Genomic DNA, 60,323 nt, shown 5'->3' on the forward strand with positions numbered 1-60,323 from the left:
TTCTATAATTTTGTCTAATTATAGAAAATTAACCTAAAGGGTGTTGTGGGTCCCCAGATGAAATAGCTGTTTGTTCAACCTGGGGAAAGGCCAGGCCAGAGAAGTCTCCAAAGGAGGGAGTGTTGGGATATCACAGGTGCAACTTGCATACGGCACAGGGGTGCAGACTGGAAGACAGTGGCTGGGAGGGAACTAGAAATGGGCAAAGCCCAAGTCAGAAAGACACTCTCCTGCCCCAGGGCTGAGGGACTCCATCCTGCAGCAATGGGAAGCTCCTGAAGGGCTCCATCAAGGTCAGGGCTGGGCAGATGGAAGCTCCCCAGGCTGCAAAGCAGGGAGGTGTCTTCCCTTCAAGTGTCTGAGTCTCGGAGAGGTGATATTGAGTATAGGGCAGCACATATGTGATACTGCAAAGGACCAAGGAAATAATCCACACAGAAAAGCTGTCCTTAGCCATGAGGCCAAATTCAAGTCTTTGCTAACCACCAGGCTGCCCGGCCTCATCCCACCTGCAGCTCAGCTGCTTTGTCCAGGATGTAAATTGGTCACCCACTATACTGCAATCAGGTGACACCGTTAAGGTTCTTCTAGGGAAAAACTTCCCTCGGTAACATTTCAAGTTTATTATGGTCAGTTCAAAATGAATGGTAATCACAACATCACAGGGTACCCTATACATATGCACAATTATCATGTGTCCATTAAAAATGAAAACGAGGGTTGGGGCTGTGGCTCAGTGTAGAGCACTTGCCTAGTGTGTGTGAGGGGCTGGGTTCCATCCTTAGCACCACATAAAAATAAATCAATATAGTAAAGGTATTGTGTTCATCTACAACTAAAAACAAATAAGAAAAAAAATGAACGGCAGACAGACTCAGGCAGTTCTCCTAGGAGTCTGTTGAAGAGGAAGCACGCCCCACCCCCCACTGCCGTCTCCTGTGTCACATTGGGTTCTGGGATTCCCTGTTCTGAATCATGGATGTGTGCAGGTGACAGTGTGACTCTCAGGCATTCCTCCAAAACTACCAGGAGCTCTGGGAGATAGGGCCAGGACACAAAGAAGAGGCAAGGCCAAAAGTCCCCTTCCCAGCAGCCACTCTAGCAGAGGGGGCCACAGTCTGAAGATGCTAGGAGGGGGGGTGGCGGGGACACTAGGTCCCAGCGGGTGCCTGAGTGAGACCTTTCGGCTGGATGGAAATTAGGAAAGGACAAGTGATTTGTCCCAGGACACAAACAAGTATGTGGCAGAGAGGAGATTTGAACTTAGGTATCCTGGCTCCAAACCCTGAGCTCCTGAGCCAGCCCTGAGAGCATACCTCTGTGCTTTCTGAATTTATCTCTCTGCTGGCCAATGCCTCACGAGGGTGGACACCATCTGTGTACCAGGCCAGCCTCTTCCCTTCCTGAATGTGACCCTATTCCATTTATGCTCTCAAATGAACCGTGGAGATGACTCTCTCACACCCACCCACACATAAGCTCTCTATGGATGTTTTCTGCACTGTTTTGTTTATTTATACACCATCTCCTTCCAAAAGAATCAAAGCCGCTTAAAAACACATGCACGGTACCATGTTTTCTCTAACCAGTGAGTAAATCTGGTCAAAGAAAATATACACATATCTCGATTAAAAAAAAAAAATCAGGAGTGAATCAGGACAAAGGAAACACACCCACTACAACTTTTTGAAAAATATAAGTGAGTGAATTGGGACAAAGGAAAAATAAGGATAGGAAATAAAAGAAAAAGCCCTAGATGACCCTGAAAGGCACAAGTCCCACACTTGCCAAAGGGTGGCCCCACAAATCCAACTTTAAGTAGCAGGGATTGCAGAAGGAGGTCCTTTGTTTTAAGAGTCACCATATTTGAGGAGTATTTTAAACAAAAAAGCAAACTGTTTTTCAGAAGAAATGAAACTATTTTTGTTAGTGAGCCTGGAAAGCAAGTTCTCCCACAGACTGAATAAATATCAATTCCTTTCCCTCTGGCCCTGTTTGAAATCCCAAATTCCTCTTCCACTTTCGAGCTGGGTGTCTAGCTCTCTTGCCTCAGCAGGGCACATGCACAATGACTGAACATCCTTTTCTTCTTATTATTAAAGTAGAATCCACATACATTTAAATGTACATAGGGTGTTATTCAAAGAATTTGCACAAACAAAACACTCCTGTGTACCCGGCACCCAGATCAAAAAAACAGCATCCCAGGGCGTCTGAAGCCCCCACTCTGCCACTCCATCACCCCCAGTGTAAACACTGCCCAGACTCCCAACATCATGCTTTGAGACTTGATATAAATGGAAGTAAACGGTGTCTGGCTACTGTCACTCCACCCTGTTTGTGAGTGGCCCGTGTCGTTGCCTGTAGCTGTAATAGGTTTGTTCTCATTGTATTGAGTATCCCATCATCCAACTCGTCCACACTTACTCTGCTGCAGTTGGGCAGGTCCATCCATTCTTGGATGGGAAAATAAATAGTATCATAGATTGCACATGGTATTTTTATCTGAGTTAACTCTGAAAAAAAAATTTGTTTAAGTGCTTGAGTTCAGGAGATGCCAGTATTATTTCCTAAACTTTTAAATTAGACTCAAATGTAGCCTCTGGCAGCTGACAGTATTTTGAACACTGGAATCTATTTTTGTGACTAAAGAGCTCTCAGCCGTGTGGCGAGAAGAGCAAAAAAACAAATAGAAAAGCCATAAGAAAAAAAAATGTTTCTCTTTGCTCCTTCACAAGTAGACATTCAACATTTGTAGGCAATGTTCATTGAGACTTTACTAGGTGTCAAGAACTGTTGTTCTAAACCCTGGTGTGTGGTATTTCACTCCTCCCTCACAGCGATCCTGGGGGACACTTTGATTTTTATTACTCTCATTTTCCAACAGTTGTCTATGCCCAGTTCCTCATCAGGTTTCACTCTGAAAATGTTCTGTACTCTCTGCCTCCCCTATTCCAGAAAGGCATTTAGTTATACTTGACCCATCCCACTCATTTCCCTCCCTCTCTCCTGAGGTCCCAAAGCCCTCAGATCTCCAACAAAGGACCAATCTGTGATGGAAGATAGGCCCAAGATGAAATTTCAAGCTTACTACTGTCAAGGGATAAACTTTTTACAGGATACAATCATGAATGTCATACAATACATTCATGTCCAGGATTTGATTTAACTTACTAATGAGGGAACCAGTAAGATGTACACAATTCAAAGAGGACTCCGAAGAGCATGCACACGTGGACAATGGAAGCCCCACCTCTCCCCACAAGCTATCTATTGGCATATACCTGAAAAACTGCATTTGCATTTCAATGGACTATTTTGATAGTGTTATGACCAGTTTTCTAGAATGTACAGAATCATAACATAACTCAGAGATCATGACTGGCACAAACCCCCACAGGGGGAAAAAAAAAAAAAAACGATACCTAATATGCAGTTAAAAGGACACCTGGTAATCTCTTTGGCCTATTTTTAAAAGAATCCTAATCTTATACCTGGCACTACTTAGCCACTACATCTCTAGAGAGTCGCTTAAATCCTGAGGGATTTCTCATCATCTGTAACAGGGAAGCGAAAGCACAAATCCCTCCAAGCTCTCAGCCGACAGGAGGGCTTTAGGACTACGCATCTTTCTCTGTCCCAAGTATTTCCTCATTCTGCTTCAGCTCGTGTACTTTAGCTTGTGCCTGTTCCCCATCCTCGCCACCTCCCTCCAAGCAAGGTCTCTTCCACTTAGCACCACCAGGACATGCTCCAGGGCACCTTTGGTAAAAATCAGGTGGAAAGAGGAAAAATCGTCACAAAGCTGGTGGGGCAGACTTTCCTGCCTTCCTGTTCCCCACCCCCAAGGTCAAGGCAACCCAGAAGACCAGGTCTTTGGTAATGTAAATCAAGACTAGGAAGACAGTCACCATCCTCCTGTAAAAGGGACACACCTGCAAGGGGGATACATCTTCCCAAAAGGCCTTATGGATTCTTTAGACAGATATACCACCCAGAGGCCAGGCCACCCTGAAGTCCTTCCTCCTTCCCCTCACCCACCCTTACTGTGGAACAATCCCTAGCTCCAACGAAAATATTGTTAAGTCGGCCATCACTGGGACAAGGGGCAAGGCAGTCAAAGATGTCTGAAGGGAGGAAGGATGGTGGGAGATAAGCTGGACAGGCCCAGGAGGCTCAACAACTCTATCCCATGGATTCTGTTTGGGATGAATGACATCATGGACCCCTCATTTATTTACCAACAGAAAAGACATTCTTGGGGATTCCCTGTGAGTAACTGGAATAATACAAAGCACACTCTAGGCTGAGTCCCCACAGCCTAGCACTTGGGGCCTCTCAGGGCATCTCAAAGTCCCGATTTGTCACTCATCTTAGTTTATTTTAAGCTACCATAAGAGAATGCAACAGATTTAGTGATTTATAATAAACAGAAAACGTATGTGGCTTATAGTTTTGGAGGCTGGGAAACCAAGATCAAGGGCAGTGCCTGGCGAGGGCCTTCCTGTTATATCATAACATGGTAGAAGAAGACACCCATGGGTGACAGAGTGAAATACTGAACTCATCCTTTTACAAGGAACCCACTCTGGCAACAAGCACTCCCTTGATAATGGCACTGATGGATCTCTGAGGCAGAGCCCTTATGGGCTACTCAACTCTTAAAGGTCTTACCTTTCAACATGTTTACAGTTGGAATTAAGTTTCCAACACATGAACTTTGGGGTACATATTCAAACCACAGCACTGCCATATGATTTCCTAAAGGGTCCCCTCTCTAGCCTCCCTAATTGACCCTTGAAAAGAAGATACTGGAAATCACTGAGCTTGTCTGGTACCCAGAGGATGCCCTTCCTTCAAATGGAAACCCATACAGAAGAACATCTCAATAATATATAAACATTGACATAAAGGATAATCAGGGACATGCAGAAACTTACCCATGAGGATGTCCACTGCAATGTGTCTAGAAGCATGGAAAACAGAAACAAAATAGATGCCCAGCAATAGGGGATTAGTTAAATAAAACATAGTAGAACCATCTGGTACAGTGCTAGATAGCCTCAAAATGTAATGTAAGGTAAGAGAGGGAATGTCATAGTTAGCAAGACCGCTCCATTTAAGGATACTTATAGAGTTGGAAAGAAAGGAAGAAAGGAAGGGGCTCAATGATAGCTGGATTCTATTTTCTTCTTTCTCCTTTGGAGTTTTCCAAGTGGCCTATACAATATATATTTGTGATGGATGGATAGTAGATAAAAGAAAGAAAAAGATTAATCTAGGTAGGTAGGCAGGCAAACAACCATAATCCAACTTCCAAGGCTAGACCCAGGGAAAACAGTTCTAGGTCTGAGGAACAGGCTGGCCCTGGCAGATCAGTGATACTAAAGCGCCCAGTGGAGGAGAATGAACTTTTTAGGGCTGATGTCTTCCCTAAGGACTCACTCTAAGTGAACCACTCCATACCACCTCCACTACAAACACACACACACACACACAAAGGAATAATTAGAGTACCCATCCTGTGAGGATTAGTCTCTGCTCAAGGAGATCAAGGTCACCTTTGCAAATCGAGCAGAGACTTGGCCTAGGAGACTTATAGCCTCTAACCCTACCTCTGTGGCCTTGGCCTGTGCTCTTTTTTCTCTGATTTTCTTATTTGTAAATATACAAAATAAATGCATAGGTTGGACAAAAAGCCTCTCCAGGCCCCCTTTATGGGGACTCTGAGAGAAGCTTCCCTCCATTCTGGCCCCATCCCCTACACCTGGAGATGCCCCCCATGGCAGCCCCAGATGAGCTGGGATGCTCCAGACTGGGTCCTGGGAGGGGTGAGGGAAGCAGTGCTAGAGGCAGGGGCCAGAATGAAGAGCTTGCCAAAGGAGGCCCAGAGGGTCCTCACCACTGAGGCCCCAGACCACCCCGTTGCTCCTGCCTCCCCTGGGAAGCCCAAGCCGGGATGCCTGGCAGAGCTGGGGCAGAATGAGGTTTGTTTCTTCTGGAAGCCTGCTCTGCCCCCACCCTCCCTGCAGAGCCTGTGCATGGCTCACTTCCTTCCACAGCATCCCCAGGGCTCCTCTGCCTCCCCAGGGTTTAGCATCGACAGGCTCAGCTCTTTGGCCTGTTTTATTTTTGAGAAACACTTCCCAGCAGTGGCAGACCTCTGGGTTGTGAAACAAACCTGGCTTCCAATCCCTGGGCCTCTTTAAACTCCAGTTCCTTTATCAATAAAATGCGGGGTTAGGACAGGGCTGGCAACAATGTATCTCATCAATTCATTCATCAAATTTAGGAGGGCACCCTGTGTTCAGACCCCTGCAGCTCCACCCAGATGCTGCCCTTACGAGGCTCCCAGGCAAGTTGAGATTTAAAAGGATTCCATAAGTAACTATGAAGCACCCCAACATAGCAAGGATGCAATAAATGGGGTTAATGAAGAAAAGGAGTCCTGGGGGATGGGCTGGGATTTGTCCAAGGCTCCAAAGTAGGGCACCGGCAGAACAGTTGCTGGAGGCTCGGGGGACAGGCTTGCATCTGCCAGGGCTGACCTTCCAGGGCAGAGGGCATAGAGTGGGTGGGCTGCGCAGGAAATAGGCCAGCCCATCACTCAGAGTGGAGGCCTCGGCCTGGCCTAGGTGACGCCCTGACATCCCAGAACTCCCCTGCAGGCATCTGGGAACAGGATTCCTTCCTAGGGCCCCTCCCAATGGACAGGCCATGCTGTGTCCCTCCTGCCCCCTCACCCCTCCATTCTGCCCTTTGCTCTTGGCCTGTGACAGGGTTTCCCTGCCCAAGAGCCCAGCCTGTGCCTGGCTACGTTCTTCACTGGGGTATGGTTGGTCCACACTTTCCTGCACGTGTCTGTATATCTGTCCTCTGTCCCCGTCTCTAGGTCTGTTCTTCCCTTCTCACGTCTGGCTGGCGCGCCGGCCTCCCTGCATCTCCAGGCCTCCCAGGCGCCCTGCCCCGCCTGCCGCTGTGTGGGTGTCGGGCTGGCTGTGCGCAGAGGGGCGCGGCTCGGCCCTCCCCCCTCCCCCGCGTCCCCCATCTCAGGAATGACCCGGGCCGCGGCGCAGCGGTGCTGAGGCCCGCGAGCCGCGCCACCGCCGAGGGGGACTCGAGCGGGTGACGGTGGCGTGGGCGGCGGCGCGGGGACGACGGGCGGCCGGGCGGGGCTGCGGCAGGGCAGGGCCGGGACCGGGTCCTAGGCGGCCGCCGCCGCCTCCTGGGCCGGGATCGCGGGCGGCGGGTCAGCTCTGCTCGGCCCGACCCCGCGTCGCCTGGCCCGCCCCGCCCCTGCGCACCGAGCAGGCCGAGGAGGAGCGGCGCGCCCCCCGCGACGCCGGAGCCGGAGCCGGAGCCCGAGAGCGGCGGCATCCGAGTGGGAGCCGGAGCGGGAGCCGGAGCCAGAGCGGGAACCCGAGCTGGAGCCGAAGCTGGAGCCAGCACTGCGGCGCACCGAGCGCAGCGCGGCAGCCAAGCCGAGTAAGGGGCGTGGGGCCGGGGGCGGCGCTGGGGGGCGGGGAGGGGTCCCGGCCCGCTTCCCCCGCGCTCCGCCGCGGCACCGGCGAACGCACACACCCGGGGGCGCACCGCGCGGAGCCTCTGCTCGCCAGGCGGATGGATGCGCGGTCCGGAGCGGAACCGCAGCGCGCTCGGAACGGAGCGGGATCCCGGGACTTCTGCGGACCCCCGCCCCGGCTCCCGCGCCCTCAGACAGGCCGACCCGAGACTGGCGCGGAGGCTGCCCCGAGCACGCCCTCGGGCGGCGGGGAAGGCGAGGTCTCCCTACCTGACCGAAACCCGGGACCATCATCCACCCGGGGGAGATAGTGTGGGGGGACCTAAGGCGGTCGGTCTCCCCGACCCCAAGTCCTAGGTTTGGGGGATCCATGAGCAACCCACCTAAGAAGGAAAACTAGGGCACACTCTTGGCGGGAGTAGGAAAGGAAGTAGGGTTTTGTGGAGTTTGAGCTTGAACCTTTCTCCCACTCCCTTGAGCCGGGAAGTTTGACCCTCCGACGGGCGAGTCACCCGGGCCATGCCCCTGCTTCGGTGCCAGCTGCTCTGGCCTATCTCAGCACCCATGGTGGGAGAGGGAGCTTCCTCGGCCGCACCTTCTCCCCTTTTAGGACAGACTTTACTGTGCGCCGCAAGAGGGACAGATTCTGAGACCCAGGAGGCAGATCCGCTGGCCGCGTGGTGCTGAGCGGCACAGCCACCTCTCCTGTCGCCTTCCAAAACCTTGTAGTGCCCACCCCACCCCCGGCTGAGTCGCGCGGCCTTCTTTCTCTTCTTGGGGCTCTGTGGTCTGGTGGCTGGCTGCGCAGTGAGGACCCAGGCTGCCCCCCCCCCGGTCTTCTAAGATGCCAACGTAGGTGGCCAGGTCCAGAATGGGAAGAGGAGGTCCCAAGTGACAGGTGCGAGAAGCAATGGCTCCAAGGGCTTGGCCTGAATAGCAGAGTCTGGGTCTTGATCCATGTAGTCCCAGGGCACCTGCCAAGAGAATACCCCTCTGGACTCTCTCCTCAAACATCCCAGCTGGAACCAGTGAATTCACCACCCTGTGCCTCAATTTCTCCTCTGAAAAGTAGGCAGGATTCTATTATGAGCGAGGTATTTAAAGGCTTTGGAACCAGAGGGAGGTCTAGGTGACTTATTAGCTGTATGACCTTAAGCAAGACACTTAATCTCTTTGAGCCTCAGTTTCCCCTCCTGAAATTGAGGGACAGTGAATTGGGAGGATTAAATAAGATAATTCCCAGGGGTGCATGCCACACAGCTAATACCCAATTGCATTTGGCTACAGGTGTCATTTTATGAGATGACCAGCACCAGTAGATGCTGAGACAAAGTAAATATCCCTGAAATGATGAGCACTTTAACCCCCACCTCTGCGATTTTGAATCCCCTAAGGTCTGTTAGCATGTTATTGCAAAGCAAGACTTTCTCCTTAGACTCACACTTTCTCAGGCACTCCCTTAGGGCTCTCTGCCCAGACCAGCTCTCCCCTTCCTGCCTACCATCCCCCTCCAGGTTGGAAAAGGCTCACCTGACCATTAGAGGTACTTTTCCCTCTTTGTCTTAGGCTGATGTCTGCTGTTCCAGGCAGAGGGGCCCCACATATTGCTCATATTCTGTATAAGGGAATTTACACACCTCCCTCCACTCCAGAATTAGGGGCACAGGGGAGATTGCTTTCCCTGGATAGCGGTCTGGCTGTCAGATGGCTTTTGGATTTGCCATTGATGATGATTCAGACAGGCAGCAGGAAGTAACAGGGAGAGCCACCCAGGTAGGGAGACCCACCCAGGAGGGCTAAGGGGTGCCGGCCTGTACTCTTTTTGACTCTGATGTCTTCCTCCAGTTGGCTAGGTCCTGAGGCTCCCAGAAATGATGAGGAAAGAAATGGACCCAGGGACTGAAGGAGAGGTTAAGATTCAAAGTAGGATGGTCCCCAGGAAGGGATCTGCCCCAGTCTTGCAACTGGTACCTCTGACCCAAAGTAGAGTAGACAGATGTCCGGGGCTTAAGGAAGATTCTAGGGTCCTTGGGGTGACATGGATGGTGTAGGTTATCAGGAGCATTGATGTAAAGAAAGTAGAAGTCCAGTGTGTGGACACTCATATTGGTCCCTGGCCACCTATGGCCTGGCTGCCCAGAACAGGGGTGGAGAGTGATTTCAGATTAGGAAACATGCTCACTTGCTGCCAGGAAGGGACCTGGTGAGACCCACAGAATGGCTGCCTTCTCAGCACTCCTTCTGCACAGACTCCCCTCTCCTGTTCTTCCTCTGTGGCCCACCCCCTTCCCCATTAGGGTGTCACATCTCTGCATCATCCATAATCCTCACTCCCCATCTTCCCAAAGGAGTTAATTAGAAGCTAATTAGGTTTGTGTCTCCTGGTTCACACCATATTTGGAACACAGCTGATAGGGAACATGATAAGGGCTAGGGTGTGATCGTCTGTCTGGAATAGTCAGCAGGACACCCTTAGAGGACTGTTACCTGAAGCTCTTGCCGTGGAAGTACCCAGAGCACAGAGTGAGGGGCGGACGGACAGCAAAAAATCCGCTCAGCCTCCTAAAGGAGAAATTGAGGCCAGGAGGGCTTCAGGAGCCCCTCGGCCAGTGATCACAAGGCAGAGTTGTGGCCCAGAGCCCAGCTATTTGGAGCTGGACTTTCCGGGTTTACAGCTTGTGATTCTGGATGGTGACTTAACTTTTCAGAGCCTCAGTGCCATCTTGAAACGGAGACTAAGTCTTACACAGTCTCCCAGGATAACTGTGAGGACTGAAGAAATAATGCATTGGAAGCTTGTCAAAATGTCCAGTGGCCCTCTGCCAGTGGCCCTGCCCTGTCTCCACTGCGAACACGCATCGGGCACACACTGTTTCCTAAACATAAACATTTACTCATTGAATTCTGACAACAGTTCTTTGATGCGGTGGGGGTAGGGAAGGGAGTCCACAGGAATCCCGGGGTCCTCTAGCTGTCCCCATTCTGTCAGAGAGAACCCTGAGGTTGGAAAGGTTAAGGGCCATCTAGCTCTAGCTAAATGCAGAATACTCACACTTCACTGTGACTCATCATAATTTTATACGAGTTCTTAAAATTGAAAATTAACACGTAACTTCGAGGACATGTAATTAGTTACTGAGATGATGCCTCAGTGGAGATCGTCAGCAGTTTTATGTCTGGGAACTGAAGAAGAATATATTCCTTGTCCACGGGGCTATAGAATTTTTAGAGACATCATTATTTTTTTATTCAAACAATAATCAAATTGATTTGATCAAATTAAAGAACAATCTCCATTCATTCTACCCCTTCTCTGCATAGCCCTCAACATCCCTAATATGTATAAATCTATTCACATATTTGTTGTCTTGTTTTGCTAATATCACATGAGCAGGGACCTATGATCATCTTGTTCACTATGATGTCCCCAGAACCTAGAATGAATGATAGTTAGCATTTGGTGTGCTTTGCAAATTATAAAGTGTCTTATAAACACAAAGTCTGTTATTGTTATTATTTTTGCCAAGCATATAGATCTATTGGAAACAAAACATTACAGTTTATGGAAGAAACCATTCTCTCAAATCTTTGGCAAATATGACTTGTTCAAGGACTGGGGGTAGCTTAAGTTTAAAAATGATGCAGACTATTTTTTCTAATATTTTAACAAAACTGCTTATCATTAAATTTAAAGTCAAGTTCACTTTAAAAATCTCTTTAGTAACACATGATATGTTCCAAGGCATTTAAATTTTTCAGTGAGTTAACTAACACTGACTTAATCACTTCATTACCTTTTACTTGGTTAGCACAAAAGATTTTATCCCAAATCTTCATTTTAATGATCTTTTAGACTATAAAAGTAATATGTGTTCACTATAGAAAACTGGGAATATTATAAAAATATAAAGAACATAAAAATCCTCCTTAATCTCACCACCACACAGAGAGCACAGTAACTGTGAATAGTATATTCTATTTCCTTTCTAATCTTTTGCAATGTATGAATATATTCTCTAGGGATTTTTCTTTCACAAAGTAAGGATCATGCTGTGTGCACAGTTCTATAATCTGTTTTTTAAGTATCCTGGGCTTTTTTTTTTTTCCTTTTAGAATTATTTTGAAAGTCTTTATGTTATTAAAAATCTTGAAAAACATGATTTCATGGCTATATAATAGTCCGTTATAAATGGGTGCCATCATTTGCTCAGTCTGCCATCTCTTATTGGTGGGCACATATTGGGGTTCCCTTTCATATTTCAATGTCATAAACTCTTATGTGTGTCTCTTTGGGTGTGTCTGAGCCCTGAATCAGGTTTCTCTAAACCCTTGATGACAGGAGCTACTTCCAGCTTGCAGTTGGGCAGGTTGATGGGTATAGATAGGAAACCAAGCCTTCTGTTTGGGCCACAGTGATGATAGGAAATTGGGTGGCATGGATGCAGTGGTGGTGTGGGCCATCTAGACCTGCAGTCTCCATCTCTACCATCTCCACCATCCACCAGTCACAGAATCGCTCTCACCTCTTCCTCTTCTCCCCCTCTCCCTGGAATCCATCTGCTCCGCAAGCCAACCCCGCACTCTCCTGGCTACTGGAGCTAAATGAAAGCAGCGTGGAGACCCAGTAACTTCTCAGCCATCCAGTGGGGCACATGTGTGGCCAGATGGTGCATGGAAACAGAGGGTCTCCTTGCTGCAGAGAGTCTCACACACCTGGATCCCTTTTCTAACATCAGGACCAAGTTACCTATTGACAAACTTCAGGGTGTCCCGCCCACCTCTCGCTCGCTGTTCTCACCCTCTTTTTGTACCCTCCTCCTGAATTCACTCACTCCTGCTTTCAGTCAAGGACGCACATTGCATGATTTACCCACACTTGCCAGGGAATGCTCTTCTAATATTAGAAAAGAACGTAAAGAGCTTCCTATGACAGGAGAAAGGATCCCACTGCTCGGGAACCTGGCCTGTAGCCCCAGGAGTTAGCCCCTGCCCGGGTGCAGTGAATGCAGTTCTTTCAAAATTAGTGTGTCCGATCAAAGTCCCTGGAATTTCTGACTTCCTACTGGCCCTGGACAATCACATGCCCACCCACAGACCCATGGAACGCCTGCGAGATCACATCAGTCATTCCCTCAGCAAAGAGTCACCGAGCACTTCCTGTGTGCCAAGCGAGGTGCCAGGGATGCAGTGGTGGTGTGGGCCATCTAGACCTGCAGTCTCCATCTCTACCATCTCCACCATCCACAGTCACAGAATCACCCTCACCTCCTCCCCCTCTCCCCCTCTCCCTGGAATCCATCTGTATCTCCAGCCCACCCAGCACTGGCCTGCACAGGGCCTTGGCACTCCCTACTCCCTCCACCTGGAATCTCTGTCCCCAGGTATCTGCCCAGATGGCTGACTTCCTCTGATTTCTGCTGACCTGTCGCCCTCCCTCCAGCCTCTAGGGCTACTATATCTAAGTGCATTTCCCACGGCACTTCCTTCCCCTGCTGCCATCTAACAAGCTCCACCTGTCATGGTGTCTCCACTTGTAGCAGGAAGACTCTGTGAGGACAGGGACTACCAAAGTTTAGCCCACTACTCTATCCCCAGCACCCCAAACCTGGTACCCAGGGACCTTTAAGGACATTGGATCCAGCGACCTCGGCCCTCCCCCTCCTGTTATCACTGCCCAGCTGCCTGCTGCCCACACCTGGTGCCACCTGCCCCAGGCACACGCTTTCCTGGAAGGGTGAAAGCAGACCCTGATGCTGCCTGCGTAAAATCCCCCAGGAGCCCTTTCCGGGCAGAGTTCACCACCCCACCTGGTCCTCCATTGCCCCTGGCATGAGGCCCTCTGCAGGTCCTCACAGGCCCTCTGCAGACCCAGGGTCTGTTCCCTTAACCACAAATTCTCCTGCCCAAGTCAGAGTGTCCCCACAGGGCCTAGAGTAGAAGTATTCCAGGAGTGGGGACGTGAAGGAGAGCTCAAATGACGTGGACTTGCCACACACCATTCAGCCACTTCAAAGCCTGGAGTGCCTCCCGCCCACCCCCATGTTCCCAGCCAGACAATCCAGTCTGAGATGAGTCACCACCGGCAGGAACGAGCCTGATCCTGTGCTCAGAGAGAGGCTGACAGGAGAAGTGATCTCGTGTGGGGGCCCATGCTCTGTCCCGGCACCTGGGGGGGGGGCCCCACTCCTCCACACCCCCAGCAACTTCAGCCTCAGCCTGTCTGTGCCAGACCTGTCCTCTGGGCTCATCAGTGTGTCCTCGAGGCAGCCCTGGTCACGTGCCGGGGTCCAGGGTGGGCACTTGCTCTCGTGGACACTCCACATTCAGCTCCTTTGTCTGGAGGACTCCAGCTAAACTCCCCCTGAGCACAGGGTCTGTGGCCACGGGGAAATGGCTTTCTTTTGGGTCAAGCTGAAATCCTCCAGCGGGGCAGGGGCGGGGGAGTATGGAGGTTGAAGATCCAGCCTCTGCTTGAGGATCCACAAGCCCCTCTGTTTCCCAGGGTCCGTGGCCGCAGTTCAGTCACTTGGTAAATAATCAGTGACACGAGCCAGAGGGGTGCCGGGCAACTGCAAGCAGAGGCAGTGTGTGAGGTGTGGACTGCGCCACGCGATGGTTCAGGGAATGGTGGCCCTGACTGTTGGGGGCATTGCTGTCACCAGGGGTGGCAAGGTGTCTGGGGAGAATCTCAGCTCTTTACAGGGGCTGAGCACCGTTGGAAGGCAGTCGCAACACACCGCCACGCCTTAGCGTCTGGCCAGGGTTGTCTTATTCCAGCAAAGTCCCCTCAGTGCCCAGCCCCAAGCTAGTTTGCAGAAGTGACCCTGACCCCTCCGTGTCCCTGAGGAGCTGCTTGTCTAGAATAATTTAGGACTCGAGTTGGCCTGGAAAGATGTCCAGGTGCTGCGGAAGCACAGCCAGTTCTGTATGGCAGTTCTGTCTCCAGCAGACAAGGAGGACCTCAGGGAGAGAGCCCTCGATCTGGGTGTTGACCGCTCTGTAGGAGTTTGCCAGGTGGAGGGAAGGGATGGTGTGCTGGGGACAGGGAAGGGCCTGAAAATAGGAGAAGCCTATTGTGTCCAGGAAGCGGGCCAGCCAGAGCGGCAGGGGCAACAGATCTCTGTGGGGTGTCCCTGGTATTAAGTAAGTGGCACTGGGGGTGACAGAGTTTCTCCCCACCCAGCTCTTCCTCCAACTCTTTACTGTGACCTTGTGCAGGTTACCATTCTAAGCCTCAGTTTTCTCATCTGTGAAATGGACATGATATTCCCCCTCCCCCCAAAAGGTCGGTTGCAATGACATTGATGACATTACCTGGCACGTGTAAGTGTTTGGTTCATGTGAGCCACACTTGAAGGCCCAGCTGCCCAGGAAGCCTCCTCAAAAGGGGATGTCTACTTAGATAGTGGCAAACCAGCTTATGCCCCTCACCAGTCTCTTGAGCCTCTTAAGGATACAGATATTGTTGTCTTCCAAATACCCAAACTGACCAAGGAAAATTATACGTAAGCTAGAGTCCTACCCCCGAGAGGCCCATGTCTCACCTCCCCATCCCCCAGTAAGTGTCAGCCTTCATCTGAGTCACAGGGCATGGGGAGAAGAAAGGGTCCAAGGGGATTCTCTGGGAGAGGCAGAACCCTAAGGACAACCCCTTTAGGAGAGGATAGTCCCTCCCTAGCACCAGGTGCCACCATGAGCAGCTCTAGAGGAAATACATTCAGCCTGCATTTATTAAGCACCTATACTATACCAGTTCACTAGAGAGGTAGGGAGCACCCAGGGTTCTGATAAAAAGTTCAGGATATTTTCCTGAAGGCTCTGGCAAATGATGGAGGGGTTTTCAGCAAGGGAGTGACCCACTCTGCCTTTAAGAGAGAAAACTCTGCAAGCAGCAGAGGAGATGAACTGTCAGCCCACTTACGTCTCCCTCCCTAGATACACACGTGTGTACGTGCACACGCAGCCACAGTTCACACAGGCACACCGCAATCGTGAATGCAGACACAAGAGTCGGCGTGTATTTTTAGAAAGTGAGGCTCACAGGCCCCAAGATCCTTCTTGAACCTTCTGGTGTGAAATCACAGTCCCCTGATCAGTCATCCCTAGCAGGCCTGGGGAAATCACCTCCTACCCTCCCTTCCCCAGGTCAGACGCCCCTGGGTTTCTACGGAGACTGAGGGCAGGGGGTGGGGGGTGTCAGGCCAGCCCGTGGTTCACACTAGGGAACCTGATTAGTGTCAGGAGAGGCTGCAAGGAGCCACCTGGAGCGTGGGGTTCCCAGGTCAGCTGCCTCCCAGCCCCCAAGCCCCCCAAGAGCAGTAAGAACATCAGGGATTTCCACACTGACCTCCAGAAGCGAGTCACCAGCAGTTGTTCCTGCTCCACCTATGAGGATGCGAAGTTCAGAGAGGTGAAGTATTTTGCCCAAAGCCACACTGCCAAGTAGTGGCTGAGTTAGATCTGACTTCTGAGAAAGATTCCCCAAAGAGAACTCCCCAGTTCATTTATTAAAGAGGAAAACCCATTCAGCAATGCTTGGTTAATGGGCTCCACCAAAACATGGGACCCCTTGGAGGGAAAAATGTATATAATAAAGGGGTCCCTAAGGGAGACAGGGTGGGAAATTCTGGACCTGCTTCTTGCAGAAAAGCACTGTATGCAATGATGTCATCCCCAAGTTCAGGGAAGGTGGTGGCCTCGGGAGACCTGGAGGGGACAGCTGTCTCCCCTGCAGGAACCCGCTGGGCTCAGCATCCCAAAGGTGCAGTTTGGTTTCTGCAAGCCAAGTGAGAGCCCCAGGAAACGAGGAAAGCCCAAGAAACGAGAACCCTGACTCCTCCTGGTCCCTCGTGTCTCTTGGGCACCCACCAAGAGAGTGAACCCGCTGGGATTTTTAGCAGCCTGGGAGAATGGGTTATTTTTGGAATGGAGTGCAATAAGCACTCAATATTGGAAAATGTTTCCTCTATTGCAAATAGGGGTTACAGGGACGTGGCACTGCCTGGCTGTCCCAAGCATCTGGGCATCACATTGAGTCCATATGGGGGAGGGGCAGGGAAAAGGCCTTTACCTTCCAGAGGCCTTTCTTTCCAAATCAGTAGTTTAATATATTAAGCACCCTCTAAAGGATTTTGCCAACTGACTCTGAGCTTTGGAGTCAAAGTGACCTGGACTGTGGTCTTGGCATGTGGTTGGAGGCTGTGTGATCTTGGGCAAATTACATGGTCTCTCTGAGCCTCTACTTCCTTTTTTATAAAATGAAGAGGAATAAAAGCATCCTCCTCTTAAAGTTGTGAGGGCAGTAATAATAACATGGTTTGACAGGAGTATCAGGGAACACCCTTCCAAAACCATCTGTGACCTTGCAGTCACCCCTCACCCTCTACAGGTCTCTTTCCCACTATGAAATGAGGACATTAGGCTGGTCTTTGTGGGTTCTTCTGCCTCAACAGTTATAAGCCACTTGTGCTACCATGGCACACTGAAGGTGTCCAGAGCAGTGGGACCCCCCCCCCATGTCTGTGAGACAGGAACCCCACAGCATCTCCAATTCCCAGGATCCATCCAAGAGAAATATCCCCTCCCCCCCACCTGCCCCCTGCACCCCTATACTTTGTAGCTCAGGGGTCCCAGACTGAGCACCTGTTCCCAAGGTCACCCTCCTCTCCCCCAGAGGCGGGCAGCTCAGGGGACTTGAGCGCCTGGCCTGCAGGGGCGGTGTGCGCCGTGTGGGCGTCCCTATCACCTGCCGTTTGTGTCTCCGCAGGTGAGTGGAGGGGCCTTCCCTGCCAGAAGTCAGAGCTGTGCCCGTGGGCAGGCTGGCTCCGCTGTTCTGCTCCAAGGATTACATGTCCTTCAAACGCCCCTGCCCCTGTAAGTCTCCTCCCTGGCATCCTCCACCACCCCACTGGGGGCCCAGAGACGGCAGAGCTCGGAGCTGGGGTTACAGAGAATGGCTCTAGGACATTTGGCCAAAGAACTGCAGGGGTCTGACCAGGGGCTAGTGTGGCAGACAGGTGGGGGGAGGGGAACAGAAGACCCCTGATTTCTGCTGGATCCTCCTTCAAAACTGAAAATCCCATTCTTCTGGGTCAGCCCATCCCAAAATGTGGATTGGAGGCATGTTCATGGGATCACACACACACACACACACACACACGCACGCACACACGCACGCACACAGATACCAAATATGTGCAGGAAGTCTTACGTGAGACACGTTAAGGACATTTTGTTGCTGCAGGACTTTTCAGAGCCTTTAATGTGTTATGAGTCACCCACGGGAAACAGCCCCCTGCACTCCCCAAACTTAAGTGCCACAAGACTGTTCTGTAGGATTGGGGTTCCACAGATCACACTCCCCGGGACAGACTGTCCTAAAGAACTCTATCCCAGGCCCCACCAGGGAGCCTCTCCATACTGAAGTCATTAGATACGTTTGCCCCAGAATCATCTTCTCATGGTTTCCTGCTGCCCACAAGTCCAAGTGACAAACTCAGCCAGGTGACTCCATAGGGTCTGAGAAAGCAGCACAGCCCTGCCCTAGTCCCCACCAACTCTGCTTTAAAGACTCATGCCACCTGCTCCTCCCATGGCAGTCACCTGCTTTCTCCCATTATGTCCCCTGTGCCCCCTTATAATTTGGGGGGACATTCATAATGGCCCCATATTTTCTCCTGGATAAGTCAGGACTTTGAATCTGGGTGAAATTAGGGAACCCCACCCCCAGCCTCAGCTGTCATGTCCCCACTCCTGGTCCAGGGTGTCTGGTGGACACCTTGCCCCCTTGCTAACGTCTGTTTAGATTTCTAACACTTGTCACCTGTCCTGAGTCGTGGGGTGGCGGCATCTCTTCCAGTCTAAGTCCAGTTGTTAAATCTTGGAACATCAGGGGTCTGCTGCACCGGGAGGCAGGGGAAGCTGCAGATCCCATCTCAGTGGGACCCTCACCTCGTGTGCGGGAGGAGTCAGCCATCTGTTCATGGTCCAAAGAGTGTGTCCTGCTGGTGGGGGAGCTCAGCCTGGCCGCTGGCCACTGTGGGTACCCAAGGAGGTTACGGGTCAAGAGCTGCTGAGATTATTTCTGGGGGGCAGTACAGGCTCAGTCTGTTGTTATCACTACAGCTGTGGCACAATCAGGAAATGAAAGCCCAAGTCCCAGGCCAGGTGACAAAGCTGCTGTTCAGCAGCACCGTGGAGACCAGAGACACCTGCCTTGCAGCGTCTCGCCTCTTCCTGCTGGTGAGACAGTGGCCAGGCATAGAGAAGGCTGAGGACGCCGAGCGTGGAGGGCTTTCCAGAACCTTCTGGGGTTGATCCCAGGCCCTTGGGAGACTGGTCCATCTATATAATAGAAGCCACCCATGCAGGACACCTCTGCCCATCCACCTCCTGAGGACTCCAGGGTGTGGTCACCACTACTCTGGGCCATTCAGAAGTGGTACCTGCACATCTCTGAATCTCTCCTCTCTCAGCCCCCACTCTGGCAGGCCTAAGGGCCTGGCATGCAGTAGGCACTCAATGTATGTGTGTTGGATGAATAAATGTATAACCAAACATCTGGATGAGTTGATGCAGGTGGGGAGCTGTAGCTCCTGAATCTACCCCCAGGCTCTTAAGGCTACACAGTCCTCATCTCTGAGGTGGAGGGGTCCCCCAAACCCTCTGGGTTCCAGGAGCTGGGACTGCCGTGGGGCTCTGGGGAGCCTCCTCATCTCGCAATGTCCAATCCTGTTCCTTCCCTTTTCTCCAAACTCATCTAAGAAGCCCCTCCTCCGCCATCCTTCTCAGCACCCCCAATCTGCTTCCGTCTGGAGTCCACACCCGGGGCAATCCCCCACCAACCTCGGCTTTGCCAAGTCTGTCCCGTAGTTTCTGGTCTCGGTTGCACCTGACCCTGTTGGCTGCTCGGCTTTCCTGGTGATTTCTTCCCTGGGTTCCCTGTCTCGGGGGCCTTCTGGTTTCTTCCAGCTGTTCTGATCATCTGGCCACCGTCTGTGGTCTCCTTTGGCAGTGGAGGAGGGGGATTCTGCCTGCCGCTACCCCAGGGTGCTGGGCCCCCCGGCTCCCACCCAGCCCCTGCCCTCCTCCTTCTGCTTCAAGACCTCACTCTGCTTCCAGCCGCAGTCAGTGGACTGGTCACTTTCCAAGTTCTGTCCCACCTTAATGTCTTCCTCTGCCTTCTCCTGCCTATCTCCCCTGGTCAGTCCCCACTGACCCCTCAGATCCAGCCTGTCCCCAGTGGAACCCCTGGTCTTCCCCTTGAAGCCAGCTTTGCTTGATTTTGCTGTTTGGATCTGGGCATCACCACCCACCCAGGCCCTCAAAGGCCAGAAATCTGGGTGACCCTCAGTCTCCCTCCTGTGCATACACCCACTGGTGCCAGCTCCTCAAGGGGACCCTCTAATCTCTCGTCTTGGCCCCCTCTTCAGATCCATCTAGAAATTCTCACTTATTAACCAGCCTGGGTGCTTGCTCGCTTGTCCATGATGCCAGTAGAAGAGAAGCTTCCAGAAAGCAGAGATCGTGCCTGCTGTGTTCCCTGCCTCAACCATAGCGCTGGGCTCAGTGCCTGGAAGGGAGTGGGTACTCAGCAAATGTCGATCGAACAACTGAGCAAGGTCTTCACATGGGTCCTGGAAGGGACACAGGACCACAAGTGTCTCCCACCTCTAAAAACACTAGGCTCAGAAACGCTCAGGAAGAAACCCAGAGGTCCCAGGAGGGACCCTGAAAGGGCCACACATTCCTTCTTCTTTTTTTATTTTTAATATTTTTTAGTTGTTGATGGTCCTTTATTTTATTTATTTGTATGTGGTGCTGAGAATCGAACCCAGTGCCTCATGCTTGTTAGGCAAGCGTGTAACTACTGAGCCACAACCCCAGTCCCCATTCCTTCTTTTTAACACCTCCAGGGCTGCTCTGTGCATTTGAAAACAGAGAACTGCGTAACCCTCCTAGCTCACTAACTGATCTTGCCAGGTCTGGAAAACTTAGGGTAGGAGCTGGTTTGTTCCTGTTTGGTTCCTCCACCCCTAAATCCTGCAGAGTTTAGAAGGGCAACCAAACAAGTCCCCAGAAGAAAAAATAAGACCAAAAGTTCCCTGCCAGGTGCATGGGGGAGGGTGGCAGAATGAGCACTGCCGTCCCACCTACGGGCACAGATCTGCCGCTCCTGCAGGCGCTGGGGAGGTGGGATCACCATTGGCCTGGGGAGTTGGGCAGGCAGCAGGCAATCCAGGCTGGGCCTGCACACCAGCCCCTTTCCACCTCTCCTCCAGTCTTTCAGTTCCCCTCGGCCCTCTGAGAGAGGGGAACAACAGCCCTCCTTGTCCCAACACTGGGAAGATGAGAAGACCGAGGCAGAGAAAGGAGACAAGGACAAGACGGGGGGAGGCAGGGAGCCCTGGGCAGGGAAGCCCCCAGGCTTTGGGGCCGTGGCTGTGAGAGGGCAGTTGGGTCCCCTGCCTTCAAGTTCCAGCTTTCTGAGCCACTTTCCAAGCTTCAGAGACCTGTCTTGAGCCCTGCGTGAAGAGAAGCATCAGCCTCGCTCCTCAGGAGACTAGAGGTCGGGGAACCTTCTCCATCTGGCCCCACTGGGTAGGGCAGCCCAGGACCCCTGGGGACCCAGGCTCCAAGAACAAGTGCTTCACAGCCTCTTCATCACCCAGCAGATGGCAGCTCTGTGGGACTCCCCATGAGGTGGGGCAGCATGCCTCCTGCTGGTCTCCCGGGACAGATCTGGGGAAGGAGGGACTTTGGGGCTCCAGGGGAGACTGGGCCTGGAGCCCAGCAAATTGAAGAAGGGGAAGGTGGCATCCCGTGGCCCGTGGAGCAGTCAAGCAGGCTTGTCTCTGCCGAGCTCATGGTGGCCTCCCACAGGCTGGTAGGAGTTGCCTGGCCAGGCCCCTGGGCACCTTGGGTCTCCCTCAGTTATTGCTGATGGAGTGGACAATGCCTGGATCCGGCGCAGCCTGGCACTAACCCTTACATACTGTGCAACCTGGGGCAATCTATTTCATTTCTAGAAACCTCAATTTGCTTATCTGTAAAATGGATACAGTAATGTGGTTTTATGTTCACGTTTGGCTGGTCCAAGGAAAGTCTAGACTGGTGTCAGGCTCTGAAAAGATGCCCAAGAAACTTGAAAGTCTTGTCCTTTTGGCCATCTTCTCTCTACATGCCTTAGTATTACATAGGTCTTTAGTGACTGAGAGGGGAAAATAGAGAGGAGTGGGAACGCTGGAGATGAACTTGGGGCTTGGACTATGTGTTCGCTTTCTGTCACTGTGACAAAATACCTGAGGTAATCAACTTACCAGGAGGAAAGGTTTATTTTGTTTCATGGTTTCAGAGGTTGCCGTCCACAGTCACTTGACCCCATTGCCTTGGGTGTATGGTGAGGCAGAACATTATGGCAGAGAATATGTGGCAAGGGAGGCCTGTCCTCATGGAAACCAGGAAGTGAAAGAGGAGGCAACTTGAATCGCAGTATCCTTTTCAAGGGCACATCCTCAGTAACCTAACTTCCTCCCACTAGGCCCTGTCTCTTAAAGGTTCCACCATCTCCCAAGAGTGTCCTGGGTTGAAGACCAAGCCTTCCATAGAAGGGCCTTCGGGGGACATTCAGGATCCAAACTATAGTAGACCAGATGCTACTGTTTTCTGCTCTGCTCATGGTAACAGTTACCTCTACAGAGACTCAGCTGTCAATAGAAGAAGGATTTGAGGGCCAGGAGGAAAAGTGATGGGACTCCAAAATTCACCACTGCTGCACCCAGGACAGACATCACTAATCAATTGCTGTATTCTTTCCTACTGGGCCTGGGGGCAACTTCAGATTCTCTCTAAACACATGCAGGCACTACCCAGAGGTCATCAGCCCGTGCAATGAAACCCTCGTGCATCCCTTGCTGAGGTCCAACTTTGAAGTCGGCAAGGGAACAGAGAGTCTCAATTTTCTCATCTGTAAAATGGAAGTTGATAAGAGTACCTACCTCAGGGGGGGTGGCTGTGAGCTCTTGCGGGCGAAGGGCTTACAGGTCTTGTGATCTGTACTTTATGTGACCTCTTTGCTTCCTCGAAGAAGCTGTACAAGTGAAGGGTCAGCGAGCCCATTCCTCTCATGAGGAAACTGAGGCTTGGGAAGACAAAGAAATTTGACTGAATGACAAAGCTAGTAAATGGCAGGACCAGGGCTACACTCTGAGCAAGTTTGTCTAGGGCTTGAATTTAGGTAAGCCAAAAAGCACAAGAGTAGAGTCCAGCCTGCACCTCCACCCACATGCCCTGATGGACAGTCCCCCTTAGTGTTCTCTGGTCTAGCACAAAGTCTGACTATAACGAGGGTTCAACGTCTGATAGGTATTTAGTTTTAATTGCACAGTCATGTCATATTAGCGTTCCTGGCCAGAGCCATTCCGCGCCCCCCCCCCTCCGAGTGCCTAATAAAGTATGACAATGGTTGTGGTCGCCCCCAGCTCTGGCAGACGACTCCCAGCAGGCAAAGTCTGGCATTTCACTGTCCCCTGGAAGCAGCCCTGGTCCCTGCTGGCCGCTTTCCCCCTCTGTCCACCATTCCTGAGGAAGGGCTTCCTGAACTCTCTGGGTTTAGATTGCCCTCCAGCCGGTCCCTCCCTTCCCTTTGAGTCCTAGGACCTTCCACCTCTCCTTCCAGGACAAAAGTGAGTCCTGCCTGCAGGTCGGCGAATATCAGTCTCCATGGCTTGTGGAGGGACTTTGAGGATGCAGATGGGGCAGCCTGTCACAGAAGACCTTGTGACTGGAGGCAGAGCCCCTCGGCAGTCCCTGCTGGTCACAATGCAGGGGGAGATTGGAGCAGAGAAGGTCAAGGGCAGTGGAAGGCAAGCTGGCCATTGGTGGAGTTGTGGTCTTGGCAGGTCTGTCTGGAATGGGAGCCTGAGGACACTGATTATCTGTGCATTGTTTTTTTGTTTGTTTGTTTGTTTGTTTGTTTGTTTTTACAAACAGCCCAGCAGACTGTGACAGCATGGGCTCTGGAGCATGCAGACTTGAGTTTGAACCCCATCCATCTTTACCCACTGCCTGACCTGCCTGCACTTGGTTTCCCCAGATGTGAACTAGGGGTAGCCTGATTTTTTTGAGGTTTTTCTGTATAAAGTGTCTTGCAGCAGGAAGTGGGGGCTCAGAGACTGTGGGCCTAATGCACGGCACCTGGTGGGAGCATTGCAGCCCCCAGGGAAGAGCAGCCATGGGTACCACAAAGCCTGAGCCAGGGTCTCTCGCTTGGTTCTCTGTGCGACTTCATCATGACTGTGGTCATAAATGGCGGATGGTCACTCCTGGTATCAGGCTCCTTCCACCATTCATTTATTCATCAAAAGCAAATAGTTTTTAAGCATTTACCAGAGGCTGGGGTGACAGCCATGAGCAAAGAGCATCGCAGCTCTCACAGAACTGACGTAGACAGAGACAAATGAGTATGTGTGTGTCAAAGGTGAGCAGAGATGTGAAGACAAAGTGGTGCAGTGACAGGAAGGGGCATGGGCCCTACGAAGGGGACCCTGGAACAGTAGTGATTGGAGGGAAGCCATGCAGGGGTCTAGTGGGAGGGGATTCCAGCAAAGGTAACGCTTTGGCAGTCCTGGCTTGTTCTAGCAACAACAGGAGGGTCAGGTACCTGGAGAGGAAGGCAGGGAAAGTTCCAGAGACCAACGAGGGTCAGATGACAGAGGCCCTGGAGGCCATGGTAGGGCTTTGACTTTTCCTTCTAGGTAATCCCGGGCAGGTTTTGAGCTGAGAAGTGTCTATCACCGTGGTTGTGGCAGAAGAGGCTGGAGGGGAGCCAAGGGGAAGGCCGAGGAGGCCGGAGAGGAGGCGGGAAGCAGCCTAGCTGGTGATGGTGGTGCCTGGGGCCAGGGGACTGATGATGGAGGTGGGAAGGTGGGGAGATTTGAAGGTGAAGCTGTTTGGCTTTGCAAATTAATTGGATTTGAAGTGGAATCCAAGAAGGAGAGGGGTCCACAATGGCAGTGTCTGCCACCTGAGCACACGGAAGGAATGAGTCTCCATTTGTGAGCTGGGGAAGGTTATGGGCAGGTGTGGCGGGCGACTGAGTCGGGATTGAAGGTGTTGACACACTGCCTCTGAGATGCTTTGTGGATACTGGAGTGGAGCCACAGGCAGACAATTAGACACATGGGCCCAGAGTTCAAGGACAAGTCTGGAACTGGAGATGTCAATGGGGGGCTGTGGGTACATGGATGCTTTTCCATGCTGTGAAGCTCCATGAGGTCACCCAGGAGAAAGTGTGGGAATAAGGCTGCAGAGGGCCTGGAGTTGTGGAGGGCACAATGGTTTCAGTATCTAGAAGTCTTGCCAAGGAAACAAGTGGCCCCCAGAGTTTTCATCCACCGTGTCCCAAAGCCCCATGTGCTGTGCACCACAGGGGATCTTTCTCCAAACAGGAATGAATAAGGACACTGCAGTTCCTTTTCCCAGGGGCTCCCCTGGCTCTCCCCAGCTCCGCCTGCACCTGGAACTGTGCCCGGGTGGTTGGGGGAGGCTAGTTGTCCTCTGTGATGTCACCACAGAAGTGTGCAGCCTGCATGCCTCAGAGACAGGAGAAGGGGACCAGGAGAGAGAAGTCACATGCCCAGGGACCCACCACCAGGATCAGACAGGATCTAAAAGCAGGACTACTGGGTGCAAGCCCTGGGCACACCCCATGCTGGACCCTCAGGAGTTTTGAGCACATTTCTGCCTCCCCGACTTCTCTCTGTTGGCTTGTCTTTGCATCTGAAATAAAAAGTCCCCCGGGAATCCCCAAACCAAGAGCTTCTTAGGGGCTACTCCCTCTGCCCACCTGCCTCACGTATGAGGCCAGGACTGTCAGACCAGCATCCCTCCCCCCGCCCCACTGCCCTGCAGGACCTGCCTCCAGGCTTTGCCCCCAGTCAACCTCCCAACACCCAGAAGGAAAACCTCTCTAGGGAGATTCTCCAGGGGATTTGTTTGTTGGTTGGTTGGTTTTAAGTCAGATACCAGCTCACGAAAGCCAGCTGTTACATGTATAAGAGCTTCATGAGTCAGCGGTTAAACCTTTGTTACCTTGAAACCTTCCGCAGTGGGGATACTTACACCATGGAAATTGGCAAACGGCACAAATCAGGGACCCTGACTTCCTGCCTCCTTTTTTTCCTTCCATCCTTCCTTCTACTCTTCCTTTCTTCCTCTTTCCTCCCCACTTCCTTCCTTTCTTCCTTCCTTTCCCTCTCTCTCCTTTTTTGAAGGCTGCTTTGCCAGTACACCGCTAACTATAACACACACACACACACACACACACACACACACACAGAGGTGTACAAACCAGCAGTGTGCTGCTCAATGAATCCTCACACACTGAACACACTCGCCTCAAGAAACACATGGTTCCCTGCCCCCCAGAACTCCCCAGGGACTTTCCCAGCTACGACCCATGCCAAGGGCGACTGTTATCTTGATTTCTGTCATCATACATTAGTTGGCCTACTATGTTAACTTTATGTGGAATCGTGAATGTTTTGTGTCTGGCTTCTTTAGCTCAACAGTAGGTTGTGAGCTTCCCTATGTTGTTGGGTGTAATTACCTGTGTTCTCGCCACTATCTTGTGTTCCTTCATGTGAATACACTCCAAAGAGCTCATCCATTCTACTTTAATGGGCATTTGAGTGGTCTTCAGTTTGGGGCAAAGAATGAATAACAGCACCGTGAACATTCTTGGTCTAGCACTGTCCAACAGAACTTTCTGTGATAATGAAAATATTCTCTGTTTTCATTGTTCAATATAATAGTCACTAGCCACATGTAGCTATTGAGAGCTTAAAATGTGGCTAGTGCCAATGAAGAAGTTAATTTTCAATCAAGTTAAATTAATTTGAATTTAAGTATGTAGGTATGTATGGCTCACAGTTATCATATTAGATAGTACAGGTCTAGTACATGGTAAACACATGAATATATTTCAGTTGGAAAATGCCTTACAACAGGAAGTGGGATTTCTGGGTTAGAGAGTGTAGATATATTTGGCTTTGATAGAGCTAAACAGTGTTCCAAAGTGGCTATACCAGTTCACCTTCTCACCAGCAATGTGTGAAAGCTCTAGTTGCTCTATACCCTCACTAATATTTGGTATTATATGAGTTTTGTTTTGGTTTTGGTGTTTGTTTGTTTCATTATAACCATTCTAGTAGGAAGTCAAGCTATCAAACTGTGGTTTTAATTTGAACTTGTCTGATGACTTAATATAGCAGCTGGGACATCCTCTTTTGTTAAGGAATTGCTCAAATATTTAGTCCATTTTTCTAATGAGCCTTTTGTTATTGATTCCTAGGGACTCTTTGTATATTATCTATATGAATCGTCTGTTGGGTATGTTACTGTGAAAATCTTCTCCCTCTCTGTGGATTGCCTTTTGATTCTCATCATGGAATCTTTGGATTCATGGACATTCTTAATTTTTCATATATAAAGAATTTATTGATTTTTGGTGCATAACTTCAAGATTTATAAAAATAAAATTATACAGAACATAATATTATAGAATACCCTCTTGTACTCTTCAGTAGCAGAGGATCTTATTGCTGCAATTCAAAGAATAAAATTTACACAATGGAAGCCATGTTGGGCACACATGGAGTCGGACAACAACCTTGTTAAAGAGTTTTTATATACTGTTACTGAAACTTCAGGGTTTATGTCAAATACAATATAAAGGACTACATGAAATCATTGAACCTTTAAAAAAAAACTCACATTTTTCTTAAAGATAAAAAGTTAGCACCAATACTTGAAAATACCAACAGCCATCTGAATAGTTTAAGGACTTAATAATATGTGTGGTCATACATATTATACACACACAGGAAGTCCCCAGCGCTGTGCACAGTGACAGTAGTGGCATAGTGGCATCGATCCCATATTATTCTCTTGAGGGAATGGGATGATCAATTACACCTGCAGTACGGATGGGCCATCTTGTCTACCAAGCATAAAATTCAATTATCTAAAACAACATGACTATCAAATTCCCAGATGCTATGAAATTTATAACTGAATTTGTATATTAGAAACCTGTGGCATGTTCTTTAAATTCTTTTAAAATATAAATTATACTGAGCATTAAGTAAAAACCCTAGACTAAGCACTGTAAGCACAAGACGGGTTGAAATTCAGTTGAATGTTTGACTCTCATTTCAATATCAGCTTTTGCTCAATCTCCTGCTGTGGGATTTACTTTTCAGCATACAAGAATGAAACGCCCAGAGCCAGGGATGTGGCTCAATGTATAGAGTGCTTGCCTAGCATGCAAGAGGCTGTGGGTTTGATTAGAGGGAGAGAAGGAGAAGGAGAAGGCCCAACTCTACACAATTGCCTTATTCCAAGAACCAGGGGATGCTGCCAGGAGCAATAGCACATACCTGTAACCCCAGTGATGCTGGATGCTAAAGAAGGAGGCTCGAAAGTTCAAAGCCAGCCTCAGCAACTTAGCAAGGGCCCTAAGCAACTTAGTGAGACCCTATCTCAAAATAAAAAATAAAAAGCATTGGGGATGTGGCTCAGTGGTTAAGTAGTCCTGGATTCAATCCCCAGTACACACACACACACACCCACCCACACACACACACACACACACACGACCAGGGGACGGCAAGCTAATGAAACACATGCAGGAGAACAGAGATGCACTCAGCATTTTCCCCGCCGCGACATTAACCTTGACTGCCTTTGACAGAGTCCAGAAGGCAAAAACATCATAAGAACTGAATGAAGGTCTGTTTCAAAGTTTAATTCAGTAACCAAGAGCTATATACTTGAACTGTAAAAAATCTTTGTGGGAGAGAACATACTCAAGTGACAGTGATATGGAAACACAGGTAATCAGAGGTACCAAAGGCACTGATCATGAGTCATCTTTAAAGACAGTCTGGGTAAACAGCACACCTTTCCAGTGAGCTGCTGCTGACATTTGCATATTTCAAACTGAAAAGGAATCCTGAGGGGCTTTTTACTAATCATTTATTTGAAGAAAGTCTGTTTTCGGTCCTCTCATTGAACATAAGGCCTAGGTTTCAAACTTGGTTTCCCTGTATCATCACGGACGTGTTTATACTCTGCTAATACTGTTTGACATTGAGCTGCTATAATTGATGGCGCAACTACTCTCTTGTGTACCCAGCAAAGAATAAACCTGTTAGAGTGAAAAGCTAATGGTAAAAAATGGCACGATTCCATGAAGATGCAAAGAAGGACCTTTTTGTGTCTCGGGATCTATTAACTCGTTCCAGGCACCTAGACAGAGAAATGCCTCCATGAGAAGCATTCTCCAGGATCCTGGAGCAGGAGGCAAATTCTGAATGGATTTACAAAGTCTTCTTTCAACACCCATCCCCCTTCCCTGGCCATCATGCAACCCAAACTCTCACCAAAGTTCTTTATTTCCGTATGGCCCAATTTATTCGTCCCCTCAACACATGGTTACTACTTGTTATACCCTGCTTAAGGAATTTAAGATCATGACAATGTTCTTTGATCCTTTCTTCTTTAAACTTTGTTTTTGCCTTTCACATTTGAATCTATATTTAGGGAATATCTTTAAGACTGTAAAGTATTTATTTATTTATTTGAGATTGGACCCAGAGGGGCTTTGCCACTGAGCCACATCCCCAGCCCTTTTTATTTTTCATTTTGAGACAGGAGCTCAATAAATTTCTTAGGGACTCACTAAGTTCCTGAGGCAGGCTTTGAACTTGCAATCCTCCTGCCTCAGCCTCCCAAGCTGCTGGGTTTGTGCCACCGGGCCCAGCAAAATTCCATCAACTCTAACGTGATCCAGAATCAGAACCCACAGGACCCTGCCTCTTCTTGTAGGCCTCAATCTCCAGGTTAGGGAGACTCGGTCGACAGGGGTAAAAGATGTAATTCCTCCCCCTGCCATAAAGGTATGAAGGAACTGGCAGTAGTGGGCAGACAGTGTGGCACCTTTCTATTGTGACTCTCCAGTCTAATCCCAATTGTGATCAGAGGACATATAATCTACGATTTCAGTCTTTAAATTTATTGCTACTTGCTTTATGGCCCACACATCCTGGAGAGTGTCCTAGGCGCTCTTGAAAAGAATGTGGAATCTTCAGTTCGTGGAGTGTTCTGGAAGCACCAATTAAGTTGATTGGTGGTGGAGTTCAAGTCTCCTGAATCCTTGTTGAATTTCCATCTAGTTGTCCTGTCTCCTCCTGATACTGGGACACTGAAATCAAGAGTATGGTTGAATTGTCTTTTTCTTTTTTGAACTCTGGCAATTTTCGCTTCATGGGTTTAGGGCTTATATATATATATATATATATACATACACACACACACACACACACACACACATATAGAGTTGTTATATCTTCCCGCTATATTGAGCCTTTTGTCAATATGAAATGTCTTTGTCACCAGTAATATTTCTGGTCCGAGGTTGTTTCATCTGATGTCAGCAGAATCACGCCAGCTGTTTGCACAGTATAACTCCTTCCATCTTTTTATTTCAACCCATTTGTGTCTCTGAACCTAGAGTGTGTGTCTTGTAGCTAGCTCATAGTTGGGTTCTTGCTTTTTTAATTCACTCTGACTATCCCTGCTATTTTCACGGGGTTATTAAGCCAGTCACATCTTTTTTTCAAAACATGAATTTGTGTAATTAAAATATAAATGATGGATACAGTTAGAGACACATCACCATTTTTCGCTGTTTGTTTACATTTTGTTTCATGTCCTCTGTTTTTCTGTTTCTCTTGTTCCTCCTTTGCTTATTTTGTGTTACATAAGCACATTTAACCTACTATTTTGATTCTTCTAGTCTTTTTTTTTCCTATTGTTTTAAAGAAATGTATTAGTGGTTGCTCTAGGGATGAGGTTTATATCTTACCTTATCATAATCCAGTTCAGAATAATACTAAGTCAAATCTAATAAAATATAGAAACTTTGCTCCAGATACATCTCCTTTTCCTCCTTATCCATTTTGGTAATTTTATTATCACATTTATGATTTCTGAATATGACATGAACCCAACCAAGTGGCATTCTAATTACTGCTCATCTGATCCTATGTCTTTTAAAGAAGTTAAGACATGAGAAGGAACATATTGGTAGAATCTTTTCTGTTACCTACATAATTGTCACATCCAGAACTTGGCTCCTCTTCCTGTGGATTCAAGTTAACATGGGGTGACCCATTTTTTTTTTTGGCCCCAGCCTTTTTAAAATTTTTTTTTAATCTGGAAATGTCTTCACCTTCAACTTTAGAAGGCTCATTTTACTCATGCATTCTAGATTGAGGTTCCCAGGGTCCCCACCTGCTGCCTCCTGCTCTCCTCAATTAGAAGTTAGCCATTAACTTCTGACAAGTTAATTAAGGAGTACTCTTCTTCCCCTCTCGGCAACAGGTTGTTTTTCTCTTTTTCTTTGTTTTTGTCTTTCCCTCATTTGATTGACATGTCACGATCTGTATTTATTTGACTTGGGTTTGGTTGAGTTCCTTGGTTGCTGAGGCAGGGGTTTTTGTCACATTTAGGAAATTTGTCCATTATTTTTTCCAAATATTTTTTCCTAAGCACTTCTTTCTCTCATTCTGGGACATCTACTACCCTTATTTTGCTATACTCAGTGTTATTCCAAAAGTTTCTGAGACTCTGTTTATTTTTTTTCCTCTTGGATCTTTTTTTGTCTCTGTTTTGCCACATTAGATTGCTGTCTATTGATTTATTTTTTAAAGTTCAACTCTGCAGATAAGTTCCTCTGATGATTTTTTTATTCCAGTCATTATTTTTCAACTCAGTATTTCTGTTTCGTTCCTTGTTATTGTTCTATTTCTTGATCAAGCATCTCTATCCTGTAGGACATTGCTATGGTTTCCTCCAGTTCTTCAAACATGACTTTCTTTCATTACTTGGACGTATTTTATAACAGCTGCTTTAAAGTCGTTGTCTATTCTATCTAACATCTGGGAACATTCAGGGACAGCTTCTACTGAGTCGCTTTTTGGTTTTTGTTTGATTTTTTTTCTGAATATGAATATGAATCACGCTTCCTTATTTCTCTGACTTATAATTTTTTTTGAGTATTGGACATTTTAGATAATGTATTGTAGATATGTAATATATATATAGATTTATACTTAACCTCTCCGGGTATTTGTCATTTTTCTATTTGTTTAATCAGTGGTCTAAACTAAATCTGTTAAAGTAGATTTGCCCTACAACATGCAGCTGCTAATGCCTCTGCCCACTTCTTTTTTTTTTTTTTTCTTATTTTTAAAGATTTTTCTCCCTAATCATTGACATATGTCTGTGTAGCTCAATGTTCAGCCAAAGAGCAGTGGTAAGAGCTTATACTGCAACATCTCAGGATAGCAAGGCTCCCTCTCTCTCTGCTGGTGGAGTCTGGCTGCAGGCTGGGAAGAACATGGAAACTTCTGTTTTCACATCTGCCCCAATTTAGCTTCCCGCTAAGCTCTGTCATGTCTCCTGTGCACATAACTGAAGCTCCATCAGCCAGAGAAGCAATAGTTCTTCGGCACACGCACACCAACTCGTCCACCAGGGTACATGGACAACTTCCCTGGCCCCCTGCCATCGGCTCACCTCTGAGCTCGCTGTTGGCTCTCTAGTTAGCCTCTGAGTTCTCCCGCCACACACAGGGCCACAACTTCAGGCTTCTGCAGCAGCTGGCCCTCCTTATTTACTTACCCCTGAAATTGCCACTTTAACTAATAGCGCTCTAAGTCAACGGTGCTCTCTGCCAGTGGCAGGGAAGCTGTTGGCTTTCACAGCCGATTCTGTGCCAGCTGCCAGGGTTGCTAGGAAGCAGTACGGGGCAGTAGCAGGCAAAACACACAGAATCTCCCTCTTCTTCTCTGAAGTAGAACTGAAATGATACTTCGACAGTTTTGTCCAGCTTTATAGTTGCAGTTTTGGAGTGTTTATGTAACTTATACAAATTATCTTCCTTTATCCACAGAAACACCTTGAGAGACTAATTACCCAAACTAAGATACATAGATGCTAAAATACACTGGCCCATGTCACTGAGCCAGGCTCTTACAACACTGTATCTGCCAGGGGCGTCCTCTTCTTTCTGGAACAACACAAGAGACACCCCCAAATCAGAATGATTTGTCACAGCTACAACAGCAAATACTGTAGTGGTGATCCACACAGATCCTAAGTCAGATTTATTCCTCCAAATCTGGCTCACAGAGGTCATCTGTGGATGTTCTTGGTTGAATGAAGCCAAATAGCACCAGAAAGCCAAGAAAAGATTGGTTTCTTTTCTTGTTGAGTTTGAGCCTCAGAAGAATCTCTGAGCATCCTGGGGGCCAAAGCAAAAAGGCAAAGATAATCAGTTGCATGATGCTTGTGGTCCTTAGGGCACAAGTAGCTCTTTGGAAAAAGCAAAGGTTTTCATGGTCTTCTTATCTTGACAAAATTTCCTACATGGCACCCCAATTATAGGATACTGACAGGTTTAGTGGACAATATCTGCAACAAGGCACTTTTTTAAAAATAATTTATTTTTTAGTTGTAGTTGCACATAATACCTTTATTTTATTTATTTTTAGGTGGTGCTGAGGATTGAACCCAGGGTCTTGCACGTGCTAGATGAGGGGTCTACCGCTGAGCCACATCCCCAGCCCCCAGCAAGGCACTTTTGATAAAGTTGTTTCTTAAACTAGTCCCCTCAGAGTGGGCTCTGAGGCATAAGACCAAAGCAAAACACCAGAAAGACAGTTCTCAGCCACAGTGGCCCAGGAATACAACTCTAAGCTGGTCCAGCATGTTCCAGGCGGACTTAAAACTTTGCCAATACAGAACACGGTGCAGATGATTTGGCCTCTGCACAATCCTGCATACATGCTCTTCCTCCTGTGGGTGGGCAGCTGAGGGTCCTTTGCAGTGTGCATGAATTTAACATTTTCTCTATCAGTTACTCATGAGCTTCTTGGAAGGTCCACGTTAGAGTCAATGGTCACTTTTCTAAGCCATGATTTTGAGCCTTAGGTTGTAAGCTGGGGTGTGGGAACCAATGCCCCTGACTGATGGGTGGTCTCAGCCAGCCCCCAGCAGCTGCCTCTCAACCAGTCCACTCCCTCCTTCTTGGTGGGCATGCTCAGCGACTATCGGTGTTATAAAATCCTGGGTTCTATGTGGAAAAGGCCCAAGAGCCAACTCTAGATGGTGATGAGAGAGAAAAGAAAAAAAACAAGGGGGCTGAGATCCCTCATGACTCTAGCCTTTAGCAGGAAACTGAGGAGTGTCCACTCTGCAATGGCTCTGTCCTGTAATGTCAGCCAGCTCACCATTTTCTCTGCAGAAATAAAGGAAAATGTTTTTCTGAAAATGATTCAGTGAGTTTTCCAACCAATAAATCAGTTGTTCTTCATGGCAGAGATTAAAAAAAAAAAAACCCTTAGTGAATGTCTTAGACATTTGTCACAGATCCACTCCTCTGGCAAATCTGGCCATGACAGGGCACTTCTTCCCCACAGCTAAAGTCTTCACAGTGGGGCCATGCAGTCAGTGGGGTGGGGGATGGAGAGGAACATCTCATGGGTGCCATCTTCCCTCTGCTCACCGTTGGTGGGCTCCAGTCTCCATGGGCTTGCAGAGGGGCTGAGTCAGGGGACATGCCAGGGCAGGGTTGGTTGGCTTGAACACTTCTGAGTCTTTTCAGACAGTAAAGTTATGAAATTTGAATATGCAGAGGAAGGCAGGGGGGTCATTTGGTAAATTTATTTCAGTGGTAGGATATATCTTAATAGTGGAATAAGTCACTTTCATCTTATATTTATAGATAACTAGCAAGTAGTAATAGCCAGTAACTAGCAAGGAGTAAGCATTTGGTGAATATTGCTAGTGGATAGATGGATGGATGGATGGATGGGTGGAAGAATGGGTGGATGGATGGATGGGTGGATGGATGGATAAAGCATTGTGGGTGGATGAATGGATGAGAGGGTGATTAAGTAGATGTTGAGTGATTCCTAGGTAGATAAATGCAAGTGGGGGTGGATAATTTGTTAGCTGAATAAATTGATAGAGGATCCGTGAATAAGTGGAGGACTTTGTGTTCTTCCTTTCCACTGTAACCCACCCACCCCTAGTGCCACAAATGAACCTTAACATGACATCAGTTGACTCCTTGTAAAGATGCATCCCCATTGTAGGAAGAATCCCAAACATCAAGTACCCTCTTCCTCACCCCAATGATGAAGCATTCAACTGCCTTCAAGGTGACATCACAGTCTCACCCTGGGAGCATGCCCCCTCTTCCAGCTCTGCAGGGACCTCACCCCTCTCTCTGTTTCTTCCCACGTTCCTCCCTCCTTCGCCTGATCTTGTTCTGCCTGTCCATCCTTCAAGACCCAGCCCTTCTGTATCCCCCTTTCTGAGAAGTCCCTGACCCACCCCCAGCCCTCTCCTTCCTTCTGCCTTTTGGTGACAGAGAGATCACCCAACAGAGAAAGGGAGAAGACTCAGAAGTGTTCAAGCCAACCAAACTTGCCCTGGCATGTCCCCTGTCTCAGCCCCTCTGCAAGCCCATGGAGCCTGGAGCCCACCAACGGTGAGCAGAGGGAAGATGGCGCCCACGAGATGTTCCTCTCCATTCCCCCCCTGACCGCATGGCCCCCCTGTGAAGACTTTAGCTGTGGGAAGCAGTGCCCTATCAAGGCCAGATTTGCCAGAGGAGTGGACCTGTGACAAATGTCCTCAGAATCATTGTGACAGGAGCCATCAGTCAGATCTGAGTCCTTGGCTGCCCTTCTCCTCTCACCAGCCTCTCTTTAAACTGGCAGTTTAAAGATGTTGACTCAGCACCATGGTGTCTCCTTTGTCACTGCCACTCAGGTCACTTGGGGCTGCTAAAAGCACTTCTCTGTACCCAGAGTGACTGTAGAGCCGCCCACATGCTCTTCTCGGCGAGGACTTGGCAGTGAGAGTCTGCCTCGGTTTCCCTCCCGTGCGCGTTCCCTGCTTTCCCTGGACGGCGGTCCCCGGCACAGGCTTCTGTCTCAACGCTTCCCTTCATGGTTCCCAATCTCCCTCCCCGTCCTCCTCAGACCCCCCACCCACTGTGAAAGGAGAACTGACCCAGACCAAGTGCCCCTTCAGATGAGGTCAGCAGGTCCAGAGAGGGCAAGGAACATGACCAACGTCACACAGTGAGTGGGTGATAAGACCAGGAATAGAATATTGGCTTTTCCGCGCCTGCCTCCCCACGCCCGGCCCCCACATCCTGCCATGATGATAATAGGTACCTCTCCCTGGTCAAGTGTTCATGAGCACAGAGCTGGGGGTACAGGAGACCGGGCCCAGCACCCACACCATGCAGGGCACAGGACAGAGGAAGACTCAGATGAGTGTACTCCATGCCATATAATGACATTACCAAGAGATCATTAGCTCCAGGTTGTGGTCCCCTGAGCATGCTTCAGAGACAGCCTTAGCAGTATTCTTATTCTGTAGATGGGGATCCAAGGCTCCCCCACAGAGTTCGTAGGTCTCAGGCAGAAGTCAGCTCTGGTGGCACTGAACTTCTGGTCCAGGGCTGGGACAAGGAACTATATTGATTCAGAAGGTCTTAAATGACCCCGCTTGGGCTGTGGAGAGCCAGTCTAGCTAGCTTCCCCTCTGTGTGGATGACATTGTCACTGCCACTTACAGGTGAGGATGACTTTAAGGAGGCTAGTTAGCCTCTCTGAGGCTGTTTCCTTACCTACTAAGTGGGGGCCCCTCAAAGACCATCACAAGGATTAAATGAGATAATATAGTGCATGAAAAGGACCAAATACGGTGCAGGACATACAGTAGGTACTCAGGAGATGGTAACTGCTGCAGGAATGTGGGGGAGGCAGCATCTCAGAGAGGAGACACTCTTGAGATAGGGTTTCCAGCTGGTCATGGCACCTCTCTATAGGCTGCTTTAGGAAGAAAGTCCAGGATGGAGACAAGGCTTCGTCCTCTGTCCTTGCCACAGCTGGTGCAGGGGTTCAGGGAGGGAGGGGTGGGAAGGGAGGTGGTCTTCACGTTATTTCTCTATAGTCATATTTATCTTGTTGATAAAATGGGCCCCCTGTTGGAAATTGGAGGAGTTTCCCTCATAATGTAAAGTAGCTCCTTCCTCTGCAGGTCGCAATGACTGGGAGATTAATGTCCCAGCCCGCCACGCAAGAGGTGCCTGCACCAACTGGCTTCTTCCACAGGCAGGGATGAAGCCATCTCCGCCTGACTAACTGGTCATGAGCCCAGAGCTGCCAGATGAGGGTGATGCTCTCATCTGTTGCAGAGGGACGTGAGGGAGGGGCATCTTCAAGGTGACCCCATGGGGCTGGCACCTGGTAGGGACAGGTTCTTCATGCTGGTGGTACACCCACACCCACACACACACCCACACACACCCCTAGGTTTGCAATCTGGGCACCCACAGTCCTGCTGTACCTGCTGCTCCCTACTAGCTTGTCCACTTTGGATCATGGTGTGACCCATGTGTTCCAGACCGCCACAGCACCTGGGGTCAAAACAGAACAGGCAGGAGTCCCACTGTGAGCAAGATTCCTGTCCTTGGTTCTGAAGATAAGGGGCTACATGATAGAGAGCAAAGTGTAGCCATTGGGTCAGGAGTGCTGGCATGGTGGACTGTGTCACACTGGATGAGTGGTGGACAAAAGCTTCACTTCATGACCAGCTTTAGGCAGTTGAAGTCACAGCATGGAGTGTTGTGATGAAGAGGATGCGGAGGCTGTCTTCTGGGACGAGCCAGAAAGAGAGCCACGGTTGATTAGTAATGTCTGCCATTGGCATCGGTAGGAAATGGTGGCCAGCATGCTATAGATTAACTAGCCAAGGACTAGACTGCTCCTAAGTTGAGGTCAGAAAAGCTGATTTTGTCTGGGTGAAAGAGATGGAGGGAAGCCTCACCTTTCATTTGTGAATCTTGAAAAATGGAAAACCTTAGCTTACAGTAACTGACAACCAACAGAGTAAAAAAGGAAAGTTGGCACTTTATCCAAAACTCAAGCTGTCACAATCAGTCAAAAAATAGAGGAGAAACTGAATTCTATCTTAATGGTAAAACAGAGCCAGAGCCGACGAAGCTCTGACATGCCACAAATACTTAAAGAGCACCTACTGTGTGTCTGGCACTTGACTAGGCGCTGCTGATTCAGTGAGTAAGTCAGGACAGTTGGAACATCTGCCTTCAAGGAGCTAACAGTCTAGTAAGGGGGGCTGGGAGCCCAAGGACATAATAAACAAGTGAAGAATAAATAAACGGGATGTCCAGAGATTGTAATGAGTGCTGTTTGGTGAAAGCACATGGGGTGACATGACATACAGTGGTCCAGGTGTCCATCAGGACAAACATGTTACTACATGTTACTATAATAAAATACCTGAGGCTTTATGAAAAGGAAAGGTTTATTTAGCTCACAGTTTTGAAGGTTCAAAGTCCAAATGGCATGGGTCAGGTTGGCAAGTTCTGCCCCTTGAGAGCATCACCTCATGGTATAGATGGCAATGATGAAGAATGAGTGTTGGAACAAAACCTGTAGATCTCCAGTCACCGCAGGAAGAGAGAGATGTGGCCAGGATCCCAAGACCCTTTGTAGAGCATACCGCCAATGACTCAGGGAACTACCATAGGGTCCCACCTCCCCAAGGGTCTATTGCCCCCCACACACACACACACAAACAGTGGTACCATCATCTAGGAACCAAGCTCTCAACAAGCAAACTTTGGGGGAACATTTAAGATCCAAAACCTAACAGTAATTATAAGTCTGTTCAGAGTTTCTGTCTCTTCTTGAGTCCATTTGCTTTGTTTTGTGTATTTCTAGGAAATTTTTTTGTTTCATGCAAAATTACCCAATTTGTTGGCATTTAATTGCTCACAGTGTTCCTTGATAACTCTAATTTCTGTAAGGTCTGTAGTAATGTTTCCTCCTCTTTCGTTTCTGATTTTAGTAATTGAGTCTTCTCTCCTCTCCATCCACTTCATCATCCCAGCTGAAGCCTAGTCTATTTTGATAATCTTTTCAAAGCAACAACTTCTGGCCTCATTGGTTTTCTCTGGTTTTTTTTTTTTTTTTCATTCTCTGTTCACTAATTTCCATTCAAATCTTTATTTTCTTCCTTCTTCTTGCTTAGGATTTATTTTGTTCTTCTTTTTTCCCAGTATCCTCAGATTATATATCTTTATTTTAACTCATCTGAAAGTATTTTAAATTTCTCTTATGATTTTACTCTTTGACTCATTTGTTATTTACTATTGTTTAATTGCTACATATTTGTGAATTTCACAAATTTCTTTCTGTTACTAATTTCTAATTTCACTTCATTGTAATTAGAGAACATACTTTGTGTAATTTCAATCATTTTGAATCTATTGGGGCTCATTTTATGACCTAGCATACGGTTAATTCTAGAAAGCACTCCACGTGTGCTTGAGAAGAATGTATATTCTGCTGGAGGTGGAGGAGTGTTCCACAGATGTCTGCTAGGGATAATTGCATATAGAGCCATTCAAGTCTTATATTTTCTTTTTGATCTCCTGCCTATTTTTTCCTGATAATATATTTGTATACTATACGTATTTTCTACTTAATTTATTTTCAACTTTTGTTCCCAAGTGAGACTCCTATAGACCGTACATATATAGTTGGATCTTGTTTTCTGCTCAGCCTGGCAATCTCTGCCTTTTGATTGGATTGTTTAATTGCTTCACATTTAACATTATTATTGATACAGTTGGATTTACATCTGCCATTTTACCAATTGTCTATATCTTCTTTTTTTCCTCTATTTCTCCTTTTTGCTTCAAATGATTGTTTTTCTCAAGTAATATTTTAATTCTTTTAATGATTTTTTTCATCATATTTGTTTGGTGGAATTTTTTTGGATCTTCTAGATATAGAATCAAATCATCAGCAAATAGTGATATTTTGAGTTCCTCTTTATGTATTTGTATCCCTTTAATTTCTTTCTTTCGTCTAATTGCTCTGTCTAGAGTTTCAAGGATGATGTTGAATAGAAGTGGTGAAAGAGGACATCCTTGTCTTGTTCCAGTTTTTATCAGGAATGCTTTCAATTTACCTCCATTTAGAATGATGCTGGCCGTGGGTTTAGCATATATTGCTTTTACAATGTTGAGATATGTTCCTACTATCCCTAGTTTTTCTAGTGTTTTGTACATGAAGGTGTGCTGTATTTTGTCAAATGCTTTTTCTGCATCTGTTGAGATGATTATATGATTCTTTTTTTAAGTCTATTAATATGATGAATTAAGTTTATTGATTTCCATATGTTAACCAATCCTGCATCCCTGGGATGAACCTCACTTGATCGTGATGCACTATCTTTTTAATATGTGTTTGTATGCGATTTGCCAGAATTTTGTTGAGAATTTTTATATCTATATTCATCATGGATATTGGTCTGAAGTTTTCTTTTCTTGATGTGTCTTTGGTTTTGGTATCAGGGTGATATTAGCCTCATAGAATGAGTTTGGAAGGGTTTTCTCCTTTTCTATTTCACAGAATACTTTGAGGAGTATTGGTTTTCTCTGTTTTTTTTTTTTTTTTTTCATTCTCTGTTCACTAATTTCCATTCATTAATTCTTCTTTGAAAGTCTTGTAGAACTCGGCTGAGAATCCATCTGGTCCTGGGCTTTTCTTGGTTGCTAGGCTTTTGATGGCATTTTCTATTACATTACTTGAAATTGATCTGTTTAAATCATGTCTGACCTCCTCATTCAGTTTTGGTAGGTCATATGTCTCTAGAAATTTGTCAATGTCTTTAACATTTTCTATTTTTTTAGTATAAATTTTCAAAATAGTTTCTAATTATCTTCTGTATTTTCGATGTATCCATTGTGATATATCTTTCTCCATCTTGTATTTTAGTAATTTGAGTGTTCTTTTTCTCTTCATTTACATGGCCAGGGGTTTATCTATTTTATTTATTTTTTTCAAAGAACCAACTTTTTGTTTTGTCAATTTTTTTCAATTGTTTCTTTTGTTTCAATTTCATTAATTTTAGCTCTGATTTTAATTATTTCCTATCTTCTGCTGCTTTTGGTGTTGATTTGTTCTTTTTCTAGGGCTTTGAGATGTAGTATTAGGTCATTTATTTGTTGACTTTTTATTCTTTTAATGAATGCACTCAATGCAATAAACTTTACTCTTAGTACTGCCTTCATAGTGTCCCAGAGAATTTGATATGTTGTATCAGTGTTCTCATTTACCTCTAAGAATTTTTTTTATTTCATCTTTGATTTCTTCTACTATCCATTCATCATTCAATTGTATATTATTTAGTCTCCATTTGTTACAGTAGCTTCTATTTTTATTTTATCATTGAGTTCTAATTTCATTCCATTGTAGTCTGATAGAATGCAGGGTATTATCTCTGTTTTTTGTATTTACTAAAAGTTGTTTTGTGGAATAAGATATGGTCTATTTTACAGAAGAAGCCATGTGCTGCTGATAAGAAAGTATATCTGCTCATTGATGGATGAAATATTCTATATGTCTGTTAAGTCTAAATTGCCGGGTTTCTGTTCATGACTAAAAGGCTCAAGGGTCACTCCAGGGGAACTGGGCTAACTAGGCTGCACAAAATAACCACACAAGAGACACAAATACCTTTTTCTTTGGGGTTGCTGTGATGGCTCCTCTGACCTTAAGGGTCCACAGGAAGAGAGAGAGAGAGAGCATGTGCTGACCCCTTTTATTGAGGAGAAGCTATTAAAATGAGGCAAGGGGTCAGGTTTCAAGGGGGCTGAGTCTATCTTTATGATGTCCACTATCAGCAGGTTGACTGACACCTGGGTAGGCCACACCCAAGGACACAGTAAGAGAAGGGGACACACACGAGGCACTTCCTTGGAGCATTCTATCCTAAACAGGGCAAGGGGTTATATTACAAAGGAACAGGTGAGCCTAGATCCACCCATGGGGCTGTAGAAAGACACGCCCAGGCAGGAAGACACAAGTCACTGGATCCCGAGAAGAGCAGGGCAGTCTAGCAGCATAGGTTCCTGATGCCACATCGCCCAGCAGGGGAGTTAACTCAGTCACGTGTGAGGTTGGTCTCCCACACTAAATTATTGATTGTATTATTTAGTTCTATAGTTTCCTTATTTAGTTTTTGTTTGGAAGATCTGTCCAGTAGTAAGAGACATGTGATAAAGTCACCCAGTATTATTGTATTGTGGCCTATTTGACTCTTGAAATTGAGAAGGGTTTGTTTGATGTACATAGATGTTCCATTGTTTGGGACATAAATATTTATAATTGTCCTGCTTATATATACTTCCCTTAAGAAGTAAGTATGAAATGTCCTTATTTGTCTCTTCTGATTGATTTTGGTTTGAAATCTACTTTATCTGAAATGAGAATGGAAACCCCTGCTTGTTTACACAATCCATATGTGTGATAAGTTTCTTCCCATCCTTTCACCTTCAACCTGTGGATGTCTTTGCCCATGAGGTGAATCTCTTGAAGACAGCATATTGTTGGGTCTTGCTTTTTAATCCAATCTGCCGGTCTGGGTCTTTTGATTGATAAATTTAGGCTGTTAACATTTAAGATTATTATTGAGATATGATTTGTATGCCCTGTCATTTTGATTTACTTCTGATTTTTGATTTGTCTTAATTTCTCATTTGGTTGAATGTCCCTTTAGTGTAAATCCTCCCTTTGCTGGTTTTTACTTTTTTTTTTTTTCACTTCATCCTCATGGATCATTTTGTGAGGCTTTCCAGTTGCGAATTCTTTTAATTTTTGTTTATCATGGAATGTTTTAATTTCATCTTCAAATCTGAAACTTAATTTTGCTGGATATAAAATTCCTGGTTGATTGGGCTGGAGCTGGAGCTCAGTGGTAGAGCACTTGCCTCACAGGTGTGAGGCCCTGGGTTTGATCCTCAGCACCACATAAAAGCAAATTAATTAATTAATTAATTAAAATTAAATTCCTGGTTGGCATTCATTTTCTTTCTGAGCTTGAACTATATTATCCCAGGACCTCCTAGCTTTGAGGATCTGGGTTAAGAAATCAGTTGATATCTGAATTGGTTCCCCCCTATACTTAATTTGATTTTTTTTCTCTCATGGCCTTTAAGATTTTATCTTTATTGTCTGTGTTAGTCATTCTCATTATAATGTGTCTTGGCATGGGTCTGCTGTAATTTTGTACATTTGGGGTCCTGTAAGCCTCTTGTATTTGATTTTCCATTCCATTCTTTAGGTTTGGGGAATTTTCTGCTATTATATCATTGAAAAGATTGTGCATTCCTTTGGTTTGTAACTCTGCTCCTTCACCTATTCTGATAACTCTTTTTTTTTTTAATTTTTTATTGTTGGCTGTTCAAAACATTACATAGTTCTTGATATATCATATTTCACACTTTGATTCAAGTGGGTTATGAGCTCCCATTTTTACCCCATATACAGATTGCAGAATCACATCAGTTACACATCCATTGATTTACATATTGCCATACTAGTGTCTGTTGTGTTCTGCTGCCTTTCCTATCCTCTACTATCCCCCCTCTCCTCCCCTCCCCTCCCCTCCCCTCTTCTCTCTCTGCCCCCTCTACTGACATTCATTTGTCCCCCTTGTATTATTTTTCCCTTTCCCCTCACTTCCTCTTGTATGTACTTTTGTATAACTCTGAGGGTCTCCTTCCATTTCCATGCAATTTCCCTTCTCTCTCCCTTTCCCTCCCACCTCTCATCCCTGTTTAATGTTAATCTTCTTCTCATGCTCTTCGACCCTACTCTGTTCTTAGTTACTCTCCTTATATCAAAGAAGACATTTGGCATTTGTTTTTTAGGGATTGGCTAGCTTCACTTAGCATAATCTGCTCTAATGCCATCCATTTCCCTGTAAATTCTATGATTTTGTCATTTTTTAATGCAGAGTAATACTCCATATAAATGTATAAATGCCACATTTTTTTTATCCATTCATCTATTGAAGGGCATCTAGGTTGGTTCCACAGTCTTGCTATTGTGAATTGTGCTGCTATGAACATGGATGTAGCAGTGTCCCTGTAGCATGCTCTTTTTAGGTCTTTAGGGAATAGACCGAGAAGGGGAATAGCTGGGTCAAATGGTGGCTCCATTCCCAGCTTTCCAAGAAATCTCCATACTGCTTTCCAAATTGGCTGCACCAATTTGCAGTCCCACCAGCAATGTACAAGTGTACCCTTTTCCCCACATCCTCGCCAGCACTTGTTGTTGTTTGACTTCATAATGGCTGCCAATCTAACTGGAGTGAGATGGTATCTTAGGGTGGTTTTGATTTGCATTTCTCTGACTGCTAGAGATGGTGAGCATTTTTTCATGTACTTGTTGATTGCTTGTATGTCCTCCTCTGAGAAGTGTCTGTTCAGGTCCTTGGCCCATTTGTTGATTGGGTTGTTTGTTCTCTTATTGTCTAATTTTTTGAGTTCTTTGTATACTCTGGATATTAGGGCTCTATCTGAAGTGTGAGGAGTAAAGATTTGTTCCCAGGATGTAGGCTCTCTATTTACCTCTCTTATTGTTTCTTTCGCTGAGAAAAAACTTTTTAGTTTGAGTAAGTCCCATTTGTTGATTCTAGTTATTAACTTTTGTGCTATGGGTGTCCTATTGAGGAATTTGGAGCCCGACCCCACAGTATGTAGATCGTAGCCAACTTTTTCTTCTATCAGACGGCGTGTCTCTGATTTGATATCAAGCTCCTTGATCCATTTTGAATTCACTTTTGTGCATGGCGAGAGAAAGGGATTCAGTTTCATTTTGTTGCATATGGATTTCCAGTTTTCCCAGCACCATTTGTTGAAGATGCTATCCTTCCTCCATTGCATGCTTTTAGCCCCTTTATCAAATATAAGGTAGTTGTAGTTTTGTGGATTGGTTTCTGTGTCCTCTATTCTGTACCATTGGTCCACCCGCCTGTTTTGGTACCAGTACCATGCTGTTTTTGTTACTATTGCTCTGTAGTATAGTTTGAAGTCTGGTATCGCTATACCGCCTGATTCACACTTCTTGCTTAGCATTGTTTTTGCTATTCTGGGTCTTTTATTTTTCCATATGAATTTCATGATTGCTTTCTCTATTTCTACAAGAAATGCCGTTGGGATTTTGATTGGCATTGCATTAAACCTATAGAGAACTTTTGGTAATATCGCCATTTTGATGATGTTAGTTCTGCCTATCCATGAACAGGGTATATTTTTCCATCTTCTAAGATCTTCTTCTATTTCTCTCTTTAGGGTTCTGTAGTTTTCATTGTATAAGTCTTTCACCTCTTTTGTTAGGTTGATTCCCAAGTATTTTATTTTTTTTGAAGATATTGTGAATGGAGTGGTTGTCCTCATTTCCATTTCAGAGGATTTGTCGCTGATATACAGGAATGCCTTTGATTTATGCGTGTTGATTTTATATCCTGCCACTTTGCTGAATTCATTTATTAGCTCTAATAGTTTCTTTGTAGACCCTTTTGGGTCTGCTAGGTATAGAATCATGTCATCTGCAAATAGTGATAATTTAAGTTCTTCTCTTCCTATTTTGATGCCTTTAATTTCTTTCGTCTGTCTAATTGCTCTGGCCAGTGTTTCGAGAACTATGTTGAACAGAAGTGGTGAGAGAGGGCATCCCTGTCTTGTTCCAGATTTTAGAGGGAATGCCTTCAATTTTTCTCCATTCAGAATGATGCTAGCCTGAGGCTTAGCATAGATTGCTTTTACAATATTGAGGTATGTTCCTGTTATCCCTAGTTTTTCTAGAGTTTTGAACATAAAGGGATGCTGTACTTACTGATAACTCTTAAATTTGGTTTTTTCATGTTATCCCATAATTCTTGGATGTTCTGTTCATGGTTTCTTACCATCTTCTCCACATGCTCAACTCTACTTTCAAGATTATATATTTTCTCTTCATTGTCTGAGGTTCTGTCTTCCAAGTGGTCTAGTCTGTTGGTGATGCTTTCTATCTAATTTATAATTTGGTTTACTGATTCCTTCATTTCGAGGATTTCTGTTTGTTTGTTTGTTTGTTTGTTTGTTTCATGACCTCTAACTCTTTATTGAAGTGTTCTTTCACTTCCTGTATTTTTTCTTTGATTTCACTTCTTATAGTATCCTTTACTTCACATATCAATTTAACTATATACAATCCGAACTCCTTCTTGGACATTTCATCTACTGTGATATCAGTGGCTTCTGATGTTGAAGCATTTTGGTTTTTTTGGTGCACTTTAATTCCCTGATTTTTTTAATATTTATTTTTTTAGTTGTAGTTGGACACAATACCTTTTATTTTATTTATTTATTTTTATGTGGTGCTGAGGATCGAACCCAGGGCCTCGTGTGTGCTAGGCAAGCACTCTACCGATGAGCCACAATCCCAGCCCTATTCCTTGTTTTTCCATGTTGTTAGTGTGTTTTCCCATCTAAAATTATGGATTGAAGGTAGGATAAATTCTACCCTATATACCTATAGTGTCCCTGAAGGTTTCCAGCGCTTCGCCTTTACTGGTAAGACCAATATCAATAGCACCCAGTATACACAATATATAGACTTAAACCTAATAGCTCCCACTAAGGTGTCTACTGCTTTCTCACATTAAACCAGAAAGATGAGTTCAATAACTGTCTATAGTATAAACAGAATATTTATTAAAATAACTTACAATTTTAAATGGTGGATGAGAGAACAGAGGTAGTGTAGTATGCAATATTTGCAAGGGAGGAAGAGAGAAGCTAGAAGTAAAAATTCACAGGAAGAGTGGAAGAGGAGCCGACAGAGATTGGCTGTTGGTTGGAGAAAAGATGGAAAGAAAATAGACAAGAGGAAGAATATGAACAAAGAGAAAAAATTAAAGACATAAGAATACAACAAAAATGCAAAACACCATTCATAGATCATTGTCCTCCACAGACTGATGCATAAAAAGCATCCTGTTCCAAATATGGTAGAGAGATTAGTGAATCAAAAAATAAAATAAAATAAATCTTGCTGGAAAGTCGAACTGTCTCTGTCAGTGTTCAACAGTTTCTCAGCTCTGTCTCTGATCCCACGGATCTGGGCTTCAGATACCTCAGGCTCAGCAATACTGCAGTCCAAGATCTCAATGCTGCTCCTACTTGCAGAGAGACCACCAGGGATACACTCATGCAAAGGAGCAACCCCAAGATGTAGCAGCAAGACAAGGGCCACCAGCACTCTCAGCAGGAAGACCCCAGGCTCCTCCAAACCTGCAGAAACCCCGACACTGGACCTGCAGGTCCCAGCTGGAGTCCCCAGACAGAGGCTCTTGTGGTGGTAAACCTGCTGGCACCCAGGCCCCAGGCCTGAGTTGTGTTCTTACTGGTTACCATGTACTTCTTAATTTATGAGAATCTACTTCGTGTTTAAACAAACAATTCCATGAGAATGAAGTTACTCTATTCTTTCTTCCCCATCTTGTGCTATTATTATGCACTAAAGAGCTTCCTACCTACCTCCTTACAGTTAGTGGGGAGACCCGAGAGGCCTGGCTCAGTCAGGCTGAGGTGACTGAGGGTGGCTGGCTCAGTGACTGAGGGTGAGTAAGTCATTCAACATCTTTGAGCCTCAGTGTCCTCACCTGTAAGTGGGAAGAATTGGATAAATAGCTCCAAAGATGGATTGAGGTCTTAGCACTGAGCCTGTGTATGGTAAAGGCTCTGAAAGCTGGCCTCTGCTTGGCCCTCAAAGAACCCCAGGAATCAACTTAACCGGCATTCTCCTGTCAGAGCATGATGCAACCGGCATCCAGCCAAATCCTGGGGCACGTGCCCCAAACTTGGGTCTCACACAGGGATAACCTGCTGGCTCAGCCCCTCCCAATTCGGGTCAGTAGGCTGCAGAAGCCACCAGAATGGCCCATAACTGCCCCCAAGGCACATTCCTAGCCCCAGCAAAGATGCTGTACCTGCTGCAGGCAAGGCTTTGAGGAAAGTGCTGGGAAGGGATGGGAAGGGAGCAGCAATCACAGCTGAATGTCCAACCTCTGCTCGGCAGATGCACAAACCCTCAGCTGAGATAAAAAGCCCTTCTACAGCTACCAAGGCAAGTCACCACCGAACTCTACTTATTAGCATCCAAGACAGAGGCCTGCCATCACCCCACCCAGGCTCATCTAGAGTCACTCATGCATGCAGTGGGCACTTCTGCTGTGCCCAGCCATGTGCTGAGCTTGAGGACACAGAGGGATCCAATGTGAGGTCTGGAAACCACGCATGATTCTGTGTAGCACATGCCCATGATCCTAGGCAACAGGGGCTCTGACTTGGGCTCTGGGAGGACAGGCAAGGGGACCTCTGAGAACAGGGCCCAGGAATAGTCTGTCCTCCCCCAAGCTTGCTCCTGCCCCTGAGGTCAATCAGTATCCAAAGCCAGAGACTTGGCTGGCAGCCTTAGTTAGGGTTCCATGCAGGGCAGGGGATGGTGGAGAGGAGTAAGCGCTGGACCCTGAAGTCCATTGGCTGTGCCATGGAGTAACTGGGTAGCTGTGAGCTGGTCTGTTCACCCACACCCAGCCTCAGTCCACCCATCTGCGAAACAGGAGAAGCGAGTTGGAGGGAATTCCATGATACTCACTAACAAGATGTAGCTGTCTCTGAGCAATGCAGCTGGTGCTGTGGCTACTCCTGCTGATTCTGACCCCTTCCAGCACTCCAGCCCTTAAGATCCCATGATCTAATCTCTGTGGAAGGACAGTCACTGCCATTCTCAGGAGCTTCCTTTTGCAATGCTCTCAGGGACCCAGGGTTTGGCTGGATGCCAGTTGCACCACCCCCTGTCTTCCCTGAACTCACCTGCTCTCACTCCAAGATCACCTCCTCTGAGAAGCCTTCCTGGTCTAAGCCACCCCTGACATACCTGGGTCATTGCAGCCCACAGTCCCAGGCCTCCTGAGGCCAGCCAAGTCCATCCTGATAATACGGCCACCTTGTGTATCTACTGCCCCTTCCCAAGACCTGGATAAAGTTTTGTTGAACCTTCCATCTCATATCTTGGTGAAGTACAGACCTTTCCCATTGCTGAGAGTCATGGGTTCGAGCCTTAGCTCTGACACTAAATTCCTGTGTGCCCTCGGACAAGTCCCCTTGCCCTCTCTGTGTTTCCCTTTTCCTGTCTGAAAAGTTGAACGCTGGGGACAGAGGCTTCAGAGGAGAGGAAGAGCAATCAGCCCCCCACTTACTACCAGAAGCCCCTGCAGACAGTGGGGTGAGGCACTGTTTCCCTGCTCCCTAGCAGAAGCCGCCAGGATAGAACCCATGGGATGGACCCCAGACTATCTTCCATTGATTTAGGAATCCATAGCTCCCAGGGCTGCAGAGTGAAGGAGGAAGGTGTGGCGGGCCTGTGCTCAGTGTCCTTTCTCTCTGTCCACAGTAGCACGATACAACCGCACCAGCTACTTCTACCCCACGTTCTCGGAGAGCTCGGAGCACAGCCACCTGCTCGTGTCTCCTGTGCTGGTGGCGAGCGCTGTCATCGGGGTGGTCATCATCCTCTCCTGCATCACCATCATCGTGGGCAGCATCCGTAGGGACCGACAGAACCGGCTCCAGCGTCACCGCCACCGTCACCACCGCCACCATCACCACCATCGCCGCCGACACCGCCACCGTCACCGAGAGTACGAGCCTGGCTACGGTGAGCTACTGCCCACCCTAGGCCCTGCAGCCACCAGCATATTTGTGATTGAACCCAGGAGGCGTCCAGGAGGCCATGGCTCCGCCAGGCGTGGTGTGGAGTGGTCAGGGAAGGCCTCCTAGAGGTCTTGGTCCATCAGGAAGAGCTCACAGGTGCCACCATCGTGTTCCCTTTAGCATGGGAAACCCAGAGGGAGGCCGAATGGATCCCTCTAATGGAGAAAGAGATGGGGGCTGCTTGGGGGAACAGATTGACAGGAGCATGAATGGGTGATGGATTGAGTGAATGGTTCAGCCTTAGGGTGAGGGGATGGATGGACAAGTGGGTGGATGGATGGGTCGATGAACGGGATGCTTCAGTGGGTTAGATGGGATGGGCAGGTGGAGGATGGAAAGCTGGGGGTGGTGGAGGGGAGAGGGGAGTAGGTATGGGAATGAGTGGATGGGTCAATAGATAAATTCTCAGACAATTTCCATTGGCAGGAAAAAGCCAGACCTCCCTGCACAGGAGCTGCACGGGGGTCTATCTGCTATCCGAGGCCACCCACCAGGTGGGGAAAAGCAAAGCAGGCCCAGACTCTGAAATGCAGAACTGACGTGAGCCTCCTGGGAGCCCAGAGCCATAACAGGACCTAAGGGGCTTTCCCCTTCCAGGGGCTGGCGAAAGAACAAAGGGAAATGTTTTTTGGGTTTTTTTTTTTTTTTGTTTTGTTTTTGCAGTCCTGGGGATTGAACCCAGAGCCTTACACATGCTAGGCAAGCACTCTACCACAGAGCTACATATCCAGCCCTTTATATTTTTATAGGGTCTTTCTAAGTTGCCCAGGCTGACCTTGAACTTGTGATCCTCTTGCCTCAGCCTCCTGGGTAGCTGGGGTTAGAGGCCTGCTCTACCACACCTTGCTAGAAAAGTTTTTTAAACAGATTGAATCTGATGAACCTGGGCCTTTGCAGCCCTCCCCAGCACACCCTGCTGATCTGGTAGGAATGAGATATTTCTGTTTTCTTTCCACTGAGTTAATTGGCTGTAGAAGGAGCCTCCTTTAGCAATAAGAGATGCCGGAAGCCAGCAAGCAGAGGGAGGCCTGGGAGCGCTGGCCGATGGGCCAGGAGCCCTCCCTGTGTCCTGGCACTTCTTATGCATAATCTCATTGTGCAAATTTCTCACAGTGGTCCTGGGGTGGCTTTTAATTGTCACCCCAATTTACAGATTAGGAGCAGTTAAGTAATGGGCCTGGAATCACCCAGTCTGCAAGTGATGGATCCAGAACTTGAGCCCAGGCACTCTGACCTGAAAGTCCTTGGGCCGACCACTGCGCAGAGAGCCTGGGAGGCTGGGCAGTCTCAGCCCTAAGGGGAGTTGGCACTGGGGGAGATGCCAGTGGAGCCACCCTGGGAACACATGTGGGTCCAGCAGACACTCCCGCAGCCAGGAAACCTGCAGACCTGGCTGTTGCTCTTCTGGGAGGACAAAAGCAAGGGACCAGACCTCAGGCAAGACCCACAGGGCTATCATGTGCCAGGGGCAAAAGTGGCCACAAGGGAAGAAAGACAGCTGATTAGCGGGCTGCCCTCCGTAACCAGGAATGAGGACGGAAGAGGCCAGCGTGCATGCATGTGTGAGACTCGGCCAGCCCAGCACCCCTAAGTCCCTAGGAGCCAAGGATGCCCAAGAAGACAAGTCAGAGCATTGCCTAGACGAGGATGGTCCTGTCCCACTCTGGCATCAACAGCCTGGCACTAACCCTGGGGAGGAGGCAGGGCTCCTCCCTCAAACCCAGGTACCACCTTCAACCACTCCACACCCCAGGATGGAGCCTGGCAGACGCAGGGCAGCCCACCTGCCTCTCCCCTTCAGTACCCGCTGCTCCTCTCCAAGCACAGACCCACTCCTTCCAGACTCTGCCCTCTGCTGACTGCTGTTCCCCATCCTCTCCAATGGCCAAAGCCTTTTAGGCCCAGCTCAAATGCCACCTCCCTGTGGAAGCATCTCCAGCCCCCCTGGCCCCTACCAGAATCAAATGGAAATCCCTCTTCTCTGTGCTTCCTTGGCATTGTACCCACACCTCCATCAGTGCCTTGGTCATGGGGTGACTATGTGGCATTCATGACAGCAGGGCCTGCATGTGGCTCCCCCCCCCCACCCAGGTCTGGGACCTGGCACTGGGCCCAACCCAGAAGTTCACCATGGGCAAGGGAAGAAGCCACCTCGCTTCATCCTCACAGCAAGACCTTGGAGCGCAGGCCAGGGGTCTCCCTGAGATTCCAACAGAGAGGGCTGAACGGTCAGCCTGGCCCTTGAGGACCTGAAGGCAGGCCAGACCCTCCTGAGCAAGGTCCCGGCTCTGAGCCCCAGAGCAGGCAGAGTGAATGGAGGCCACAGGCACACCAGTTCCAGGGCCAGGCCTTGCTAGCCCTCGCTGACCTACAGCAGCCCCCTGTGGAGCTCCTGCCTCCCTGCCCCACTTCTGTTATCTGGCTCTGGCACCTCCCTGGGGCCTGGGCAGGGAGTCCAGGGGCACTGCTGTCCCACACCTTCCTCCAGCCTTCTGGAGAATACGCAGAGGCTGCTGAGAGCCTCCGGAGGACACCAGGGATGAGGGAATACGCTCTGTGACATCAGACAGCCCCCACCTTCCACAGTGGAGGTCTCCCATCTTTCAGACACTTCCCCCCTGCTCCGGGGACCAAAACCCTCCAGGTCAGTCCCCTGCCCCTTTGGCCGCTATTTCTGGGACTTCTTTGTGGATTTCTTCCTCCTGCCCCTTACATGTCAGAGCTCAACACTTTCCCCTGTCCTCTCCCTACACCCACTAGCTGCTTCATCTCATCTACCTACCCATCTTCTTCCGTGCAGCTGCCTCCACCCCTCCCCCAATGTCCCTAGACACCCCTCCATGGGGACTCACAAGCACCAGATTCAGTATCCAAATCACCTTCCACTTTTTTTGCATTTACTGTGCACCCGGGTAAAAGTTGTCTCACCTCTCTGTGTCTATAAAATGCTTATACAGGGACCCAGCCCAAAAAGTGATTGTAAAGACTATATAAGAAGAGCACCGGCTAATAATTCCATGCTCCATACAGTTAACTATTTTCATTATTTCTCCTTCCAAGAAAACCTGCTCACAGACCACCTGCCCTCACCCGCCCACCCACCAGCCTGACCTCCCAGGCACCCAAAGGGATTGGACATGATCACAACCATCCTCTGCTCAGCACCACTCAGTGGCTCCCCATGGTCCTCAGGACAGTGTCTGCCTTCTGCTGCCCACAGGGCCTTTCTGTCGTCTGGCCAGACAGAGAGGAGCCAACCAATGAGGGGGAGGGAGAAGAAGAGATTGTGTTTCATAAGATGGAAAGATCTAGAGCATTAGTGGTGGCTGCCTCTGTCTCCTCTGGCTTCACCTCTCAGTCTTTGCCTCTGATAGAAAGTGTGGGAGTTTGTGGGTGCAAGTTCTCCTCCTTCCCCCTCCGGGAGCCTGTCGAGGGAGGGTAACCCTGGATTGGGTTAAATAATGAACTGAGGTATTTCTTAATTTTGGTAAAGAGGAGGCATAGAAAGATTTCACCTTCCGTGAGGCAGAAAGCGGGGCTCCCGAGGCCTGACCCATCTGTACCCTAACCTGGAATCAGGAGAGGCAGAGGATAAGGAAGGCCTGAGGCCATTCCTTTATGGTGGGGAAACAGTGGGCTGGTTTCTCCCCAGCTCTTCCTCAGGAGCTCTACCCAGCCCAGTGTCTGGGATTGAACTTGGTCGCCTCTGGACTGAGGTCTGAGCTGGGAGAGGAGCTCAGGGCAGCCTCAGTTTCCCCAAGATGCTCAGCTTCTGAGAGGACCAAGAGAAAGCAGGCCAGGAAGAGGGGATCAGCAGCAGTTTTCTTGGGCCCTACTGGCTGTCAGGGCTTCCCACCTTGTCTAGGAAACAGCCCCGGCTCTCTAGGGTCGGCTGCAGCCTCGTCCCCTGTGGGTGGAACCTCCCCTGAACCCAAGACCTTTCCCAGCAACGTGGCGCTGGTGGACGCAGGGCCTCTGGAGGCCAGCCGTCCTGGTTCAGGGTCTGTCCTCGCCCAGTTGTCTTGTGCTTTGATCTTTCCTGGATTTCTTCCTGAACTCCTTCCAAAACTTCCGTCTTTCAGCTGCTCCCCTGAAGGGAAACTCATCTCAATTTTAGCTCCCTTTTTTTTTTAACAGCATATGATATTGGGCTCATTTTTCCTAGCACAAAAGTCATATGTGTTCATAATAGAAAGCCTTAAAAATACAGACGATATAAAGAAGAAACTAAGGGTCATGATCCTACCATCGGGACAGAGCCACAGTTAATGAACACGTACAGAAGGTTGGCCTCGGAGAGCTTTCTCCACACCCATAAATAATCCTGGAATTAGACCTGCAGATGTGGTTTCACATCAAGGTCTTTCCACTCCTGTTAAATCGGGAGTGGGGAAAGGAGATGAGGGGAGTGGGAAGAAGTCTCTGGGTGACACAGGCCGTATGGATTCCAACTCCCTACTTTATTGGAATGTGACCCTGAGCCTCAGCTTCCTGGTCTGTACAGTAGGCACAATGCCAAGCCCCACCCCTTGAGGGAGTCTCCAGGAGCCCTTGGGGGTGGGTAGACTGCATGTCTCAGCCATCTTGGCAGCTCCCGTGACTAGATCTGCCAGAAATTTCTATGATGAGAAGCTAAGACATCCAGCTGCCCTCTGACCCTACCATTCTCTGTGTGACCTCAAGCAAGTTACCTGGCCTCTCTGAATCTCAGCTGCAGAATGAGAGACTGATGCTCCAGCTGTGTTCATTAAGCAATATGATAGGTCCAAGAAAATGACATTCTGTGGTCAAATGCTGGACTAGCGCAGTTAGCTGTGCGTCTTAGCTGCAGGACTTTTCAGGGCTAATGTGTGGTTTCGAAAAAACAAAAGAAAACAAAGTATGTGAAGTCACCTGATCCATTACACTCCCTTCCCCGGGCACCTAAGGGAGTGACGCATGGTTGGGGCAGGAAAGGCTAAGGAGATCCCAGAGGCCTCTGCAGCCCTCATTCCTGGACCCTCTCCACCACATTTTTCATGCCCCAGCCTGACCCCACTACCCACAACCCCTGGTCACACCACTCCCTTTCTCATCCACCTCTTGCCTCAGCTGTTCAGGCTTCCGGCTTCCGGCCTGCCCTCTTCCCCTGGCTAATCCTCCAGGCAGCCCTTCCTCCAGGAAGCCCACCCCAGCCTCCCAGTTGGTCAGGCCTGTCTCTTCTCCCACAGCCCCTGGACTGCCAAAGCTCATGACACACTGCCCAGTTCTCAGCTGTCTCCAGGACAGGGCCAGGACAGGGTGGGCTCTGCTTCCTCCTCCCTGTGACCCCATGTCCAGCACAGAGATGGCACTCACATGCCTGTGCTGTTGCTGAGTGGTTGGAGGTAGCTGCACTGGTGAGAGGATGGTCAGATGGAGACAGCAGAGCCTCATTGGCCTCAGGTAGACTCAGGAGGCCAGTCCTTGGCACTGGCCCAAGGCTCAGGCTGCTGGTCTGTTCCCTGCAGCATCCGACGGACACACGTACAGCCGTTCAAGCCGCAGGATGCGGTCCACCTGCAGCCCTGCAGAGGACTGGCCCCCGCCCTTGGACATCAGCTCTGATGGAGACGTGGATGCCACGGTGCTCAGGGAGCTGTACCCAGATTCTCCGCCAGGGTAAGGAGGCCACATGGGGGAGGGGCCCGTGAAAGGGTAGGGCTCTGGACACCAAGGGAAACAGCAACCCCTCTGCATGTTTCACAAACGCAGCAAACATCTCAGTGAGCATGGCCATCTCCCTACCCCTCCTGACCAAGTAGTCCCCTTGAGGCAGGGTGTGACTCAGCAGATGTCACCAGGACGCACCAAGAAAAAGACAAGCGGAGCTTCTTCCAGACTGATGAGCAGGATAAGGAAGGGGTGCCCTTGGTTTAGGGCATAACAGCTACCCTGAGCCCATTGGGGGTCTGCTCCTCCAAGTGTCTCCCTGGGGAGTTAGATCAGTAGAGTATTAAGTTATTCCAGGGGCTGCGGGATCAATTTCCTGTTAGGGAGAAAAATCTATTCAGCTTCAATATCTAACACCAAGAACTCATCCCATCCTAAGGCCAGCCTACCTCAGGGGCTGCAGGCTCAGCCAGCCCCTGGCCTGGCAGGTCTTGGTATGTGTGTGTGGTCAATCCTGTCTTCCCAGTCATGTCCCTCCTCTTTCCCACCCTACCCCCACTCCTGCCCAGCTCTGTCCAGGCACTAACCCAACCAGCCTGGCAGGCAGAGGCACTCAGCCTGGTGCCCCTTTTGCCTGAGATAAACCCAATGCGCAGGGAGCACTCCACCTTTCCCGGATCCCAGAGAAGTTCCCTGTGCCGCGCCACATCAATCAGAAGCAGCTCCACTTGGCCTGTCCTTCAGACAAGCCACGCTGGACAGAGGTGGTGTCCTCGGGGCCCAGCTGGCCCTTTCCCACATGGACCAGAGCCACTGAGCTCCCTGGGGGAAGGAGGTATGCACATCCTTGGGCATAGCCTCTGGATCAGTAGGACTCCTAACCCTGGGTCACACCCCCAGGTATCCACCATATCTTCTTCCCACCAGGAAAACCCAGTAAGTAGGGTTTATTCACCCCCTTTCTACAGACAAGGAAACGGGCCCTGGAGCCTGGGGGAGAATGTTATGTCCATTGCGCCTGAGGACCCCAGAGAAAGTAGCAGTGAGAAAAGAGGTGGCTGGACAGGGGTTTGCTGGACATTGGGTCTCTGCTCTTAACATGGGGGCTCCAGGCTCTAGCTCCTTAGTATGATCCACCAAAGCCTGAATCACATCTATCAGGACAAGAGTCACTGTGTCCAGCCTGCACTCAGGGCGATCAGGCCTGTCCAGGGGAGTTCTTCCCTAGGGGCATTTGGGTCCTCTTCTCCCAGCCACCCATAGGCAGACCCCCCAGCAGTTAGCGCATGAAGAGGGGAGAGGAGTCACAGCCTCCCTCAGTTCCCTACCTGGGGACCCTCAGGCCCTGGACAGCCTCGTGCTCCCTCCCCCTCCTGCTCCCCCCACTCCTGCTCCCCCGGGGAACTGGGAGGGACAATTGGTGCTGTTTTCCTTGCACTCCTAAGCTCAGAGGGGCCCCGGGACTCCTTCCTAAAGCTAGAAGACAGCTGAGGAATGACTTGAGCTGCTTCTACCCACAGAGATGGCCCAGCCTGGAAAGTCTCCCAGGCAGCTCTTGTTCTAAGGAATCTGAGCCCCAGAGAAGTGAGTTCACAAAGAACAGGAGGAGGTCTGATTCAAGTTCAAAGCCCAGGTCTCAGGGGTGCAGAGGTCCCCTTTCTTAGTAGGGTCTCACTGGAGCCAGCATGGATGAGGCCCAACCTGGTCCACAGCCATCACTTCAGATAAGAAAGACACCCCCACACCCACTCCCAAGACCCCAGGTTTAGCAGAGCCTGAGGGAGCCTCTTCTTTTGTAGTTACGAGGAATGTGTGGGGCCAGGGGCCACTCAACTGTATGTCCCCACGGACGCCCCGCCGCCCTACTCGCTGACCGACTCCTGTCCCATGCTGAACGGCACCCTCCACTCAGGCAGCAGCCACAGCCCCCATGGACACCAGCAGGAGCCGAGGACCCGGGGCCAGAGTGGCCTCCGCACCATCTCCATGGACATGCTGCCCCCTTATGAGGCCGTGTGTGGACCCGGCTCCCCATCGGGCCTGCTGCCATTGCCTGGACCGGAACCAGGGCCAAGGACCTCACAGGGCTCACCCACCCCAACCCAAGCCCCAGCCTCTGGTCCCGAGAGGATTGTTTAAGTGACACAGCCCACCAGCTCCAACAGGTTCCTCCAGGCTGAGTCACATCCTTGTGGCATACATAGGCACTCACACACACACACACACACACACACACACCCCAGTATGCACACACAACACATAGATATATACGTGGCTATACACATACACACTGACATACCCCATGTGCACATACAGACATGCCCCACACGTGTGTGGACATGTGTGCACACACAGGGGACCCCCACACCCACACAAAACCTACTGGCAGAGGTTTCATTAAAAATGAATGAAGCTCTCTGACCTCCTGTCTCCTCTTCCCCAGCCTGGTGGTTATGCTTCTGTGGATGGTGCTGGGGGAGAGAGTTGAAGTAGGAAACTGGCTTTCTCTTCCCTCTCCCCAGGCTGTGCCCAAATTGGTTCTGCCTCCAGAAACTGCTCAACCACCCCAGGGCAGCTGCCTGCCCCGACCCCTCCCCCAGGGCTTGTTCTCGTGGGAGGTGGGGCAGGCCCCAGTGAGGTTCTGCTGTGTGCTGTGCCTATCTTTCAATTCCAGGGCAGAAGAGCCACATCACCATCCTGCCGCTTACAAGGTGGGGACACAGGTCTGGGGGCTCAGGCACAACCTAGAGGCCCTCACAGCCCACTAGGCACCTCCCTTAATCCAGTACCCTCAGTCTGGTGGTGCTAGGGGAATTCTCTGAGAAGCCCACCCCAAGCTACAGAGGTGGAAAGTGCCCTTGGTAAGTGTGCAGTGGTGCAGGTGGGTCACAGTAGTTCCCATGTCAGTCCGACCACTGCCCAGGGCTGAGGGTCTTCAAAGAAGTCCAGGTGGCCTCACCACAATATTGCCTGGGCACCACTATGAGGCAGATAAGGGCCCCTCATTTAGCATGTGCCCAGCCAGCCACTGTGGCCTGAGCCCAGATGGGCTGGAGCTGAACCCCACCCAGGAGCCGGTGCTGTCGTCCAGGGTGGCAGCTCACAGCTGGGAGCATTAACATATCCTGGCCTTGCCTCTCCAGGGTGTTTGCACATACAGAATAAAGAGGGTATGAGCCCCTTCAAAACCACCATGCCATCATAAGAGGACCAGTGCCCAGCCTTGCTGCCAGGGTCCTGCCATAGAAGGAGATACATGGGGTCAGCCTCATTGTAGAAAGGCTCAGATCTTGGCCTTTGAACCCCAGCAAGAACACGTCCATAACCTAGGTGATTTCTGAAGACCCAGCCTGCCGAGGTCTTCAAGCATCTTTGAGGAGTATCCCTGCCAACATCGCCAATGGCCGGGAACAAGTTACCCTGCCTCCCTCCTTCCCACCCTTTTTCTGCCCATCCTTAACAGCAAACCCCGCCCCCAGCCCTCCTTCTCCCCACATTTCAATTCCTCCAATGAAGGGCTAAGACAATTCAGTAATCCCTTTCTTCAGGAGAGGGGTGACAAAGATGGCAATCTTGAATTTTATTTTCTGTAGAAATAGCATTTCTTCTGGTGCAGAGCTGAAAGGAGTCCACCCAGAGGTATTGTCGCGTCCTGTGTGTCGCACCCTGGAGCCCCCAGACTCCACCTGGGGGAAGGACCTTGTTTACAAGCAGTTCTGTCCAACTTTGTGGTGTACTGTTTTCTAGGCAAAAATATCTGTCTGTTGTACTGTATAGCCTTCAGAATGCACCCAGGGATGAGACCCTTTTAAGAAATGCATCCTGCATCTGTATCCCTAGAGAGTGCTGGGGGAAGATCAGAATCCCTGCCTGCTCCTCAGTGTTTGAGGATGGAGCTGAACAGCTTTTCTTGTTCCTGTGGACTAGGCGCTGAACAAGCAACAATGTATCTTTTCTGTGTTCAAATAAATACATCATATCAATAAAAATGTAGCAAAAAATGACATTTTCCAAGAATACATGGGTTGGGGTGGGGGGGCTCTTGCTGCTGAAACTGGAAAGGAAAGGAAACCTCAAACAACCACAATCTGAAAATACGCCTTCACCTGGATGGCATATCCTGTTCCTTCTCAGGATTAGGAGTCATTGAAGCCTTGTCACTTGCTGTGAGGTAGGTATTTGGGTAGTCAGTGATTTCCAGGAGATCCTTTTATGTGTTTAACCTCCCTGAAACATGGCATTGTCTTGGTGTAAATGTCCCTAGGATTGGCTATCAACCAGGGCCCAGTGGTCAGGAAGGTGACTCTGAGATAAGGAAGCACAGGCTCCTTCCATTTCCCCAGTCCAGTCTCCAGTCCCAGTTGGAGGGGCTGAGGTCAACTGTCCAGCACCCACTGCCCACACTCTGAGCCCACACTGCCACCTGCTGGCTCGCTGCTGCCACTGTTAAAGTGAACAAGTCTGCCCTTCAAGAATGAGGACACTCCAGTCTCCCACTTTGAAAGCCATTGCCCACAGACACACGTAATTGTAGATGAAACTTGTCATTTTGATCCTGGGCTTATCTTCCACTCTTGGGATGTGCCATGAGGTCGAACCCATTCAAGCCTTCCATTTTCAGGACGAAACCCTATCCGCTAGCCTCTCTTTCCCACCCCCCCCTCCATATTTTTTAGTGGTGCATTATAATGGTACATACATAACAGTGGGATTTGTTGTTACATATCATATATGCACACAATTTAGCTAATACCATTCCTCCAGAGTTTCCTCTTCATGGTAATGGTGTCCAGTCACATGCTGATATCAACTTGAACCCCACACACCAACACTCATTCTGAACATGGGATCCATGGGTTCTTGTGACTGTTGGGCTCTTGGTTCTTCCCATCTCCTCCATCCAGGTATGTCCATAAATGGCAGCATGTTCAAGTTCCTTTGCACATTCTTACAAGGAAGCTGACCTTTTTGCCAGGGGCCTAAGGGATAGGGACCAAGGAGAACACCCTCAGTACCTGGGCTTAGCATGACCCCATCAGGGTCCCAAAGAAACAGGAGGTGAAGCTGTTCAACAAGAGGGAGCAAGACCAGACCCTCGTCAACATATGGATCTGAGGGGCTGATTGGAGAGGTGATCCCAGGAGAAGCAGACAGATGGGACAGGGAAACAAGGAGGGGGAGAAGGTCAGTGAGGATGTTGTAAAGCAGGTTCTTTTGCAAACTCCTGAGTTCTGTCCAATATGGCAACTCTGAGAGGCAGAATGAATCACACCTCCCAGTCAGCCTTCCCAAGGGGTGAGGGAGATGAATCATTCATACACCAGGCATTGTTTGGTGGCTGCTCTTTGGGGGATGTTGATTCCTGCCCCTTGTGTAGGCCAAGCG

General features: G+C 48.5%; 1 protein-coding gene across 1 annotated transcript; it reads left to right on the forward strand.

The window, feature by feature from the left end:
• Positions 1–7,381: 7,381 nt before the first annotated feature.
• Bean1 (brain expressed associated with NEDD4 1) lies at positions 7,382–58,942 on the forward strand. Its single transcript, XM_046434506.1, has 5 exons — positions 7,382–7,485; positions 17,289–17,395; positions 48,988–49,251; positions 54,797–54,947; positions 56,738–58,942. The coding sequence occupies exons 2-5, from the start codon at positions 17,371–17,373 to the stop codon at positions 57,075–57,077; spliced, it is 780 nt and encodes a 259-aa protein (XP_046290462.1). The 5' UTR covers positions 7,382–7,485; positions 17,289–17,370; the 3' UTR covers positions 57,078–58,942.
• The last annotated feature ends 1,381 nt before the right edge of the window (positions 58,943–60,323 follow it).

The sequence above is a fragment of the Marmota monax genome, unplaced genomic scaffold (assembly GCF_021218885.2).
Source record: "Marmota monax isolate L192 unplaced genomic scaffold, Marmota_monax_Labrador192_F-V1.1 WCK01_AAM20220418_F8-fsc00024, whole genome shotgun sequence".
Classification (NCBI taxonomy): domain Eukaryota; kingdom Metazoa; phylum Chordata; class Mammalia; order Rodentia; family Sciuridae; genus Marmota; species Marmota monax.

Coding starts and splice junctions, on each gene's coding strand:
- Bean1 (XM_046434506.1), top strand. CDS start 17,371: ATGTCCTTCAAACGCCCCTGCCCCT. Junction 17,396..48,987: donor CTTCAAACGCCCCTGCCCCT/GTAAGTCTCCTC, acceptor CTCTGTCCACAG/TAGCACGATACAACCGCACC. Junction 49,252..54,796: donor AGAGTACGAGCCTGGCTACG/GTGAGCTACTGC, acceptor TGTTCCCTGCAG/CATCCGACGGACACACGTAC.